At 32.4% G+C, this 60,948-nt stretch overlaps 2 protein-coding genes across 3 annotated transcripts; one reads left to right on the forward strand and one right to left on the reverse strand.

The window, feature by feature from the left end:
• Positions 1-17,462: 17,462 nt before the first annotated feature.
• On the forward strand, positions 17,463-54,077 carry LOC149907823 (uncharacterized). Of its 2 annotated transcripts, none has more exons than XM_090102938.1 (6): positions 17,463-17,718; positions 47,883-48,004; positions 48,135-49,755; positions 50,124-50,896; positions 51,251-51,380; positions 52,854-54,077. In XM_090102938.1, the coding sequence occupies exons 2-6, from the start codon at positions 47,917-47,919 to the stop codon at positions 52,900-52,902; spliced, it is 2,661 nt and encodes an 886-aa protein (XP_089959064.1). In that variant the 5' UTR covers positions 17,463-17,718; positions 47,883-47,916; the 3' UTR covers positions 52,903-54,077. The 2 variants fall into 2 exon arrangements, with proteins under 2 accessions (XP_089959064.1, XP_089959065.1); XM_090102939.1 differs by lacking the exon at positions 17,463-17,718 and adding an exon at positions 32,692-32,861.
• A 4,775-nt stretch (positions 54,078-58,852) lies between these two features.
• LOC149907824 (uncharacterized) lies at positions 58,853-60,546 on the reverse strand. The gene is made up of 3 exons (XM_090103493.1): positions 59,975-60,546; positions 59,233-59,441; positions 58,853-59,162 (listed from the first exon to the last, which is right to left on the reverse strand). The coding sequence occupies exons 1-2, from the start codon at positions 60,173-60,175 to the stop codon at positions 59,256-59,258; spliced, it is 387 nt and encodes a 128-aa protein (XP_089959619.1). The 5' UTR covers positions 60,176-60,546; the 3' UTR covers positions 58,853-59,162; positions 59,233-59,255.
• Between the last annotated feature and the right edge of the window lie 402 nt (positions 60,547-60,948).

Raw genomic sequence — 60,948 nt, forward strand, 5'->3', positions numbered from 1 at the left:
TCCTGACTCGGAAGTAAACAACAATAGAATACTAAAGAATTTGCCTTTTCTTACGGTTTTAGAAATTATTGGATATTACCTACCTAGGTACTGTCTCTACGCATTGCAGCTAATCTAATCATCTAATCAGCTTATAGGATAAAATTTATGGAGAGGTAAGTAGGTAATTAGAATTTAAAAGGCATAAAATTGCTTTTTAAATTCGTAAAAATAATTTGTAGAAGAAAAATGCAAATAAAATGTATCGAATTAAAATGGGAACTGTGAACATGCCAAGGCAGCGAAGAGCAGCAAGTAGCAAGGCAGAGAATAAAAATCGAATCGGTACTAAAATGTCATCGTTTATTTTTTTATTTCATTTTTACAGTTCATCGTAATTTTGAAAAATAGTTTTACATTCATGAAATAAAAAATTAAATGCTAAGATATTTAATTACAGCGCTATCTATGTTCAGATTCAAATACTAATTGCTGTTAGATTATGTTAAAGCTTCTTTGGATGTAAATAACTCATAGACCGCTAGATGTCTCTCCATGGGCGAAATCAGTTGAGAGGTGTAAGGTATAGATGGCGTTTTTTGCGTATGCACTTTTCCTTATTTTGTTTTTTATTCATATTTAAAAAAAAACGTTGTATAATAAATGACGCATTTGTTGCACGCTCAGGTTGCACGCATAAAAATCCATGTAGGTATTATGATCTGTGGATAAAGTTGTTGGTTGCGCAGTTACATGTCTGTATCTAGATTATATTTTATTGTAATACTAGCGGTCCGCCCCGGCTTCGCCTGTGGTACATATTTACGTTTTCTCGACATAAAAACCATCCTCGTACTTCAAGGAATATAATAAAAAAATAATTATCGAAATCGGTTCAGCCGTTCTCGAGTTATGCGCTTACCAACACATTTTGCGATTCATTTTTATATATAAGATTATTTCTTTCTGTTCTACTGTTTCTTATCCCAAACAATGAAATAAATTAAAAAGAAAAACTACCTACTTCTTTAAATGACTTGGGATCACCTAAGGCAGTTATTTTTATATTAATTAACTCAATTATATATAAAAAACACATACACACCTACTAGGTTTATTTATAGGTCCATGGTTTATAATTGGTTAACGTACCTACACATATTTTGATAGACAAAATTTCTATGGTAATAGGTACCACAGGTAATACTGAACATACCTTATTAGGCGAAAAAGTAGGTATTTTCACTTCAACACTGCACTCCTGTTTCGATTATGAGACTTTAATTAATTATGTTTATAATGTGTATTGTGTACTTACATCTTGATTTAAATGTTAAATTCATCTGGCTCAGTACGCTATACCTACGCATTATAAGAAATTGTGGGTATAATAATTAATACCTAATGTAAACTTTACAATTCCAAAGAATGAGGGTAGAATAAAAGCCAATGATTGCATTTTCCCATCAACTGCTGAATGAAATAAGCGACCCGTATAGCATTGTCGCAAATTGATTGTGCAGCTGATACAATCTTCGATATGAAACGATCTTTAATATGAAACTATATACCTTTGTGGTATTCATTTTGAAGTCAAGGAAAAGGGGATTATAGCTAAGGTAATATTCAACACGTTTGTATGTGCTAAAAGCTGCTTGTTAAATTAAACATTAATGTAGAAATATTATTACCGTGCCTAAATGGGAGTCAGTCTTTACTATTTATTTTAAATTAAAAAATAAACCGAAATAAACCAAACAAATCAAAACTACTGGAACAATAATACCATAGCTATGAGAATCGAGAATTACGTACCTACTAAACTAAAGCAACAAAATAAAACTGGAAAATCACATGTCTACCACAACACAATAAAATATAAATGCACCAATTAACCCAATTTATTAAAATAAACTGTGAAAATCGGTCAAGTGTGTATCAGAGGTTTATAAGATTCTAATAATGTTATGATTGGATTAATAACTAAATACTTATATTTCCTTATATTCTCTAAATCTCAGATAAATGCATGTTTAAATTATTTATAACTAGGTTTCCGCCCGCGCAGTCTAAAGAAAAACCCGCATAGTTCTCGTTCCCGTAGGATTTCCGGGATTGCGTCATTTTCCCGGGATAAAAAGTAGCCTATAAAGTAGCCTATGTCCTTTCTTGGGTATCAAAATATCTCCATACCAAATTTCATGAAAATTTGTTCAGTAGTTTAGGCGTGATTGAGTAACAGACAGACAGACAGAGTTACTTTCGCATTTATAATATTAGTATGGATTTTACAAATACCTAAATAGCAGAAAACGCTTATCGATTTAAAAAAAAAACATACAAAAACAACGTCCGCGAAGCCCTGACGCCTTCATGACATGGGGAGTAAATAGCTACCTGATGCCATATTAAAACATTAATTACTCTGGAATGAGGATGCATATGTTGTTAAAATATCTTTATTCTTAAACCGAAGGAAGCCGTTCCCAGCATCCCGTTACGGTTCACGGTACATGCTATGGTTTTTAAGTTTTTATGCGTTTATAGTTTTATTTAACGACTGGTTAAAATTCATTAACATATACGTGAGTAAGAGTATGTGAGGTCTTTTACTATAATAGCTTATTTATAATATTATGATGTAAGTTATGCATTTTTTGAAAAAAACCCACAAATTCCTAATGTATAATTTATTTTAATTATACTGTGAATATTATAGTATTTCACGTAAATTTAATATTATGAACATAGACGTAAATTTAATACTAAGTATATCTAAGTCTATACGAAACAACTTGGCATTCTAGAAACCCAAAAAATCTATTTCACGAAGTACCTACCTACAAAACCGTACAAACCAGATTCGTTTCAGTCGAAAATTCGACATCCAATCCAAATTAACTAATTAAAAATTAATCAACTATGGTAATTTAATTATAAAATGATCCGTGAATTCCTACTTCCTTCACTGCTGTAAATTATTATGATTTACCTCCAGTTAAAATAGTTCTAAGATAAACTTTGACTTGAATATTGTGATAGAATTAAGAGTGAGTTAGTCACCTTTTACAATAGAATCAATGCGTAATAAAAATGTGTCTATAAGAATAAATTGATACAAAATGATGTTCACTAATGTTCCATAAGCCACACCCTTGCTAGACAAGGTCATCAACTGCGCCATCGCTAATGCTATTTGTCATTAATGTACACATTATTACGATCACCTACTTTACTGCAGTAACGGTGTCATTGCATTGTTATAAAAGATACGTGTTATCTTGGTACATTAAACCGAGCCACATGATACTGACCAAAACCACGACACGCGTCAAATACATTCTAAATATTCATGTCACCTTAGCTTACAATAATGAGAAGGCCGGATGCAGTCACGTCCTCATTAACTGGTGCATCAGGTTACACGAAGGCCTATGCATTTTTTAGCAAAATGACCCGTAAGATCGGGATCGTTGGGATTAGAATTCTGTAAGAAAATATAGGATTTTCAGCTCAATTTTTATTCTGGGTAGTCGTGACACAACGCTTTAGATGCAGAATTATCATTTCAAATATAGAAAAAATAATACAAAGTCTGTAGCTTACACGCTTTATGGACCGATTGTTACAACTCTTGCTTGCATTAAAATAATGGCATTAAAATATTTGCGATAAGCTAAAGGTTTACCTATAACTTCAAGAGCGCATTATTTTTTACAAATGTGCCTTAGATATTTTTGATTGCTTCTTTTCTTTTTAAATGTTTTTCCATTTATTTAATACAAAAAAGAATGCATTAACTTATAGAGCGTAATATCCTACAAGTACCAAAATATTTTCGCAAAATTCTTACCGCCCCTCAAGAACGTCGCAATCGCTTTCATCTGCAGCGAAAAAAATAAATCGCGGCTGGATATTAAAAATATTTATCTTATAAAATGACTTAATTTATAACCATCATTAGCAAAGATTCCGTTCCTCAAGTTGAATGTCTTCTAAACGGAGACCCTTTGAACAACATTCCTTTCAACCTCAGAGCTGCGTAGCTGCGTCTGTGAAATACTTGCCAGTTATTAAACTAGGTGTATTTCACTCAGTAAAAGGGAATTTATAATTAAACCTTTTAGCCACTTTGAGAAAGTTTACCTTTGACATATATTATGCAGAAGTTGAGAAAAATGTTCTGAAAAACACTTCATTGAATGAATGCATCTTGCCTTTTATGACTGTATATGTGTATAATATATTAGTGTTTTAGCTAAGTACCCAAATCTTATTGGACAAAATACCTAGTAAAGTAAATCATTATTTCATTGTTTTTGACGGTCATTAAAACAATGGAAGACCTGTATAAAAAAAAGAAATATCAAGATACATACTGTGATTTAGAGCTGATAGAACATACCAGTTATAAAATAACATTTGATTTTGAATACAAAACTAGCTTTAAATAATTTAATAGGTCAGTCTCCATTAGGTAATACTTAGTAGGTAGGTGTCTTATAACTTATTTAGGCACGAATAAAATAAATCAATTTCCGAGTGATATTTTATTATTTCCTGTAGCTGTTGAAGCATAAAATAACATTTTGGTTTTCATTATGCCGTCAACCTACGTAATGTTGCGTGTAATCGTCTACAAAACGTAACTAGACCCACTTCTGTACCAACATAATAAGGTACCTACTAAACGGATAATTATAACGGTCCCCAAGATTCCTGCTACTCGGGTCATCGTGATAAACGAAACGTATGTAAGATTATGTTATCAGATGACCTACGAAAATCGATCGGATTATATTCGCCCGAAGACACGTCTGGGATACGCCTTCCAAAATTATACGCTTCTTGGCCGCTGATGTAACAAGATCCGAAAAGCATTAAAAATTAACGATAGCGGTAAAAATGTGTGTTTAAGATGTTAACATTAACATAAAAATATACGATTAATTTAACATTCTTCTATTTTATTTTGATTTAATCATGTCTTATAAGCATATACGGTATAAAGATGGGATGATGAAGGAACGCTTTACATAATTTACACGCTTTGGTACTAGCTAGAATTAAAGTATACTCCCCTAGTATGGTGAAATATTATCCAAGTCATAATTATTACTAATGCTTTAGAATTTTTACTTGTATAAAATATAGAATACATATCTAATATAAAATACTGAAATATTGTGTTTCCCTGTGCCTTACATTCATTAACTTCGAAGGGTTTCAATACTTACCTAAAAATTCTGATCATGAGTACGTGGAAACAAATGAGTTGTATAGATATCACATTTCAGTAAGCAGCAGGCGCTACATAAAAGTAGCGTTTACAGTTACACCCTGAAGCCCTATCGCTGTCACTTGAACTACGAGGGTAATATTGACTCAAGTGCGAGGTTTCTGTCTGACTATTTGAACTAAAGCCTTTGATGTGAATGCGACCCTCACATTGACATAGCAACCTTATGTGCAGTCGCATTGTATTACCCTGTTCTGGATCTTGAAAATGTAATTGGATACTTAGCTTATTTTCAAACGGTACTGGCATGTTGATACACCTCTGTTATGTTCGATGGTAGATATAATGTTAAAAATATTTAAGTATTACAAAAACATCTAGAATATTTAACCAACTTAACTATCAATATTAAGTGGTACAAAAATATATGATTTAAAGATGGAGACTGAAGAATGAAGAGGTATACCAAGGAGGAAGTATTCTCTATGTTGGTTACCACACACGAAATCTGATCACAACTTAACGCTACTGTACTTGTTAAAAGCTTTCTATCAGTTCACAAGTATTACATCATATTCTGCGGGAGCAGACTCCCTCTCATTATCGAGTCTTCACTTCTTACATCACACGCCGATGGAATCTATAAACTAAAACAAAGTTTAAATAACGCATGAACGTTTTTGGAATGCGGGTCAATAAAGCCTTAAATTTGAGAATTCTCACAGTAGTTGCTTAAGACAATCGGCCAGGGTCAATAACACCCTTTTAAGCCGACACAAGCTTATTACATAACGATTACATGGGCGATACATCACTTTCTCTTCATAGCTATCGGCTAACTTCTATGTGGGTCGGCTTGACTCACGTTGTATTGTTTATGTATTCCGATAGTAGATCATATAGATGTTTCATAAAGGCCACTCTCATAAATAAACAGTTTCTCAATCAAGAATTAGTGCAATTTGATCACGTAATTATAAAACGATAGTGACATCTAGGCCATTGAATGAGTCCCTCCAAGGGGGGTCTAGAGTGCGTGAGTTAGTAACGTAAGATGTTTCTTCGGAAATATGTCAAGAGTCCCTAGGTAATAAACATACTAAAACCCCGGGCCACTGGGAGGAGCCCCGGAGTGGGGGGAGGGGGGAAATGGGTCCATTTTTTCATTTTTCGCTTAAATCTCAAAAACGGTACATGTTAGAGAAAAACTTTCAAGGAAAAGTTGAAAGGCCATAAAATTATCTATAAGTTGTACTTGAATCATTTTTTCCTATATCCTACCGTTTCTGAGTTATACGCAGTAAAACATGATTTTGGCTCAAACAATTTCCACATCAATCGATCAAAAAATATTTCTTTCTTCCAAAAAACTCAAATGTGCAACTTGTGACCAGTACTGATAGATTGCTCTTAATTAGGTCTATAATTGGTAAAATAAACACATTCCTCCATGGAAGCCTTTAGGAGGAATCGATTGTCAAAATATTATATTAGGGCAGTTTGAGTTACTGAACTTGGTCTTTTTATTTTTTTCTTCCAAAAAACTCAAAAGTGCAACTTGTGACCGGTACAGATAGATTGCTCATAATTAGGTCTATCATTGCTAAAAATACCAGATTCCACCACGGAGGCGTTTACGGGGAATTGAATTTTATCAGGGTAGTTACGATACATGAACTTTTTATTTTTTTTCTTCCAAAAAGCTCAAAAGTGCAACTTGTGACCGGTACAGATAGATTGCTCATAATTAGGTCTATCATTGATAAAAATACCAGATTCCACTATGGAGGCGTTTACGGGGAATTGAATTTTATTAGGGTAGTTAGTTAAAAAGTTCATGTATCGTAACTACCCTAATAAAATTCAATACCTCCTAAACGCCTCCATGGTGGAATCTGGTTTTTTTATCAATGATAGACCTAATTATGAGCAATCTATCGGTACCAGTCACAAGTTGCACTTTTGAGTTTTTTTGGAAGAAAAAAAATAAAAAGTTCAAGTATCGTATCTACCCTAATAAAATTCAATTCCCCGTAAACGCCTCCGTGGTGGAATCTAGTATTTTTATCAATGATAGACCTTATTATGAGCAATCTATCTGTACCGGTCACAAGTTGCACTTTTTGAGTTTTTTTGGAAGAAAAAAATAAAAAGATCAAGTTCAGTAACTCAAACTACCCTAATATAGTATTTTGACAATCGATTCCTCCTAAAGGCTTCCATGGAGGAATGTGTTTATTTTACCAATTATAGACCTAATTAAGAGCAATCTAACAGTACCGGTCACAAGTTGCACTTTTGAGTTTTTTGGAAGAAAAAAATAAAAAGATCAAGTTCAGTAACTCAAACTACCCTCATATAGTATTTTGACAATCGATTCCTCCTAAAGGCTTCCATGGAGGAATGTGTTTATTTTACCAATTATAGACCTAATTAAGAGCAATCTATCAGTATCGGTCACAAGTTGCACTTTTGAGTTTTTTTGGAGAAAAAAAATAAAAAGTTCAAGTATCGTAACTACCCTAATAAAATTCAATTCCCCGTAAACGCCTCCGTGGTGGAATCTGGTATTTTTATCAATGATAGACCCAATTATGAGCAATCTATCTGTACCGGTCACAAGTTGCACTTTTGAGTTTTTTGGAAGAAAAAAATAAAAATATCATGTTCAGTAACTCAAACTACCCTAATGTAATATTTTGACAATCGACTCCTCCTAAAGGCTTCCATGGAGGAATGTGTTTATTTTACCAATTATAGACCTAATTAAGAGCAATCTATCAGTACCGGTCACAAGTTGCACATTTGAGTTTTTTGGAAGAAAGAAATATTTTTTGATCGATTGATGTGGAAATTGTTTGAGCCAAAATCATGTTTTACTGCGTATAACTCAGAAACGGTAGGATATAGGAAAAAATGATTCAGGTACAACTTATAGATAATTTTATGGCCTTTCAACTTTTCCTTGAAAGTTTTTCTCTAACATGTACCGTTTTTGAGATTTAAGCGAAAAATGAAAAAATGGACCCATTTCCCCCCTCCCCCCACTCCGGGGCTCCTCCTAGTGGCCCGGGGTTTTAGTATGTTTATTACCTAGGGACTCTTGACATGTTTCCGAAGAAACATCTTACGTTACTAACTCACGCTCTCTAGAACTTTTTATTCAATGGACTAATCATCTATTTTAGGTTACGCGTAATCGAATTAATTGGGTTTCTACTTTTCCACAATGTCATCCGCTAAATTAATAGGATTATTATATTATCCTATACATTTTATATAACCAATACAAAAATACTATATACGTTATCAAGTGATTTATTAGTTTCATTGCACGTCATAAATAAATAAAAACAGACCATTTAAAACGTCGTTGACATCATTTTAAATGTATCATTTGTAAACAATTACTATTATACGTACCTTTAGAATTAATTACACTAAGATTCATTGTTCCCATTGTGTAACAAAGAGTCCTTTTGTTAATAAAAGTGGTGTAGTACGGGGATGATTCTCGTTGGATGAAATCTGGGTCAATTGTGGTACCACTCTCGATATGAGGTAATTATAGCACACTGCAATTAGTGATGTAGCTAGAGCTAGGCTCTCATCCTTAAAAATCCGGTTTCTGTACGAAATTGCACTGAAAGAAAAACGATTTGTATATTATTGACATTTAATAATGAATGTGTATAGAGTCTCTGTTTTTAGTGTTCAAAGCAATAACTATGCATATAAATGCTTGTGTCATTGCCCCGCGCCGCGGCCGCTGAAAACTACCTACTTAGAAGAAACCTTACTTAGGCTTAATTTTTCTAACTACTTAGATTTTTTGGAACTTCCCCCATAATATAAAAATGTAATATTGCATTCTCATCAAGACCTATCAGTAAGTCAATAAGAAAAAGATATCCAATTTATAAAACATAATCAGATTCACATCTAATGAACCCCTTTTTTTTTTTTTTTTTTTTTTTCAAGTGGGGAAATCTTGCCTAAGATACCCACGGCTCCCGGGGAAGGAGCCGTGGGTTATGTCGGATTCCTACCGACCAAAACCCCACCGTGTACCAACGCGCTGCTTTAGACGGGATGCGGGTACACATTCGCAATCTTCCGCATGTCCCGCCCAGCAGTTGCCCGTTTCCAGGCCCTCCGCCACTTGCCCGTTTCCAGGCCCTCCACCAAATGCCCACCCCGGGGCGGCGCAAGCTGTACACGAGCTCACGCCACCCGCTCGCCGATGATGGATTGTTCCACATCTAATGAACCCCGCAACAACATGCCCAAGTAATTATTTATAGCTGGCAAATCTCAAAGCATCCGCGTTTTTGTTCCCCATCCATTCATGGAAGCCTATTGTCCTCTAAGACGAGTGGAGGTTAACGAGTGCACATTTAACTCCTTGAGAACTTCTTCCGAGCCACTTTGGAGTATTTTGTTTTAACAACATGACAGCTGAGATAAGGATTATAAAGTTTTACATAAGTAAATGCCTGCGCATTACACACACATTGCACATATCATCATCATCATCATCATTGTCAGCCTATACTTGTCCACTGCTGGACATAGGCCTCAGTCATGGCACGCCACTAAGCCCGGTCGTTCGCTCGTTGTCGCCAGTTTTGACAACGCGAGTTAGCTAAAAGTTTAGATTATGTTCCAAATTATATATTACAAATGTGGCTATAGTAGTATGTATAGGTACTTGTTACGAAGTTTTTTGCTTGACACAGGCAAGACGGGTAATGCTAGTAACTGTAGTTTGATAATGTGCTTCAACATGTTATGTTTTATAGGACCTAAATAGGTGACGCTTTATAGGATATATTGTCTTTCTATAGTAATAAATTATATATATATATATATAGGCATTTGTTATTATTCAAAATGTGAAACTTATTTAATAATGAAGTTTGAACAATCGATAAACACTTATATAAGTTGGTGCCATCTTCATTTATGGAATTCCAATCAATGTTTTTTTTTTTTGAGCTTTAGGTACATTTCTACACTTATTTTGAACTAGAGGTCCACCCCGGCTTCGCCCGTGGTACATATTTCGCAATAAAAGTCCTTTCTCGGGTATCAAAATATCTCCATACCAAATTTCATGCAAATTGGTTCAGTAGTTTAGGCGTGATTGAGTAACAGACAGACAGACAGAGTTACTTTCGCATTTATAATATTAGTATGGATGCGGAACGTTATGCAGACTGGAAACTTGTTTCTTGTATCAATTTAAATTGATATCTATAAAAACAACGTTACATTAAAAATAACTAACTCAGATTTGATGTGTTAGCATTCATGCAAAACTAACACCATCAGTCATTTGGGCAGCGTGAATGGCACATCCATTAGAGATTTCCTTTTCATTGCTTTTAGAGCGCGCCAGAACTGCCGCCATATTGAATTTCATAGAATTTCAGTCTTTTTTTTTCATTTGTCACAGTATAACATTTATCACTATGTTCTATTCCGTTTAATTGCACAAATGTGTGATTGTGTACATCCAGTTAATTGAAAAAATCATAGCGAGATCCAATTGTACAAGTAGGTATACAGAAAAAATATATTTTTTTATCTACTCAGACCGCCTCCTTCGTACAATGGTTAACGCGTGAGCGTAGAACCCAGCAACACTCAGTACTGAGTTCGAGTCTCAGTGGCGGCGAGGAAAAAAAAAAGGTCTCTGTCTAGCAGGAAACATAAGGATTTCCCTGAGAAAATCGATCAATTAAACATGTAACTATGCATGATGCATTTTCCCCTTACCCCTCTAGGAGGGACACGGAACTTCACCATACTATCTTCTCAAATTCTAACTTCTATACGTTTAATGTATTATCAGCTACCTACTAACATAACCCAAAAAAATCACATTGCAATTTACACAATGGTTTGACCCAAATATACCAGTGACAGGTTTAGATAACACTACTGATAAACTAACCGATATGTTTAAGTATATACATAATATTATGATAAGGTTTTGTCAACAAACCGTTTAAATCCACATCAAAAGATTAATAAAATAAACATACCATACAATTTTATTTGTACTGCTCACGTATTCTTCATCTGGACAGCAAAAATGTAAGATAAAAAGTCGATAGTGGTCAAACTAAATTATCATAAATACCACAACAAAACACTTTAAAATCTATAATTTAAACAAAAGAAAACAGTTTTTGTAAAAAAATACTGTCATAATTGGCTTCCGAAGATAATGTATAAATTCACCAAAATAATATCTAATATTCAACATCTCTAATTGACCCTCTTTTTTCGTCTGATTTAAAAACGCGAGTTTAAATTATTTGGAACAAAATAGTCTTTTTGCTTTTTAGATATTATCACAGATAATATAAAAGTATTTAAGTTAAATGCCTGTACATTGTACAAGGTTAATATTTTCAGAAATTCTGTCAGTTATTTTATTTAAGGACAAAGTTTATAATATTAAAAAAAATAGATTCGATGAGTTGATTTTATATTTTACCAAAATTCTGCTAAGATATTCACAGACAGTCCATTATTGCGTCCAAGTTTGTTTGAAAGGTCATTGTTCCCCTTTAAAATAGCTCAATCTGTGGCTCAATATTATAGCTATTAGCATTGACGTGTATTCCATAGTGTATACTTGGTGTATACGCATCAATGTGCAATGCATATGCCAAGAACAATGACGTCACAATGAAGATTTGCGTCGATGCACATGTGCAAGTAAGAAAAGTGCACTCACCACACGCATTGTCGCTTAAATAGTATGCAGTTCAGAGTACACTTTGTACAGCGCTGTAGGTAGGCATTTATTTAAACGTACCGTGGAGATTCTTAAAAATAATTGGGCATTTTGTGAAATGAGCCTGCTTATGTAGGTAACTATAGCAAAAACTTTTTAAGCTAAATATAGCTAGATTTCAGAACGATTGCTCAGAATATGTTCCAAAATTTTTAAAATAATTGTAGTCTTTGTATATGTCGTGGCCATATCGTAAATTTGCTCATTTCATGATATGACTGGCCATTTCACGAAATGGTCGCATTTCGTGAAATGGCCAATTTAGTTTGGCCACATCATGATGTGGCTTGAGCAGATCAATGATATGAAATCGTTTCACGATATGGCCAACTAAACGCGCGGTTTTTTCATGAAATTATCAAAATTATTTGATCCTATCGTAAAATAGTTACATTTATCATTGGTAGAGGCGCTGCAAGCTCTGTGTTTATGTGATAAGATGGCGGCCGCTGGCGAAAATTTAATTATTCGCAGTTAAAAACTTCATAATTCGTTTAATAACAATATGAAGAAAGTCATAGCAAAGAATTTACGACGGTTCGAGTACCTACTATGGAAAATGTGGATATCTTATATGTATTGAAGAAAAAATGCGTCTTAAATAAAATAATTTAAGACGCATTTTTCTTTTAGGATATATATTATTTTTTAAAAATTGTTTGTTTTTTAAAAAGCTATCCGCTTCTGGCACTCGCCGGCCGCTGCCGCGGCACGCTCGCTTTGCTCGCTCGGCTCGTGCGTTGTTTATCAAAGTCTAACCTAACCTAACCTAACTGTTTTTTATTACAAAAACGATTCGCTTCTAGCATTCGCCGGCCGCTGCCGCGGCACTAACTTAAATGACATTAAACAAGTTTTTAGAATAAGCTCCATCACGCTGGAACCCGCTTTAAAAAAAACCTTACTTTTTTCAGCCTATTTTACCTACAAACGATGCTAATAAATGTAGTATAGGTCAATTTTTTGTAGTCTTATTAGTTACTTAGAAAACATCATTGATATCGTTCGAAGTAAAAAATATAAATAATAGCGTGTTGATTAGTTTTGGAATGGGTTCCAAATTGATTGTAGTTTATTGTAGTGGCAAGAAAATTCTTTATTTGCGTTGTTTTATCTCAAATTATTGCAAGAAGGTCACAATAACAAGATTTTAAAAAATAAATAACACTTGTTCAAAAACTACAAACGATGCCAATAAATGTAGTATAGGTCAATTTTTTGTAGTCTTATTAGTTACTTAGAAAACATCATTGATATCGTTCGAAGTAAAAAATATAAATAATAGCGTGTTGATTAGTTTTGGAATGGGTTCCAAATTGATTGTAGTTTATTGTAGTGGCAAGAAAATTCTTTATTTGCGTTGTTTTATCTCAAATTATTGCAAGAAGGTCACAATAACAAGATTTTAAAAAATAAATAACACTTGTTCAAAAACTACAAACGATGCCAATAAATGTAGTATAGGTCAATTTTTTGTAGTCTTATTAGTTACTTAGAAAACATCATTGATATCGTTCGAAGTAAAAAATATAAATAATAGCGTGTTGATTAGTTTTGGAATGGGTTCCAAATTGATTGTAGTTTATTGTAGTGGCAAGAAAATTCTTTATTTGCGTTGTTTTATCTCAAATTATTGCAAGAAGGTCACAATAACAAGATTTAAAAAAATAAATAACACTTGTTCAAAAACTACAAACGATGCGTATAGTTGGCTGTCATTATTTTTTAATACGAAAAACAGCACATACTTGTAAGTCCAACGATTTTGAATTTATATTTTGAGGTATAATCGATGCTACATTTACTGTAGGCACTATAGTAACTGTAAACTTGTGTACGCACGCTTATATTTAATCGGTAATGTCCATATACATATAAAGGTACATGCTGTCGGAAGACAAACTGTGAAACTACGAACGATTTCCTTTTCTATTTTCTAACGTCTTAAAATGTATCACTCTATCAAACACTAAGTAGATTTATTCATTCGCACTTATAATCAGTAATAAGCAAGACATACAAATATAAAGGTACTATGACAATTGTTCATATCGTTTGTAGTTTTTATGCCAGTGTCATTTTATTATACCACTACAATTTGGCTAGTTTTATCTGATTTTTCTTGAAGTTATTGAGGATAAATTATTTTACCAGTACTACAATAAACGATAAATGACAATATTAATTCCAATTTTTTATATTGCACTATTTTGAGTTTTTACTGAACATTAAAGATATCCAACTCTTTTTTTTTTAACATATATCATGTGCAATTTAATGTACACTAAATTACGAAACTCCCACACGCATACACAAACACGCACGTGTGCGAAGATGTATGTATGAGCATGAATATTTTTTTTTCTAAAACTACAAACGACACGAAATCCAAGGCTCATAATTGTTTTGAATATATTAACTTATTGAACACTAAATTTTTTGTTTTTTACCCGACTACGGCAAAGCAAAAGGAGGGTTATGATTTTGACAGGCTATGTATGTATGTATGTATGTATGTATATATGTATGTATGTATGTATGTATGTATGTATGTATGTATGTATGTTCATCTGTTCCCTCGTAACTTCTAAACTACTTATCAAAATTCGACAAATGACATATCATTAGAAGCGTCTTAATTGTCCGCTGGTTATAGGCTATATGGGGTTTCACAAAATCTAATGTGGCGCCCTCTAGCGGACAAAACATATAGAGTAAAAAAATAAAGTTAAGATAAATATGCCGTGTTTGGTATCATTTGAAAGCTTTTTACTTGCACATTTTGAATATATATATATTACTAGCATTTCCTTGTGACTTTACCTGTATTCATGGGCTGATTGCATATAATTCACATCTTTTCGTTCATAGCTTCTTTATTAGTTCATCAATTTAACTTTTGTTTTATACTTTTTCAGCGTCGTTTTTTGTCGTAGTTGGGTTTTAGTTGTTTTACTTTTTATCTTGTTTATTGCTTACAGGGGTTCAGCAGCCACTACAAACATATGAGTTTAGCTACAATCAACTACATTGTTTGTAGTTTTTGAACAAGTGTTATTTATTTTTTAAAATCTCGTTATTGTGACCTTCTTGCAATAATTTGAGATGAAACAACGCAAATAAAGAATTTTCTTGCCACTACAATAAACTACAATCAATTTGGAACCCATTCCAAAACTAATCAACACGCTAGTATTTATATTTTTTACTTCGAACGATATCAATGATGTTTTCTAAGTAACTAATAAGACTACAAAAAATTGACCTATACTACATTTATTGGCATCGTTTGTAGTTTTTGAACAAGTGTTATTTATTTTTTTAAATCTTGTTATTGTGACCTTCTTGCAATAATTTGAGATAAAACAACGCAAATAAAGAATTTTCTTGCCACTACAATAAACTACAATCAATTTGGAACCCATTCCAAAACTAATCAAGACGCTATTATTTATATTTTTTACTTCGAACGATATCAATGATGTTTTCTAAGTAACTAATAAGACTACAAAAAATTGACCTATACTACATTTATTGGCATCGTTTGTAGTTTTTGAACAAGTGTTATTTATTTTTTAAAATCTTGTTATTGTGACCTTCTTGCAATAATTTGAGATAAAACAACGCAAATAAAGAATTTTCTTGCCACTACAATAAACTACAATCAATTTGGAACCCATTCCAAAACTAATCAACACGCTACTATTTATATTTTTTACTTCGAACGATATCAATGATGTTTTCTAAGTAACTAATAAGACTACAAAAAATTGACCTATACTACATTTATTGGCATCGTTTGTAGTTTTTGAACAAGTGTTATTTATTTTTTAAAATCTTGTTATTGTGACCTTCTTGCAATAATTTGAGATAAAACATCGCAAATAAAGAATTTTCTTGCCACTACAATAAACTACAATCAATTTGGAACCCATTCCAAAACTAATCAACACGCTATTATTAATATTTTTTACTTCGAACGATATCAATGATGTTTTCTAAGTAACTAATAAGACTACAAAAAATTGACCTATACTACATTTATTAGCATCGTTTAAGTAAGGTTTTTTTTAAAGCGGGTTCCAGCGTGACGGTGCTAATTTTCTTGCCACTACAATAAACTACAATTAATTTGGAACCCATTCCAAAACTAATCAACACGCTATTATTTATATTTTTTACTTCGAACAATATCAATGATGTTTTCTAAGTAACTAATAAGACTACAAAAAATTGACCTATACTACATTTATTGGCATCGTTTGTAGTTTTTGAACAAGTGTTATTTATTTTTTTAAATCTTGTTATTGTGACCTTCTTGCAATAATTTGAGATAAAACAACGCAAATAAAGAATTTTCTTGCCACTACAATAAACTACAATCAATTTGGAACCCATTCCAAAACTAATCAACACGCTATTATTTATATTTTTTACTTCGAACGATATCAATGATGTTTTCTAAGTAACTAATAAGACTACAAAAAATTGACCTATACTACATTTATTGGCATCGTTTGTAGTTTTTGAACAAGTGTTATTTATTTTTTAAAATCTTGTTATTGTGACCTTCTTGCAATAATTTGAGATAAAACAACGCAAATAAAGAATTTTCTTGCCACTACAATAAACTACAATCAATTTGGAACCCATTCCAAAACTAATCAACACGCTACTATTTATATTTTTTACTTCGAACGATATCAATGATGTTTTCTAAGTAACTAATAAGACTACAAAAAATTGACCTATACTACATTTATTAGCATCGTTTGTAGGTAAAATAGGCTGAAAAAAAGTAAGGTTTTTTTTAAAGCGGGTTCCAGCGTGACGGAGCTTTTAGAATATGCTGAATTTTAATATTTTATGAACTCTTTATATTTTATACGATCTGGCCAAATGTGGATGGCCAAATCGTGAAACGTTGACGATTTAACGATCTGATCAAACTATGTTGGCCATTTCATGAAATGCGACCATTTCGTGAAATGATCGATCATATCATGAAATGAGCAAATCTACGATATGGCCACGACATATATATTCTTTAATCAAAACAGTCAAAAAAAGTTTTGTCTTTTGTTTTGTATCTTTTTTATCGAAATGATATTTTACTATAATTGACTATTGATCAATCCCGTAACAGGTTTAATTACAAAAAAGACTTCTTCGATTCATGTACATTTCATTATTTTATCCGAGTTCTTCTTAACAATCAAAAAAGACTTTGAAGTTCCGATCCGAAGAAGATTAGACACATTCAGTGGTAACGAGCATCAGGGCTGGCAACTAAAGTTCGGAAGCTTTAATCCACCGTATGAACTCAAAGCTTCATTGTCGTGAACGAATGACGGCCGCGGCGAAACAAACGCCATACCAGCCAGCCGTGAGCCGCATGCAGCGAGTGCCGAGTAGCGACCGAGTACCGACTGGGGTCTGGGATCAGTCGGAAACGAACGATCGAACCATACCATACGTCTCATTCACACGGCGCACGTGATTAAAGTTGTTCCCTTCGGCACACGTTTTGTCACCAGTGAAGTGGTTATACGAATTTAAAAACGAAATTGTTGAATTAAAAACTTACAGAAAGTGTACGAATATTGATATTCCGTGGACTTTTGTATCCCAGCAACAATACTGTTTGTGTGCGGAGGATATGCCGGTGCACTAATTGCTGTTAGCGGAGGTAAGTGAAGTTTATTTCTGTTTGCATATCCAAGTGTTTTTATAATAACTACAATGAACTCGCGCGTTATTTATGGCGTAGTCTACATAGAAAAAGTAAAAATTTATGCGTTATTTTTATAGTAGATAGCGCCATTACAACACGTAAAGTTGTAAGGCTATTATTTCTTTGATCCATGTTAACACAATAAAAGCTTCGCATGTTATAACTTATAACTATAGCGCCCCCATCCGCCGTTGAACCTGTTCCTTGTCAGATAGTTTGTTATTATGTATTTTTGCCGTGACTGAACAAGAACTTCTGTACCGACTTAATTATTAATTACCGTTGCACTTTAAAAGGCTGTGAAATAGATCTCATGCAGGAAGAGGAAATAATGTGTAATTTACAAGACGTAGTGAGAACATTAGCATTGATAGGTATTATAAGGCAAAGCAATAATTATTTTATTACATACCTAATAAAATAAAATAAAATACATTTATTAATTAGCTTTTATCTACTTTGACAATAATATTAGGTAACTATGCATTTTTAGAGCTTATAGGTATTGCATGGTAAAGAATAAAAGATAACAGGGGTTCGAAGCTGAAGAATGCGTTCAGTTATGCCTGACTGCACTCGCAACGGTCATAGTAAAATTCGTTAATATTTATTAGATCATTAGAAAGATAGCCACATTATCGCCCCACCTGTTACAACTTCCGTGATCTACCTATCATAAAATGTCTTTAGAAATTGTAAAATTTTGTAAAACGTGTAAATACCTACTAGGCACCTACCTACTTTGTCACACATTGTACCTACCTAGTCGTAGGTACATAGGTATTATCATATTTGATATTACCAATTGAGAAGAAAAACTAAAAGGAGTTACCTAGGTGTAAGTTGTAAGTTGTAACCATGTTGTAACCCTTATTTTTACATTTCATAGGTAGCTTTATTTATAGGTAGGTACTAGGTAGTAGGTACAAGTTTGCTGCAGTACACGGATATTTCAAAATATCTAGCAAAATTCCTCCCATTAGACTTCACAACATGGAATCTTATTATCGCAAGGAATATCGCCACTCTCGTATCAATTAAAATTTTTAATGTTATATTCCCTTCATCTTCTCAAAGCAAAGTTATAAAAGAAACATCCAGTAAAAGCTTTTTACTAATTTTATCGTTAGGTACAAAAAAAGTAGCGGCACATGCATACCTACAGTTGGTATAAATTACCTACTTACTAAATGGATCATGTTTTGTACTCGATTATAAAAATAAACAGTCTACCGGAATTAATATTGACTTTTAACGGTTTAGACATTATCTATAACAAATATTTAAGTACCCTATTTATGGACTGTTATTTATGATAATAACACTTTCTGAGCAATACATATTTCACCAAGTTCGACTATTTACTAAGACAGCAAGGGAAATAATAAATAAAATATATTTTGACGTATCTATCCTCAAGGAATGATAAGAGGAGGCAATGTCCTGGTGACATCCGCTTTATAGCATCAAATAAAATCAGGTTAATTTATTGGTTCATTAATTAAAATATTCACAGAAACGCTTTCAAAACTGACTATTCTTGACAGCATCTCTTAAATATTTAATAATTATAAATCAATAAGAAATCAATTATTATTTCAATAACGACCGTAGACATTGGGATTTCCACTGCCGTAAAAAAATAAGGTATTTGGAAAGATCAATATAAAAAATAATTAAGTAAGTAGGTACCTATATTTTTATTTTTTAGTGTCATGTAATGATGTAGGTTGTTGCGGTAAAGATATAATATTTGAGGCACTGTAACGCAAAAAAATTGTAGTTAATGACTCTTTTCGATACGTATTGTCACGTACGGCAATGAACAACCGTTTAACAATTACTTAGATAACAAATGCTCACTACTAGATTCGCTCTATTTACTACAAATCCCATGTAATTTACTCTACAACAATAACAGTATCGGTCGTTTATTATTTTACTATAATGCAGCGAACATAATCAATAATTTATGTGCTGTTATATAACTGGACAGTCGTGTAAGTAATTAGAATGGGGCAATCGACGCGCCCAGCGAAATTTGCGTAGTACTCTAGCAATTTCCGCGTTTCCCCTTGTCGCTTACGGACAGAATACAAACTGTCAGGATCGGCAGTAAGACAAAGAGAAGGGCTGATTTATGCGACTTTCTCGAAAGCGCGCTTTGATAACCCAGTACAATACGCTTTTGGCGGGAACGAGAAATATTACACATATTTTATAGTAAAGATATCGCCTGAAGAATGATTACCTTTACAAGTTTTAATGGAAAGTCAATCAACGCCCTAGTTTGTTCAGGCATTGTTCGAACATTAGATTAATTTGCTCTGGTAACTTAATATTTCTTGATTGCCATATTCCACAACCTTTGATTGCAGAACCGTTTTGATTATTCAAGACCATTAATTAAATACACATACAAATAAACTTTCAGAATAATAGGATGGGTGTATTTGCTTCATTTTCCCCGTCGTAGTGGTGTTTGAACAAAAACTGTGGAGTTTGCACCTGGCTGGGGTCGGCAGTCGGCACTCGGCAGTCGGCAGTTATAAATATTGCGCTAATTCGCTGGGTCTGTTTGCTGACCGGGTTGCGGTTCGTTGCCTCAATGGGAACAAACGCTACCTGGATTTACTTTGTATTATAATTAAAATTTCACAAGCACTTGACGTTTGGAGATTTTGCACAACAAAAATATTGCTAATTAACGTTCTAAATAAGTAAGCAGGTTGTGATGATATAAATAGTTTGATATGTTGTTATTACACTTATATCTGAACTGAATTTATGTGCTGCTAATTTGATTTTAAATGAATTAAAAGCTTTATGGTGCTTAATTTTCAACACTGCCGCTGTAATTGTCATACTTATATGTATATTGTATACATATTTATAGCAATTCATCATTAGAAGTGCTATATTGTCATAATTCATATGAAAACCGCTGTCGCCAAAATCAACACATTTAAACCGATAGCTAAACAGTACACACAAGTAAACTATGCCTTTTATTGGACAGCTTGATTTTAGTGAAAACTAACTCAAATATTAAATTAAGCTTTTTAATATGTATCCTAACGCACGAATTTACGGTTTATTTTAGAATAACATCCCTAAGTATATGAGACGTTTTGTTTCTTTTTGTTCCAATACGAAAAAATTCGGCTTTTCTACAACAGAAGTTGTCAATTTTCAATAGATATAACTTTGAACATAAACTCATAGAAATAAGGTTGAAATTTGTGTTAAACGTGATAATAAGAATGGTAGACTGTGTCATTCATTGTTATTTCGATTACTATGGTGACACTCGTAATACTTGTAAATATTCTATAATTTTAAGGAAAAACGGCATTATTTCTAAAAAAGAAATATTTACCGATGAAATATTATTCCTTTATTAGTATAATTAAGTGGAAGAATTTCCGCAATGGGATATGCTGAAACACACCATGTTTATACACATACATCTCCAGAGCAACTGAACAGTGACGAACACGCTGGTGTTGTGAAAGTCACCTGAGTGGCGACAAGGTCACGCGCGCTTACGACTTCTAGTGTCTTATTATTTAGATTTCTATGCAATTCATGTTGAGTTCGAATAATTCACGCTAATAAATCCACAAAAAAAACTAAAAATATAGAAAAAATGTATGCGTTAGGAAAAAATTTAAAGAGATTTTTACATACCTTCCTGAAAAAAACTTCCTAGAACATAATTTGAAGCGTCAACTAGGTTGACATCAAAATAAGGCGACCTGTATTTAGGAACCAAAATAGTCGCTAAAAGATTGGTCATAAATATCTCGCAACCTAGATACCTGTTAGGTACTTAGCAACATTACATACGATGTCACATTTGGCGCAACTAGAGCCCATACATGCTTACGACACCTGCAAAAATGAATACGTAAGCAGAGTGGTATACTGCTTTGATTTCTATGAATAACTTCGCATAATATTACTACGCTAAGTATAGGTACACCTACTAATTTAATTAAATTTAAATTTAATTTAATTAAATTTGTACTGAAATAAGAACACAGTCAATAGTGATGAATTTTAATTTTGAAATATTTTTCATCCTAACCTAAAATCATTTACAATTCGTTAAATATACAAAGAGAAGAATTATAAGTAAGATAAAACTTTTTAAAAACGCTTGGCAGCTCATCCGCGCTATTATTATTTTTTTGGTTGCTTCGATGCTGATTTGCTTACCCATAAGTCTCACTCACTATCGAGAGACACGTCTCCTTATTTGCTTTGCGCACAAAAAATTCTAGGAACCGCTTTTAGAACACGACTCGGCAAAACATTTAACATTTGTAGAATATATTATGGCTAAGCATTTAGTTAATATTCCCATATGGTATTAACAGAATTAGTGCAAATTTTTCAATCTTAATTACATCTTAATGTCCAACTTCGGTGGTCTTGTCTCCAGTTTTGTTGAAACACCACTATTGCGTCAATGTAAAAGAGATTTACGTGTTAGGTAATAGAGCAGATTTCACAATGTCGTGTGTAGACAAGAGCGTCAGGAGCAGTGAACTTTGTCAAGTTTCCTTCCCCACACCTGAGGTTCAGTCACATGTACATTAGTTCCGTGCGTTTATAGCCGAGATAGGAATCACGCTATTATGACACATGGTATCATTTAAAAGAAATGATTATGCAATCGCGCATTCAGGTTGCTTGTTACTAAATTAATTGTCTGTTCTTTATATTTTTTACGTCTGCAACTTTTGATTTTAAATGACTTTAATTGTTAAAAATTATTTTGATGGTCTATTGAGGAAATTGAATTTAAAACGATTCTCTTAAACACTTTTTATGGTTAATTCGTTATATTCGGTCGAGTGGCCGCCGTGGTCACGCTTTGCGTTATTACTTGAAAAGGTTAAAGTATCCACCATTTCCTTTCTAGATGGTTTTGTTTTATGAAGCTGATATAATACCGCTACGTTATTTAATTTCATTGGGTTCATCAAAGTTTTATAGCGAGATAGGCTGTGATCGTATCCCCGCTTGAAAGTAATATTGTTTTAGAGAAAGACTGTTTTATAATTAAAATGGTTAAGTAAGATTGTTACTGATAAATAAGAAAGTATATAGGTAGATATGTACTTACTGGATTCTAGAATTGCTTACATTTCTTGTTCGTTATCAAAATCTGATAACTGTGTCTGCCAAGGAACGTCTTTGAAGAATTTGAATATTACCGCTATAATTTATCAAAATTCATAAAAATCACAAAGTTCTTTTAGTCTCTAATACATTCTGAATGTTCAATCACGGGAATCTATTTTGATCTGTGAACGTGAACTACGAAGCAGAACTGAACTGACGCCACGAACTGACGCCACGAACTGACGCCACGATGGTTCGCTGCACTTAACAAATTAGTCACCAATTTCTTTGATTGCACAATTTGTATTCCATCGACTATTTCTTCTAACTTACTTTTAATAGATTTCTAAGTGTATCAAATTTTCCGAATACCTCAAGAGGTAAGTCACGATGTTACTATTTGAACTTTGTAATTTTAAAATATACTTCATGACTAATCAAATGAGTCTACTTGGAACACGATTTTACAGCAATACTCAATATAACCTTATATGGTAAATATTTTATGTGAGTACCTTCTCAAATCGTTAAAGGAAATTACACAAGTTGTCTTGTAACATTAATTATCTGTTCCTATTCCCTGGGCAATGGTAGTGTGTAATTAAGTTGTATTCACTGTACATTATTACATATACATTTATTAATTCAATAATTTATTCACAAAGAAATCAATTTGTCTTGTAAGTTTGTAGTTTCTTGATTAAATCAATGATCTTCAATCGTTTTATTATCTACGTTAAAAATTTCTAAATACGTTCCCTATAAAGATGTTAACTAGGTAGGTATATAACTTAAAAGTAAGGTCAAATATACCTATAGCACCAATAATGAATACAAAACAAAAATAAACATGAATTTTGAACAACTATTTTGATCGTATCATTTCACGCTCCTCTTTCAGCGTCAAAAAACGTTAAGTATGATTTATTGAATTAATAAAATAATACTCATCATCATTTTTATTGGGTCATATGAACGATGAAAACATTAAACAACGCATAATAAATTGCGGAGTCGTTTCGATAATCGAAAACGATGTCAATGCAGTCTGCGAGAGCCCATAAAGAGTTTATTCACAATAAACATTCCCGCATCCAAATATAAAACGAATTATAATATAATTGGTCACGCACACATAAACCTGAAAAGGTATGATAGGCGTACAACCTTGAGAGGTCAAGGACCGACGTCTACGACATGCTTGATGCTCTTCGACATAGTTATTGATAGACCCCGATTTGTTCAGTCGCGTATAAACGAAGGCTTCATTGCTTACTATAGAAATATTTACCTGTACCTGTCATATACTTAAAAAGTCTTTACAAATTTTATTTCTGTAACATTTTAATCGGATACATATTACAGATCTGAGCAATGAGTATGTCTGGCTATTGAAGATGAATAGGAAATTAAATTTTATGATCAGCGTTGATCACTTATCCGCAATATAAAAATTATCGCTTCCATTTTAAGACGCCGATATTGTTTTTGTTGATTAAAGATAATGTACCATAAATTAAGCGAGATTAATTCTTCACTTCTTTTAGTTTAAACTTTAAAGTACTTAGTTGTGTTTTGTGTTCTAAACAAAATAAATGATAAAAATCTTTTGAAATCAACTTGAAACATGTCAAAGGTGATTAATCAATCATGACCCTCGTTAAGCTGACTCTCGATGTTTCTCAAGAGCCTATTGGGAGTAGACGTAAGGCGATTTCTGGAAGACTTATTATAGACGTAATTTTAGGAACTCTATTTCCAGACTAGAAACGTGGAGCAGGTGTCAAAACACCGTCGCTGGAGCTTTCCAATCCGACGTTTATTTTAAGAAAAGTTGATTAAAAATATTCCCTGTACAGCACTAAAGATACTTTTTGAAATATCATTAAAAATAACTTTCCATATTTCAGCATGATCTTAAAAAGGCTTTGCCGAGCGAATGATTTTAACTTAAGAAATATTTCTAAATATAACAATAAGAAATAACATTTCTCTTGAACGCAATTTATTACATTGCTGTTAAAAGTCAGTTGCAATGCCGTTTCGTCTTTTTTTAAACAGGTTTAAGATTTGAAATATATAAAGGTGTGGATGTAGTTAATAGTCATGTCATAATATAGCACGCAATACCTTTCCAAGAGAAATAAACTTGCTCACCTTCTCAGTTTATCAATTAGGCAAGCTAAGCGGTTCAAATGGATCGTTAAAAGTGCCTTCTACAGTGAAAGGTGTCTATCATCTTGTCATTTATACCTACATTAACTAATCGGTAAACATATTATCAGAACAATCAAGAGTTTTACGAATTATATTGAGAGTATTTTCAACCGGAAGGAAGTTAGCGCGGAAAGTTTATTTTTTTTAATTATTAATATCTCAAAAAATTGCTCCTTAAATGCTCCATCAGAATCAGTAATTGCTCCACTTCTACAATTATTAGTTTATTTATAATTAATTTTTTAAAAAATCCAAATACTGAAAACTTGAATTCCCTATAGAATGAAAAATATTCACTTTTCATAAAAAATTTTTTTGCAAAAAAATTGCTCCCGATTTGCTCTATCAATTACAAAAAAAATTATTTAATTTTGATAATTTTTACAATAGTTGACTGAAAAACTATGTTTGCATAGTAAACTATAACTGCGCTGTGACGTCATCAATTATTGTCGTTGCGACGCATAAGGGCCATATTTACATGTATCAGCACTGCAGCGATATCTGTAGACCTTAATGTTTATGTTTTCTTATTTATATAATTTACTAGATTTCCGCCCGCGGCTTCGCCCGCGTTTTCAAGGAAAACCCGCATAGTTCCCGCAAACGATAGCAACTTGACACCGAAAGATGAAACAAGCGACTGAAACACAAATTAATAAAAAATTACTTGAAGTTTTAATAATACGAATAAACGTAATATGCGAGTTTAGGGATGGGTAGGGAAATGTTTATAAACATACCTATAATAAGAATGATTTTAAATACATAATAATATCTGTTTCTTTCAACTTTTGCTAGATGAAACTCAATAATTAATTTATGTAATAAGTAAAATTTTTTTGTAAAACCTATTGTCAAAAATAATTCTTTATATAAATATATAAATATAAATATATATATATATATATATATATATATATATATATATATATATATAAATATATATAAATATAAAGAATTATTTATACTCTAGTGAAAAATTTTCCGGTGATTATATTATAAAAGTACCCAACCAGCAAAGATGTCCTATAACAATAACTTACATCACTAAAAAGCTTTTTAAATGACGTATAACAGTGTCGCGGTGACAAGCTTGTTGTATAATAGCGTTTAATGAGATGATTTTGCTCTATAATCATACACAGCAAATTTGTCCCATAACAAGGTGATGTAAACGTTTATATCACTATTTTATACGGCGTTTATAGAGCAGCTCTTATCCAGATTTTGGTACAGCAATAACAGGACGATATTATCACATAACAGCGCTGGTGGTCTCTTTTTTACAGCAAATTAGTGCAATAAACGATTCTAGGGTAACCTTTATAGTCCCATGCCTATAGAGGCGTAAAAAAATCTACAATAGGACAATTTAGTGTTGTAATGGTTTTCCTTATTACTATTATAGCACTGTGAATCTTCATGGTTGCTGAAACTCCATAATAGAGCAATTAGGTGATATATCCGAGTTTTATATCACTTCTTTGTAACCTAATTGAATTATATTAGTGTTTTTCTGCCCATTATAACGCAGTGGTTTAATAGCTGAGTGGTCAGAGTTATAGGACTGATTTACTGTATAAAAGAGTTAATAACTCTGTTATGTAACAAAAACGGCGTATTAATGTAGTAAAATGCGACACTTGCGAGAGATATACGGCCTATAAGAGAGTTTCTTTCACTTTAAAACAACAAAAACCTGCCATATTGTCAGCACCGTCTCGTAAATAATTGAAGGGTTCTATTTAATAATCATGGATTGAATGAATTTAAAAAAATCGCAGCTTCAGTAACGATTGACACCAGACAAATTCAAGGTGAGGCTTCGAATACGGACAATGATTCCGTACAATCTGTTACATCCTATGAACAGAACCAAGTTAACAGCCATCATGTGGTTTGTGATAATTCAGAAGCAGACCATTCAGACACTAGTGTTTTGCTTGACACTTCGGGATCGGAATCTAAAAATCGGAATTTACACTAGAAAATACAAAATAAAACATGTTATGGGTTTTCTAATTACATCAGGGAACCCTACTAATTTAATCCAGTATATGGCATGACAGTTGTCAAAACTACGTTCGTTTGCGGACGTATAATAGCCACGGAGTTGCTATTTGGCATCCTATACAGCAATTTGGTGTAAAATTAGTTTTTTAATTACTTAAAACTCAATAATTCGAGGGGGGCATGAAAAAAACAGCGTAATTATGCATATAATCTATCAGTTAAATTTCATTCACAAGTCAGTTTACGTATCTAACATAATTAACAGTGTAACAAAAATTAATACTCGACACCACGATGATGGTTCCTATAGTCATTTACTCGTATTATCAATTGGTACACGATTTACCATTTTGTATTATAATTATAGCGTCGCAGTGACTTGTACATCGCAACTTCGTGCTACAAAAGATTTGCGGTTACTCTTAAAACACAACTTCGCGCTGTAACAGCATCGCGGTTCCTTTTATATCACTACTTCACTCTATAACAGCATCGCGATTCTATAAGTGTACTCTTCTATAGGTCCAATTGGCATCTGAGTTGCTGCTACAGCAACACAATACCATCAAATGGCTTTATAAATGCGCCACTTTGGGGTTTATACAACGTTCTTATCACCCTTATAGAACTACCAGTTAGCACCTCTGAAACGTTCTTATCCCTTCTATAGAGCAACGATTTGTTGGTTGGGTAGGGCTCAATTTTTTTCGCGAACCCTACTTCTAAATAATTACCACTCTTCAATAATTTAAAACTCCTTGACTGAATCCCTTCACACCCTGAAATAAAAAGTGCATATTAATTTTTCTTATAGTAAACAGAAATTCAAATTCAATTATTAATACCAATTCAATACTTTGATGATGATTGACAGTAGAAATATATGTATTAATTGTTCATTATTATTGAATAAAATAGTACTTACACTTGTTATTCAATTGTTGACTCAATCACTATCCATACTAATATTATAAATGCGAAAGTAACTCTGTCTGTTACTCAATCACGCCTAAACTACTGAACCAATTTTCATGAAATTATGTATGGAGATATTTGGATACCCGAGAAAGGACATAGGCTATCTCGAGAAAATGACGCAATCCCGGAAATCCCACGGGAACGGGAACTATGCGGGTTTTTCTTTGACTGCGCGGGCGAAGCCGCGGGCGGAAATCTAGTAAATAATATAAATAAGAAAACATAAACATTAAGGTCTACAGATATCGCTGCAGTGCTGATACATGTAAATATGGCCCTTATGCGTCGCAACGACAATAATTGATGACGTCACAGCGCAGTTATAGTTTACTATGCAAACATTTTCAGTCAACTATTGTAAAAATTATCAAAATTAAATAATTTTTTTTTGTAATTGATAGAGCAAATCGGGAGCAATTTTTTTGCAAAAAAATTTTCTATGAAAAGTGAATATTTTTCATTCTATAGGGAAATCAAGTTTTCAGTATTTGGATTTTTTTAAAAATTAATTATAAATAAACTAATAATTATAGAAGTGGAGCAATTACAGATTCTGATGGAGCATTTAAGGAGCAATTTTCTGAAATATTAATAATTAAAAAAAATAAACTTTCCGCGCTAACTTTCTTCCGGTGTATTTTCAAAAGCCAATTTTAATTGAGTTTTAAACGGTCATAATCTGGAATTATTTCCACTTTGTTGTGTGATTTGGAATAACTTACGTTGTTGTTATGTGTAAGAAGAAACAATAGTGAAACATCGTTAATTCCACCCTTTATAACCTAAATATTAGTCTCTCCCCGTAGTAAATAATTTATGATTATACCAAAGTTCTACGTTACATAACTTTTATTATTATTCTGCTCTATTGTAAATATTTACTCACATTATACCGAGTGAGCATAGACCCTGGAGAAATAGGTCAGCCTAGTACTTACCCAACCAACAAATCGTTGCTCTATAGAAGGGATAAGAACGTTTCAGAGGTGCTAACTGGTAGTTCTATAAGGGTGATAAGAACGTTGTATAAACCCCAAAGTGGCGCATTTATAAAGCCATTTGATGGTATTGTGTTGCTGTAGCAGCAACTCAGATGCCAATTGGACCTATAGAAGAGTACACTTATAGAATCGCGATGCTGTTATAGAGTGAAGTAGTGATATAAAAGGAACCGCGATGCTGTTACAGCGCGAAGTTGTGTTTTAAGAGTAACCGCAAATCTTTTGTAGCACGAAGTTGCGATGTACAAGTCACTGCGACGCTATAATTATAATACAAAATGGTAAATCGTGTACCAATTGATAATACGAGTAAATGACTATAGGAACCATCATCGTGGTGTCGAGTATTAATTTTTGTTACACTGTTAATTATGTTAGATACGTAAACTGACTTGTGAATGAAATTTAACTGATAGATTATATGCATAATTACGCTGTTTTTTTCATGCCCCCCTCGAATTATTGAGTTTTAAGTAATTAAAAAACTAATTTTACACCAAATTGCTGTATAGGATGCCAAATAGCAACTCCGTGGCTATTATACGTCCGCAAACGAACGTAGTTTTGACAACTGTCATGCCATATACTGGATTAAATTAGTAGGGTTCCCTGATGTAATTAGAAAACCCATAACATGTTTTATTTTGTATTTTCTAGTGTAAATTCCGATTTTTAGATTCCGATCCCGAAGTGTCAAGCAAAACACTAGTGTCTGAATGGTCTGCTTCTGAATTATCACAAACCACATGATGGCTGTTAACTTGGTTCTGTTCATAGGATGTAACAGATTGTACGGAATCATTGTCCGTATTCGAAGCCTCACCTTGAATTTGTCTGGTGTCAATCGTTACTGAAGCTGCGATTTTTTTAAATTCATTCAATCCATGATTATTAAATAGAACCCTTCAATTATTTACGAGACGGTGCTGACAATATGGCAGGTTTTTGTTGTTTTAAAGTGAAAGAAACTCTCTTATAGGCCGTATATCTCTCGCAAGTGTCGCATTTTACTACATTAATACGCCGTTTTTGTTACATAACAGAGTTATTAACTCTTTTATACAGTAAATCAGTCCTATAACTCTGACCACTCAGCTATTAAACCACTGCGTTATAATGGGCAGAAAAACACTAATATAATTCAATTAGGTTACAAAGAAGTGATATAAAACTCGGATATATCACCTAATTGCTCTATTATGGAGTTTCAGCAACCATGAAGATTCACAGTGCTATAATAGTAATAAGGAAAACCATTACAACACTAAATTGTCCTATTGTAGATTTTTTTACGCCTCTATAGGCATGGGACTATAAAGGTTACCCTAGAATCGTTTATTGCACTAATTTGCTGTAAAAAAGAGACCACCAGCGCTGTTATGTGATAATATCGTCCTGTTATTGCTGTACCAAAATCTGGATAAGAGCTGCTCTATAAACGCCGTATAAAATAGTGATATAAACGTTTACATCACCTTGTTATGGGACAAATTTGCTGTGTATGATTATAGAGCAAAATCATCTCATTAAACGCTATTATACAACAAGCTTGTCACCGCGACACTGTTATACGTCATTTAAAAAGCTTTTTAGTGATGTAAGTTATTGTTATAGGACATCTTTGCTGGTTGGGTAAAACTACGTGTTACAGCATTACATCAGTGTTTCATTACAATGTAATGTTCACCTAAAATAGACCTGCGTCATACCTCTTGAAAGACGAATGTAATTAATTTATTTTATACTGAAAAGAAAATCGAATAGACATTCAGTTCACCGTTATATTAGCCCTCGTATTGTAAGGTCTTATGTATATCAAGTTGTTAATGTAGGTATTTATTTGTGGGGTCATCTAGTTAATATGATATCACAGCTATATTAATTCAATTAAGTTAATTATATACGCTAATATCCCTATCAGTATAAAACTGATGTTTTTTATCAACACCAAAATAAATAACAAGAAACATGTCTTAGATAAAATATGCACCTATAAGTACTAAGAATTTTTATACATGACGTGAAAAGCATGACTATATCATTACCTTATAGTATCAACGTAGAGGCGGTGTATATTTTGTCCGACTTCATACGGCTTCGAGCGGAAATTGCGTCAGATGTCCAAGTTGCAAAGTCGCTAACTTTGCAATAAAAGTTGTCATTGTTGGTGGCGCCGTTTACACAGGCTCAATGATATTTATAGAATAAGGATGAATGGGCCGGTGAGCCCAGTCGATGGAGATAATCGGATTCCCATCCGTTCCCCTGACCTGCCGGAAGTGACCCAGCTCAATCGGGGGTATAACTCGATGAACCTTCATTTTCCCTACATGCATGTTTCCATATTACTTCCCCTTGCAAATTACCATACGATCGGTGTTAGCGCGGGGAAATTGTATTGATTAGAAATTTTTAATTACGTAAGCCTTTTTAGGCAGTTTAAAATCAATAATGTTTATTTATGAATTCACGACTTTTACGTTAACATGTTTATTTATTTACTTTCCTCGCTTAATTGAAAAAGAAAGGAATTTCTTTGTTATTAATGATTTTCTGAAATTGACATAAAAATTCGAAATAGCTTACTGACACAACAAATCTGAAATCGTACATGTAAAACCAGACAGGAATAACGTTATTCCAAAGACGATAACGTGTAAAAAATACAAAAATTCGCTAATTACATGGTCAATACTTCGTAAGTCACGTTTGTGCATACAAAGATTCTAAGAAGAGTTCAAATTAAGGAAACAATTTAAATCCGTTATGGTATTGCTCGAACACTTTGAACACGATATGTTTATCGTATTGTATACTTTCTCACGAAACCAACTTATACAATGCCAGGTGGCTGATTGTTTATAGAATAATATAAATAAGATGGACGCTACTAATTGTTTGCTTTCAGACATGCAAATTGAATACGTTGTGAGGAAATGCGCAGAAATCTAGAATAGTTTATTTGACAATAATCTTCGTAATTATGAATTTTATGCATGTACTTATTTGAGTTATAGTATACCTATATTTTGGTAGGATTGAATCCTTTAATTAGGTATTAATAGATAAATTAAACCAAGAATTATATTTTATATTCAGTGTTTTCAGTTACTTATTTACTATGTAGTTTTAGGTTGATTGTTTAAGTCAATTTCAATTTTCAATTGTTAAATTAAAAAATTTCGAATCTCAAAATCAATTTTAACAATTTATACATTTCTAAAATTTATAGCCGAAATAAGGACGAAATTTAAACGAAAATAACTTTCGGGCGTTAGAATTCCAGAAAATGTTTCCCACGATTAGCTTTTCCGCGACGATACCGCAGGAGATCAAACTTCACCTAGGCGTTATAATCTAATTCTTAAATCGAATTCGTTCATGTGTAAGGATTAAGGAATCTCACCTCAACATAACATTTTATTCTGTACTCTGATTTCCAACCATCCATTGCTGCTCTTCTTTGCATGAAGATTTTTAGAACGAATCACAAGCTGCAATGTATGTCCAACATTAATAATTTCCCAGCAGACATTGGCCGCTAGTCGCGATGTCGTCAAATAACTTCAGTTGATTCCAATCTTTTGATCGAAGTAAACGTCCGCTAGTGACCATTTTTACAATTTTAAGATCACTCTGAGTGAGAATTGTCTCAAAAACAATTAACAGTGTAGTGATAATATTTTGAGTGATGCGTGCGTGTTTTTAGTGTTAATTAACGTTCCTGTGGAAATAATTTTCATATTTTTCAAGGTAGGATGCATTGTTTTATTTCAGTTTAAGAATAAAATAAGATAAATCATAATGGTACAAAATATAATATGATCGTATGATAAGAATGATAGTTATACTATGAAATAATATATTAAAGAAACAGTAGATATTTTAATTTATTAGAGGAATTCTGTATTATTAAAATATTCGTTTTCTGTTACAAAATAACAGACATTTTTTTTTGTAATGTAGGTACTAGGTATCTACCTAGCTACTGTTTTACTAGCTGTGTATTTCACGAAGTTGATTACAAGGGCACTTCCTTAATTAAATTAGCCGTAATGAGTTGACAATAAAAATGTAACTAATTATTATAAGAAGAATAAACTGCCTACCTGTATATAAAATTGGTAATAACATTAGCTTCTTACATTCCCATTTGCTAGTAAAATAGGTTAAATAGTGAAGGTTAAAGCTGGTGTAAGTGAGGATTAACATAAAGGAAAATCAGCCTATTAGCGTAGTCTCGGAGGGATAGAAACTCGTGCGTACCGCGATTCGAAGGTATCACTTTCATTTAATTGGTTTATAATCGTATTATAAACGAAAGCTTAAAATTCTCGATTAGAGAACATTTTTCCAAGGTATAATTAAATCTCCAATATAAAAATCTTATATTTAAAATGCACTATAGTAAAAATAATTATTCCATACTTTTATATGCACATTTTAACCTCAAAAATCCGTGTCAATCAAGTTCTTGACACATCGCTCGTGATTCATAATCCCAATCACAAAACAATGCGGCTGTCCACCGGTACACTTATAAATGTAATTTAATATTAATGGGAAATGAAAATCATGTGAACGAATGAGTAAAACCACATCTAAGTCCACGCATACCTACCTAACTGTGATTTTTAATTGTGCACGATTAAATTTCAGTGTAGTAAAACTTTGACGCAGACGAGATAAGAATAGTACAGTAGGTACTACTAAATTAACGTTAGAGTACCATTGGTAAATTTTACGAAAGTTTTTTTATTTTAATAAATATTCCAAGAAGGACTCATTTAAATAAATCTTTGAACTCCAAAAAGAGATGCTGCATTCCTACCTATTAATTCTGAAATCTTTGCATAATTTGATATTGATTCAATTTGTTTTTTGTTTTATAGCAGATATTTTATTCCTTATTTTTCATTTGGTGCTGCGGTTCTCTTAAACTTCTTTGAAATTGTTTCTTACATGAATGTGCTTGCTATGATCTCCTTGCTTCCCTTCAATTTTGACTCATTTTAACTTTGAACTGGTGTTTATACATATAAAACAAGTACCTACGTCTATATAAATCGTTGCACTTGTTGCTATGCTATCATTATCTTTGGCAGGCAGATACTGCATTGTTTACAATCTCCATAGTTACGGCAGCATAATATGTAATGAATACCTACTGCATAAAATTGATTACAGCTAGTCTTTGCTTTCAAGTACTACTTTATTTGTTGGACCACTATTAACTACAATTCGTTTCAATGAAATAACAAGAGCAGAAAATTTAATAATTTACCGATCATAATCACACGCACTAATAATTCCTCTTATAAGATTTTTCTTAATGAAATAATCGCATCAGTTGCAATTAAATTGCAAAGTTTAATTGGATACCGTACACTTTCTAAGAGGAAAATACCAATCACTGTCTTTGTACCTATCTCATTAATTTAATAAATTTATGAAATAATTATTATTCAAGTGCATTGGTTACTAATTAATATCAACTATGTATAAGTTATTTTACGATACCGCAAGTTTGCCTTGGTTCCGGCCCATTGAATAAGCCGGCGACAATCCTTGACAAATATTTTACGCTTTATTACGATTATTGCTTGTCAGGCATATCACAGAACAAGTAAATGCGAGTTTACGAGAGCTTATAGTAGCAGTGAAAAGTGACCCTGAAGTGAACTACAGACTAATCGTGAATACTTTGTAGTTTTTATTTACAATTAATTCTCTTGACGGACAAGTAAGTGATCAGCTTCTGTATTCTGCAACTCTAGTCTCTATGGAACCTAGACCCCCTTGGTTTGTAGCTCGCGACTCAACCAGTGCACAAAAGAGGCGGTCATTCAACGTTCAACGTGATTAATAACGTAATATCACCTAATGACAAATTCCTTTCAGTTGGACCGTGTAAATAAAGCATTATGCATGAACTTACTAATAAAACCGGCCTTGCGTGACCGGTGACGTCTGCCGGACTTCTTTTTTTGATGTTTACATATTATACCACGTTTTTATATATGAAACTCGTTTGCGGAAAGATTCTTGCAGTTTACGCAATCAAGGTTCATCTCCAGCTAACAACTTTAATCCTCCGTATTCAAATGACTTTTTGCTTTAAACGTATGCGGAGCCGAGATGGCAGGCTATATTTTGTGGCTGCCGTTTTTCTAAAAACTACATTGGAGTGGCAAAAAATAACGCTAGCGACCTTATCGACCAGACGATAATATGTCTAAAAAATATGAGTTGAAAGAAATAAAGCCATAAAAAGGCATTAGTGAAACAAGTTTATTGCTGCATTCTTTTATAGTTTTAATAATTTACCAAAGTCTAATATTTTACCCTTGACTCTTACTATGCTGGAAAACTAAGAGGAAACATTAGCAACTTACAGATGAAATAGGTACTACATATTACATTAGGTATTAGGTCCTACCTACTTATAAGTTATAACATCATGATAATAAAATTTAGCTTGAATACCCAAACTTGTATCTGGTATAGTTGATCACTTTTCGTACAAAAAATAATTATGGTAATAGGTATATTATTAATTGTGTTTACTGCGCTGGTAAATTATCATTAAAATGTGTCGGAAAATTTCAACAATACTCATACATCTTTAGCAAATGTATGTATTTTATTTATCGTGATATCAGAGTGTTGAACTTTAATCGAAATGTTGCAAACGTTATCCAACTATTACATATTTATAGCTTTCTCCAAGTATTACAGATAATTATGCTCAAGTTTCCATTTAACAGTATTAAATGCTTGTTATTTAATCGGTGACAGCAATTTTATAGGCTTTCTCGAACCGCATCGCGTTTGATAGTAGGAAGATACATTATTATCGTACTAGCAGTCCGCCCTGGCTTCGCCCGTGGTGTATTTCGCAATAAAATGTAGCCTATGTTCATTCTCAGGGTCTAAAGATTGTCTGTGCCAAATTTCATCAAAATCGGTTGAGAGGTTTAAGCGGGAAAGCGTAACAGACAGACAGACAGACAGAGTTACTTTCGCATTTATAATATTAGTAGGGATAAATGAATATTTTTCAATATTTTTTTTATTACTTGAACATATTCTATTCTTATAAAATCTTATAAAAAAAAATATTTTCGTATTTGTTAATGGCATATTGCATGCATATGATCAAAATTATTTTGTAATCCTACTACAGGTATAACCGTATAATATAAGATTTAACAAATTGGCTAATAGCCCAGTGAAATTAGGTAAAAAAAGGGGTCAACCTCGGAATGAAAGATAATAAGCTGGAAATTGGTAAAAACCTTTGTTTTGTTACCCTAAATATTGTCTCAAAAGTCACAAATGCTATCGTGTCCGCGTCTTAAGATATTGAAGGTCAAAGGTCACAAAAAACGATTTTTCGCGAATATCGCGGTTCCTATTGCTTAAATGATATTTTCACCTATTATGAAAGTTGGAGAGTATAAAATTCTCTACAACTTTTGTCTAAACTTTTGCACGCCTCATAAGCGAAGCGTTGAGGTGGGTACTACTGTCACTTCGCGCAAAACATCTGATTTTTCAAACTTAAAATGTCTTTATGTATCATACATTGCACTTGTAAGATAATACATACACACACATATTAAGAAAAAACACTATTTTTAACGTTCATGATATTTTTGATGTCATTTTTGTTATTTAAACTAGCTAAAAAACAGTTTAAAAAAGTTCTGGTTTGGACGTCCGTGTGTCTGTATGTGCGGATCCTTTTTCTTGTTAACACGATAGCGACCGAAATACTTTACTAATCGAGTCTTTTTTTTTCTCTTACGCTTGAGTATGCTCAGGAATAGAACCCTTTCATTTTTCAGGGTCTGATTCGATGTGGTTTAATTGTTATTAAATAAACAAAAATAACAATTAATAAATATTTATTAAAAAAAATTATGAGGCGTGCACTTTTGGATTTTCCAAATTATTTTTTTATACGATCAACCGTTTTTGCGGTAGAGCGCGAAGAGTGCGCAGCGTACAGTCATATATGAGCTAATGCAGGGTCAAGCGTGAGTTACGGTTATAATTAAAAAAATTATAATTATTAAGCAATGCCCATTATTCTTACCATCTGTACTTATTCTTAATTATTATATTTAATTATTCAACTATAGTATATTATTAATTCTGGATTATCTATTTTAGTTATATTTTAAAATAAAAAGACAGTAAGGAGATATATTTTAGATATATCTTTATTTTTCACTAGCGGGCCCGTGGTACATATTTCGCAATAAAAAGTAGCCTATGTCCTTTCTCGGGTATCAAAATATCTCCATACCAAATTTCATGTAAATTGGTTCAGTAGTTTAGGCGTGATTGAGTAACAGACAGACAGACAGAGTTACTTTCGCATTTATAATATTATGAGATTGATATGTTGACGGGCTGCTACACTTGTTGGTGGAAGTGTTGACAATTGTACAGGTTTATTTAGTTTTGTTAATTTGATGAATTGCGTGTAGCGGAAATAATCAAGGTTGTCCTCAGATTCTGGAGCATTATATAATGCCAAAAAGATGCGCACTCCATTTTAAAATAAAGTTTGTACGGGGCAGTTTTCTTGTTGAAATACTTCCACCAGTTTATCCAAATTGGTAATTTTCTCCAATGCTCTAGTAACAGTTTTTTTTTCTTTTTTTAAATCGGCTATAAATAGAAATGATCATAGGGTAGGGACAAGTATTTCCAGTTATATAAGTATTTAAAAATTTACACGTTTTAAAGGAAACATATATAATGTCGTTTTATTTTAAAATATAACTAAAATAGATAATCCAGAATTAATAATATACTATAATTGAATAATTGCTTAATAATTATAATTTTTTTGTCAATAATTGACTTTATACAACGTACTGATAACCGTAACTCACGCTTGACCCTGCATTAGCTCATATATGACTGTACGCTGCGCACTCTTCGCGCTCTACCTCAAAAACGGTTGATCGTATAAAAAAAAAGTTTAGACAAAAGTTGTAGAGAATTTTATACTCTACAACTTTCATAATAGGTGAAAATATCATTTAAGCAATAGGAACCGAGATATTCGCGAAAAATCGTTTTTTGTGACCTTTGACCTTCAATATCTTAAGACGCGGACACGATATCATTTGTGACTTTTGAGACAATATTTAGGGTACCAAAACAAAGGTTTTTACCAATTTCCAGCTTATTATCTTTCATTCCGAGGTGAAACCCCTAATATGACTGGGCTATAAGTAAACTATGAATAATGAACACAGTATTGTAATAAGAAAACGGAAAGAGTCAATTTACCTAACAATACCACACATCGGTTAGGGTATTGTTTGCGATATTTGTTTTCACTTTTCTTTGTGGTCTTTCTTTCATATTTTCCTGCTTTGTAGTTTGTACCTTTTATTATAACCTCGTTATTTTCTATTAGAGACTCCGTTTTATAAAGACTGGTACCTTATCATATTATGTAGCTATAATACTGTAAAATAACTACTTTTATAATTAGAAATACCATTAGTATTGTTGACCTATTTGTTAATAATTGACTAATTAATATATAATTAGTGCAATAGGTACGCTTAAATTTTTGATACTTAAGTATTTCGTAGAATGCATACTTTAAATCCTCTTTATAAGATACGTGTTAAATGAAAGAGTCTATACACTATTTTTTAATACAATATGCTATCCAATAGTCCTTGATGATTAAAACATAACTCAAGAAGCGAACAACAAGTTCACACAATTACTCGTTTCTTTTAAAAATAAAAGGATGCCAACCAGGTGGAAATACCGAATCCGCGTCTATGATCGCTTCACAAAAAACCAAAGTCAATAAAAACTATAACAGCATATTGCGATTAAATATACAATTAATATTCCTACTACGTCCATAGCTATGTGGCCAGGTGGTCTAGCAGTTGTCGAAATAGTCGCTGAAACCAGTTACATTGAGAATGTTGACACTTGTACAAATTAAAATGAGCCTGTTTATTTTGTATCTTTAATTCGAATACATTATATAGTATACCTACGTTATATATTACGCGATAAACATTTACTTTATATAATAATTTTAATGATATGTGGCGTAATAACTGATCCAATCCCCATCTTAGAATCCCCATGCATACTTATAGCAATATTTTCGGAAGATATTTATTTTCATGAAAAATATGCTCCGGAATACTGTTTTTAATAATCCTGCAAACTACGCAGGTCGGATTTTCTCATTAATTTCGATGCTGACTCTTCAAACTTATTATTTTGTGATTTTCTTACAATTTGTAGCTTGCAGGTTGAAATAATCCTGCTGAGTTATTATTCTTGTTCGGAATGTGGAGCAATTACTAGTTTGGTAGGTACGCCATGTTAATTATCTGATAAATATTTCTTACAGTAAATAATTACAAAATATTTATTTGTATAAATAGGTAAGGTATTATTATTTATCTCATATAAATAATAATATATCACAGTATGTTGCAAGATGTTACTTCAAAACCTGAATAATGTGTAACAGCAGTAATTTCCTTCATTCTTATTACACTTACTTTGAAAATCTTTTATGTTGCAAATGACCATATTTACAGAGAAGTTTCTTCATCAAGGAACAAAGCGGCTAGTGAATATTTCATGTTCTTGTCTTATGCGACAATTTCCCGACTCAAAAGTTATTTACCAAACAAAAACTTTACGAAACAATGAATATTCATTATTACTTTGCTTGTCAAGACATTATTCTTTTTGTTATACTAACTAGATTTTAACAGTAGAATGATCTAAGCGATGACATGACACCGACCTTTTTCGTCAAAAGTCAAACTTTCCCACAACTTACGAACTTTAGTAATCGGCTTTTAAGTTAATTACTGTTTCATCGCGACTTTGTCAAAATTAATAATTCTGTTTTTAAGCTAATTCAAAGATTTATAATGTTTACGAGAAAATTTAGAAAACGCGTGACATAATAGGACACCTACATAATATGTAGGTATTCATATTTCACAATAAGGCAGTAAACGTGTTATAAACAACAAACATTTATTTATGAAATAAATATCATTCTTATTACGAGAATTACATTACAAGCTGACTCAACCTTATTCTGTCCTGTCAAAGTTCTAGAAAAAAAAATAAAAATAAAGATTTTTAATTTTAAGTTCCTTTGTGATCGCCTTCTTTATTCTGCACGTAGCATAAAATAGTCGACAATGTCATGACTACCAAAAACCTAGGTCGTAAAAACTTTTCACCCCGAAAACGTATTCTCCTGGAGCTATAAAATTCGTTTTATGGGTATTGGCTTTTTATGTTGGAATACGTATTTGTATACCTAGTGATTGTTGTGATGCTATAATAATTTTACAATCAACGCTCAACAGCAAACTCACCAATTTTGTAATTGATTAATACAACTTTTTTTCCTCGTAAATTATTAACACAGTTTCTTACAGTATTTTGTACAATGATTGAATTTGACATATAAATATTATTTCATATTAAATTTCTATTCGTTCCCTCAGAAGACCGTAAATCTCTGTTATCAAATCCACGTAATTACCTGTCTGTATTTGCTAAAAGCCAAAAAGACAATAAATATACGACTTTACAGCTACTATACAGAGACTTTGTAAAACATTTACACTGATGAAGTTTTATTATCCCTCATAAAATTATTTTTTAGGTCTTAGGACATATTTATACCCACCTTTGAGTTACAGTTTTCTTTAATATTCGTTCAGGCTGTTATGAATTGTCTAGAGGCCTTTAACCAAAGTTTTTTCTTTGGCCATTATACTTAGACTTTTAGTTCTTTGAGGCGAAGCACAATGCGCAAGTTTCAATGGAAATGCTGCCGCATCGAGCAGCTAAAGAAAAAGTCCACGTGAATTCTCGCAGAGGCTTTATGGCTTGCCCATTCGGTAGTCTATTGAATTTACTCGTGAATACTGAACTTTTTACAGAGCTAAAATACTTAATTTAACGTGCTTTGAGTTTGAGATATGTTACATTATACTTTAGGGTTTTCGAATAAACTAGGTGTCTTCTCTGTTTAATTAAGTAGTAAAACATTAGACAACAAAGGGGTAATAATATTTTATTATCTTGTTAATTGTATTAATTATTAATGTGACAAAAGAATAATGTTTCTACTTGGTACTACAGAAGATTACATACAATATTAACAGATAGGTAACTATAGCTATGATCAATAATTAAAATTAAAATATATTTATGAAACTCGTATACATATTTAGTTATGTACTGCAATATGTGTTGACCTCACATGAATTTAGTTTAGTTTTGTTGCGGTATTTATTTTTATTTTTCTAATTTCGTCTTTCAACTTTCTATCCAGCATAATTTCGAAATTTCTTCCAATTAATAGAAAATAAGAAATTATATTTATGAGCAAAAAATCTGATGTAAATTTTATACCTTCCTAATGTATATAGTCCGGGTCCGGGATACATCGCCCATTTTTGCAAGTGATTACTATCAAGCTAATTTTTCGTGAGTAACTTTATTTTGATGAGATGCCCAATAATTTCATGTACAAAACTCTCGATTGTGGTAGCTACCAGAGGAAACAAGGATAAAATATTTTGATTTGATGGTTCTCAAATATTAATTACTAACTGAATGTTTTTTTTTTGTTCAATCTCAAGATAATTATCTAAATTATTCGAAAAAATATTTGTCCTACAAAATCTATGGTTTGATCAAAGAGTCCCCCTTTCCAATGTGTATCGATAACGAAGTCATCATAAATGATTACTTACCAGCAGATTTTTTTATTTTCACTTATTTAATACTTATATATAATTCAACAGACATATTGTCCTACAAATTGCGTAATAAATATTTGAGAACCGTCAAATCAAAAATTTTTTTCCTTGTTACCTCTGTAAGCTACCACAATCGAGAGTTTCGTACATGAAATGATTGGGCATCTTATCAAAATAAAGCTACTCACGAAAAATTAGCACGATAGTAATCACTTGCAAAAATGGGCGATGTATCCCGGACTAATAAGACTTCTTCCGTTTTCCGAACATTTTTCACTGCCCAACGTATCATAAATGATGTTTTTATAACAATACGTTTTTTATTTGATTTATTTGTTAAACCCATGGATGCGTCATTGCTAATCTTAGCCAAGCACCAGAATGACGCACCTTGACCTCCAAGTTGTCACGATTGTAATCTAAGTGAGCAAAAACACCGCTAATTACTTCAAGTTCGCACTTACAACCAGAGTGATCTTAATTTGATATCCACTAGCGATCCCATCAAGACTTCAAAGAAAAATATAACCAGTTGAGACGGACCTATATTTCGTGTAACTGTTACCCATTATAAGAGTCGTGCTCTAAGCCTACATAACCTGCTATCAAATAACGTTGAAAACAAGAATACCGTTCGGGAATTTCTTAATTCATATTTGCTGTTTGCTTTTTATTTGAATAACAAAATATCCTACAACACATAAAAACTAAGTTCGTTAAAATCGCCCGCGCCTCACCAAAAAGTTATTATCTTGATTCTTGACTATAGTCACGGCTTTAGATTTTTAATAAAAGAGGTAATTCCTCAATTTGCATGCTTATTAAATTACGAACGATGATATGCAAAACGAGGTATCTATGCGGAAATGAAAAATGTTTATCTACGTAAGCCTCGACAAAATGTAAAGGAAGAGGAAAAGGGTATTTATAATTTTCTTTTCGACGTGCCGGCGAAAGTTTTGCATATTCTATGAGCATAGCACACAGTACATCGATTCCATGCATTAAACCATGAAGACGAGCCGATGTTAACGGATTAAGCGACCTGAATTCTGCTGGCGTTGTTTACGCCGATGTTAAATACAGGCATTTTTCTTTATATACAGGAGGAATAAGTATAAAGATCTAATGCTAATCTAGCAACGTGTTTATTGTTGTTTTTGTTTTATAGTATTTATCTTTAGCTTTTATATTATTAAGCTATCATAAAACTATGATTATAAACGATATATTCGGCGCTTTAATCTTCAAATTGTAATAAAATTTAAGCCACGTTATCTTAGATGAAATAAATAGGTATTATCATATAATCTCTATCTCTTATCTAGCAATAGAATAATTTTAGTTTAGAAGAGTTCCTGTCAAGTTTAGCGAGTGTAAATAGGTGGGTAGATATCTACCTGCCTATTATATTGCGTTTTGACATTATGATATTGTTTTGTATTACTCTTTATAATAATATTATCAATAATCAATCAATAATGTTGTAGTGGAGTTTCGTATCAAGCCTTTTCTAAAATATTCGGTTGCACGCAAAGTGGAAAGAGTTAACCTAAATGAAGATTTTGTATCCGTACAACGAATTTGTATTCAAAAACGTATTTACTGTGTGACATCAATATTGATCACATTTACGTGATGCATCTAAATTCTAAAGTTTCGCTCGCAGTAAATGTAAAAGTATCAAAAAAGTATCGCAAACAAAATGTATGCACGATTCAATTGTATTTTGGGTTGATTTTGGGCGTGACTGGATGGTTTTGGATAAATAGTAAATACCATTCGTTTTCGTAGTATACCTATTTGCCGCTCGGTAGTAGGTAGGTAGTACAAAGTGTATATAAAGTATAAACTATGTTTATATAATCTGCTTTATCTTGATTTGTTGTCCATATTTTTGTAGCAGTCCATGTTTTATTAACTACATAATATTACCGTCCGGTTCTCAACATACGTACCGTAATATTGTATCGCCCATTACTTTAATCAACAAACTTACTCAATTTCTATCATATAAATGAACTTTTATCCATAATATTTTCGACCGTCGCGTCGCATGGAAACGTATAGCAAATATATTCATGTATACAAAAATAATGTCACAATACAAGGAATAACATCCTTGGCGAGCACATATACGATTAAACGATTGGTAACTAGCCAAATTGAGTATATTTTACAACCTTGTTTGCTCATTTTGCTATGAAATATATCCATACTAATATTATAAATGCGAAAGTAACTCTGTCTGTCTGTCTGTTACTCAATCACGCCTTAACTACTGAACCAGTTTGCATGAAATTTGGTATAGATATATTTTGATACCCGAGAAAGGACATAGGATAGGTTTTATCCCGGAAATCCTACGGGAACGGGTTTTTCTTTGAAAACGCGTGCGAAGCCGCGGGCGGAAAGCTAGTACGTAATAAATCATAATGTATATTACAATAAGGGTATTTTAAGCACTTACGACGCAATGAAGAATGGCAAGTTAATTTAAAGGTAGTACCTGAACATTAATTTAAATGTTACATTAATTGATTGAAGTTACAGAAATTTATTTATCTTTATCTTTTCTTCTTATCGATGCGATGTTATCAGTATCTATTCTTAAAATTTTCTTGCTCATTGATATTGGTTTATTAAAACTAATAATATTTTATATTTACATTATAGTTAGTATTCAAAAGGCCTAAAACTTTTCGTCAGTTGTGTATTTAAATACAATATACAGAATTAAGCCTTAGGATGCGTTAGGTCCGAGAAAATAGGTGGATGTCCTTTAATTGGTGAAGGATATCCAGTACCAGCACAAAACCAGATTATCCAAGTTATATAAATCATAGTCGCCATTTTATTTTCTCCAACTCGCACTTGACCAAATACTCGCAACTGTCGCCCTCGGGACAAGTGTCTGTTTATCGTTTAAAATAAGATCGACTATGTGACTATGTTTGAAGCATTTGATATTATTAAATAACCATAGAGAATATATAAATTTGCTATTGAGTTACCACATTCCCCTTTTTTTTCGAACATCTAGTAAGTTAAGCATTCGTAATTTCGTAGTACATAAATCATTTATTTACTAAGCGTGACGTTCGCATGGAAGTTCCCGCGCTGACGCGGTTATTCTCGCGTTGATCATCATACCGTGAGAATACCAACAAAAAACTAATATTTGTTCTATATCTTCCAGTGAAAATCCCATTTAATTAAGCCGCAGGAAGCTCAATCAAACTAATAAAAAACAGACAGAGAATAGAAAGATGTTATTCTAAACTGAGATTTTATTATTCAAATTTAGTTTTTTTTTAATGATTAGGTACCTATATACTATGTAATTATTATCATTTATAGATTATGTACGTCAGTATATTGGAACTGGCATGACTAACCCTATTCTTATAAAATCAATTTGATTACCTAAAGATAAGAAGACGCTATCTACTATGGCCTATGCAAAAAAGTTTACATTAGGTATCCAATCTTGAAAAATTGCACGAACGGATTGAACGAACATTGAACGATTCATGTCATTAAAAGCATAACATAACACGAACTTTAACCCACAGCATTTAGTACTTTAAACTGTAACCTGAATTTAACTGTTTTGCATATTTTTGTAAATTTTAATGAGAATAATTCAGTGTTTTATTTGAATTATTCCTTTTTGGAACTCAGTACTTAAGTGGGATAAAGGAACCCTTAGTCCTGCTATCTATTCAAGTGTTCATCCTTTTCTGTAGCTTATAAATGAGGTTACGGTTTACTTTTATAACTTAACTTCTATAGCGTATCAAAAATAAACATAGAAAAGTATTAATGAAACTAGTCGTTATTTCAATATGTAGTTTATTTCATCACACTGCTACAAAATATAAAACATACTGGTTATTTTACTCATCATGCCTTATCATTTATTTTAAAAACATGAATTCATGATGTTCCTACTTGATGCTGTTATGTGTCATACAAGCTTAAGATAAGGGCTTTTATACATGCATAAAAAGGTATAAAAATATATTATTTTCAATAATACAATACTTCTTACAATTTTAACTGGCCGTATTAAATGTACCTGTACCAAATCGTTAATTCCATACGTGATGAAAATAGATGTGTTTGATTTGACTAGATATTCTCAAAGACATGTAAGCAAATGAACTTTAATGCGTGTTTGATTTGCCACCACAAACATTTCCTAAGTGCTCTTTGACTTGTAAGTGCATTTTGTAATTCAAATTCCATTTGCAAATGGCTCTGTACATGTAATGCTATTTACGCAATTTGGCTTGTAAGTATTCACATAGGCTCTTCCGTTTGTCACTTCCTCGCTGTAAGAAACACAAGGAAATACCGTAATCCGCATACAAACTACCTGAATACGACGACCATTTTCCTTATCAACCTTATGGATTCAAACAATTAAGATAATGTCAAAGTTATTTTTAAAGGACAGTCCGCTATCCTGTTTATAAAATAAATTTGCTAATGTAAACACTATTACATATATGTACCAAGAAATGCTACCTTTTTATTAAAAGCAACATAAACGTAATGAATTTCGTATGTATAATAACTTGTGAAAAAATTCAGTAGGTGTAAGAAAACCAAACGGTTACTATGGAACAACGTTGACGCCAACATCCTAAAATCGATACATTAAGGATACTTGAACGATACGATGAACTCAATTATGCAAATAATCAAAGTTGTTGATAATATTCTGCGACATAACACTCGATAACCCGAAGTCGAATATGCGCTAACGACATGCATCGCAATATTCATAAATTATTTATATTATGATATTGAGGACGCAAGCCAGGGACGCTTTAGATCAAAAGGTCGTTGATTCGGTATCTGAGGTGTACGAGACCGGTCATATTTTTTGTCAATTATAAAAAGGGAAGGTTCACTAAACGGTCAAGATGTTTGTACTCGAATATTGATTTTTTTCAAATAATATATTTACGAATATTAACACGTATAAGTAACTAAACATACCCATATTTTTAATTTAAACAATTTACAATAAATCTTATATATATAAAAATGAATCGCAAAATGTGTTGGTAAGCGCATAACTCAAGAACGGCTGAACCGATTTCGATAATTCTTTTTTTATTATATTCCTTGAAGTACGAGGATAGTTTTTATGTAGAGAAAACGTAAATATGTACCACGGGCGAAGCCGGGGCGGACCGCTAGTATTTTATAAAATGATATTCAACTGATCAGATAAATATATATTTACCTACTTACATATTTATTAAATATAATATAGTAAGCTATTTACAAAATATAGGTACCTATTATGTCATACAGAATATCATGACACCCATTGGTTAAATTGACCCACACAGTTAGTGAAATCAGCCAAAGGGAACTGTTTATGAAACAGCCTAAAATGTTTTCTTAGTTTTGGGTTTTATGCTCGATAAAGATATCGCAATAGAAAGAGAGATTGCTAAGAAATGATTTGAATCGATTACACAATATAATCTGTTGTCACGAGCAAGGTTAAGAGTTGTTACGTGATTATATCGACGGTTCTCAATTCTTACGACAGAAAAAGTTGTATATTAAATGCATAATTATGTGTTTTGTTTAAATCTGTAGGCAAACGACGTTCTTGCGAATAAATACATTGGAATCGATATTTTATTAAGGCCTTTATGAGTTTAATCATTTAGTTTAAGATTTAGCATTGAACTGTACAAGTTTCGCTTAGCAATATATTTCGAAATATTGTGAAATTCAACGTTAGAAACCCACATACTGGTAATTTAACAATGCCAACATTTTGTTTTATATATATAGCTGCTATATATTTTACACCTACTGAAACAATAATCTAGTTGAAATTGCGAAATTTTAAGTTAAGGATATTTATGTCTGAGTAAATAATACACTTTATTTTTATATAAATAGGTCAATAAACACATTAATTTCTTTGTTCCAGTGAAGTTTTATAAAATGGAGCGATAATCTTCAAAATGCGGTGGTTCAGAAAGGGTGAGCCGCCGCGGCTGCTTGCCGTATCGCCTGAAACGGAACCTAGAAACACGCGGCGGTCTAGAATAGGTATGATTTATGCAAAGTAATCTTTATATTGCCTGAAACTATGATAACCTTATTAAATAAAGAAATGAAACAAAATTTTTATTTTGTACTTATTGAATTTTTAATTAACAATATGTTTAATATTTTACAGATATATCCCCGGTACGCTACTCCAATCGAAAAAGTAGCAGCAGTTCGGTGGAGACAAACTTCTACAATCTAAGCGATCAAGTTATAATAGTTGAAAAGTCGCCGCACCCATGTCACCGCAACGGAGAAACACCAGTTACCCGACGCATTTCGTTGCAAAACAGCCCCACTTCACTGCAAGAAAGTTGCAATTCTAGTCGCAAAAACCGCGGAGGCTCTTTAGAAAAAGAGTACATGGTTTTTAGAGAAAAACGAAATCCATTATTGGATAAAGTTAAGAACACGAAACTGTCCTGCTTTAAGTCCAATGGACCCTTTCGACATGGCGAAGATGCCGCATCTACATCTGGTAGTGAATGTAGTGCTTTTGGGCATGTGGACGATGTAACCCATTGTCGTTTTGCTGAGGCATACCCTGAAACTCACAATGAATTTGAAAATCACAATCCATGGGTCAAAATGCAAAATTATGACGACGAGGTTTTTTATGCCAAAAGCCCTATCGAATGTAATTGGCGAGAAGGCAAATCGTTTACAAACCGCGGAACTAGATGCTATAGCTCAGGTTCAGAATGTGACCGCTATCATGTTATTCCAAAGACAGTAACAAAACTATCTAAATCTAGTGATCAAATTTTTAATGACGACTATGAACCTTACGATAATGAATCAACAATTGCCATAAAACCTGAAAGAAAGACTGATAAATTTAAGAGTAAAGATGATAAGGATACAATTGGACCGAATTCATGTTTATCTGCCAAATTACGAGCGATGTCCGATAGGTATCTGAAATCATCTACAAATAAATTTCTATCAAAACTTTATCGACAGAATGGGGAAGATGAAGAGGGGGCAGCTAGTGCAAATGAAAATAGATCAAAGTCAAGTTGTGCAAATAGTAAAAGTCGTAAAAAACGAGGTGGTGTTAAAGCCAAACTCAGGAGTTTTTCATATGGCGCGTTACCTGGTTTAGATGAATTCCAAAAGGGTCAGAACTCTGTGTTCCACGATGACGTTTTCAATATTTCTTGTGACGATGAAAATGTGTTGATCCACGACTGTGAAGATTCAGATTCTGGTATATTAGTAAATGAATCAGCAGCATCTTCATTATTCGAGAATGATAGAATATCAACACGCTGTGAAAGTTCCGCATCACAAACAAATAACCAAATTCCATCTCATAGCAGAAGTGTATCGGGAGATCAAAGTTACGCGAAAGCTAGGGTTTCCCATAGAAGGAGTAGGGAAAGAAATGAAGTTCCCAAGCCGAGACCAAGGAATTCCCAAAGAGCATTATCATTAGATCGTAAAGAAATATTAAGGCGAATGCCAAAGAACTGTGATAATGATGAGCCTCAGTATCTTCAGTTAACCGAGAAACAAAAAATGCGGCAAAGGGATGCTAGTCAAGGCGATTGTGGTATTCCGCCGATTCCCCCGTGTCGTAAGCCAATAAAAAGTTCTAACAAATTACAAGCGGAATTTAAAGTTGTGAGGATAATGAGAAATAGCCCTATAGACGAATTAGGCATATTTATTGCGAAGACAAAACTGTCGGATGAGGGGCACGTAGGCTACTTAGTAGCACATGTTGTTCCGGGAGGTTTGGCGGCAAAGTAAGTTACCTATCTTTATTTTTTATTAAATTATAACTAATTATAGTAAAGATCAGAGTTAATCCTAATAATTTATATAATAAGTAAAACAAATAACCTTTTTTCAATTCAGTTTTCTTTAATCACGGTATTTTTTTTACATCGTTCCTATCATGTATCATGTAAAAATTTTAATTATGGAGTTTATTTCTGTTTATTTCATTATACCCAACATCCAATGAGTCATAGTGGCGTACACATGGTCCCTGTTTACAAGTTCAATAAGATCAATAATAAATAAAGAGTTGGAAGTATAGCTAAGTTTATAGCTAGGTTTGTAATCTGCACATAAATATTTCTTATTTTAAATATTTAATTCTTGTTTTCAGAGAAGGCTCGTTACGAATCGGCGATGAATTACTCAACGTCAATGGTAGAAGACTGAGAGATCTAACTATGTCTGAAGCCAAAGATGCATTGCGGTCGGGGGCATCTGAGATAGACATTGTCATCTGTAGACAAAGAGAAAAGACGTCGATAGAAGCGCGACAACGGGAACCCCCACATAGAAGTAACGTCCTTATGCGTGAGAGTTCAGTCGACTATGAGAATGCTGTTATATTAGGGAAGGAAAGAGGCGTCGATAAATATGACGTCAGAATACTGCGTCATCAGTCCCAGGATGAAACCGCTTATAATCGAAGCGCGTTATCAGCGGCGAATGAAACGGCAAGCGCGCCAGTCACGCATTCACATTTCCTGAAAGGACAGAACGCGAACTACAGCAGCATGAATAACAAACTCCTGCGCCGGCAAGTTGTTAGTTACGGTGGTTCCAATAAGGAGGGATTGACATTGAGTTGTGCTAGTGATATAGTGGACGTTGATACACCCGATGGAGTGACAGAAACTAATCCAGTGAAAAATGAAGAGGACAATGAAATACAAACCCCTAATGCTGCAAACTTTTGTACTTTACCCCGTCGACCGCGAGCACCAACACATACGTATCATACGATTACATTTGAAAAAGGACACGGCAAGAAACCTTTAGGATTTACAATTGTAGGTGGTAGAGACTCTCCAAGAGGTCCTCTTGGTATTTTCATAAAAAGTATTTTACCCCAGGGTCAAGCAATAGACGATGGAAGACTGAAAGCAGGTTCGTTTATTTTATATTATAGTTCACTGTTCAACAATTTCATAGAATAATTGTTTTAAAACATTGAACGTTTGATAAGGATCGGAAGTTGCATTGTCGTTTCTAGATAAAGATACGGGTACCATAATCTTTCAATTAACTAAATTGATATTCCTTGTTGAATGTTAATCATATTATTATTTGAAAATATGATAGAAACATGATGAGTGTAAACAAACTTTAATTCTATATCTTTAAAGTTTCAATTTCATGAATGCGTAATAATAGCACCATTACTATAAACATACTTATAAATCGTTAATTATACAGTAGTAGTGTACAAGTGGATATTAATTGAAATAATATTATTTCCAGGTGATGAGGTGTTGGCTGTGAACGGGCAAGCATGCCATGAGCTAGCTCACACTGAAGCATTGGCCCTTTTTAAAGCAGTTCGCAACGGATCCATCGAGCTAAGAATATGCCGCAGAGTGAAAACAAATCAGTAAGTGTATTAATTCGTTTGCTATCTATTGAGTTAAGTTATTACTTTCAAATAAAATTTTAACATCCATGAAAAAATTTAAAAATAATTTGGAAAATCCAAAAGTGCACGCCTCATAATTTTTTTTTAATAAATATTTATTAATTATTATTTTTGTTTATTTAATAACAATTAAACCACATCGAATCAGACCCTGAAAAATGAAAGGGTTCTATTCCTGAGCATACTCAAGCGTAAGAGAAAAAAAAGACTCGATTAGTAAAGTATTTCGGTCGCTATCGTGTTAACAAGAAAAAAGATCCGCACATACAGACACACGGACGTCCAAGACAGAACTTTTTTAAACTGTTTTTTAACTAGTTTAAATAACAAAAATGACATCAAAAATATCATGAACGTTAAAAATAGTGTTTTTTCTTAATATGTGTGTGTATGTATTATCTTACAAGTGCAATGTATGATACATAAAGACATTTTAAGTTTGAAAAATCAGATGTTTTGCGCGAAGTGACAGTAGTACCCACCTCAACGCTTCGCTTATGAGGCGTGCAATAATGGAACTGCGCAGACATGTATACAAGTTAAAATTAATTTCATTTTTTATTAAAAACTTGTTAAACTCATAGGTAAAGTAACGTAAAACATGAAATCAGTAAAAATTATTTAGTTCCAATTATTAACATTAATGCAACTTGATTTTGTTAGCTTCCATTGCATTGTGACGACCATTGGACATTCCATACGCATCTTATTTTTTTGTTTCTACTCAGTTATAACAATTTTATTCAAGTTTAATTCAATAAATTATGTATATGATTTCATAAGGGCAAAGTACGATAGGTACGAATGTTTCCGTGACCTTACATACATTGTTGGTAATTGCGTTAATTAATCAATGCAATTAATTGTTGTTTTGTATTATCATATTATTTCTTCAAGTTTTTAGTAAATATTAAAACCTAAGTATTCAAAGTAAGTATTCAAACCTACATAAAATTATATAGTACATGAATGTAAAGTTTCTAGTAAGAACGTAAGAGTACAACGTACAACTTGTAAAGTAATTGCCTTATATAAATAACTAGCTGCTCTCCGCGGTTTCACCCGCGTGGCTCCGCTCCTGTTGGTCTTAGCGTGATAATATTATATAGCCTATCTCAATATATAATATAAGCCTCGTGTCACAATGTTTGTCCTCAATGGACTCCTAATAATAAAATTCGCACACCATGTGCAGTTCGATCCAACTTGAGAGATAGGATAGTTTAAAGTTTAAATATGTAGGTACCACGGGCGAAGCCGGGACGGACCACTAGTAGCTTTATATAAATGGACTACCTAACACCGAAAGAATTCAAATCGGATCAGCAGTTCCTGAGATTAGCGGGTTCAAACAAACAAACTCTTCAGCTTTATAATATTAGTATAGATAAACATTGCCGTGTGTGTTAATGTTATTTTCATCTTTTTCAGGTCCGCTAAAGCAAAATCCTGTACAGATCTTCTCAATGACGATGATTGAACGACAAAAGAGAAGTCCTCGAGAACCAAATAGAAACAATGTGCCGAAAAACGGCATTACAAGGAAAACAAATTTCACAAGTGCACCATGACTTGACTTATTTATTAATGGAGTTGTAATTATTTCCTCCGTGCAACCAGCAAGGGAATTTTGACAAACATAGTCCTGAAAGATAGATATAATGGTTTTCCTGTTCCCTTTTCCCCAAGAAAGGTCATCGTTACTTATATTTAGACTGACTTTAATGAAATAAATAATGAACATTAAGATTAACGTGCCATCAATTAAAAATATGTATAGGTCCGATTTCTTGTTTCGTACAACATTTCTTAGAAAGCACCATGCAATTAAAACATTGTTTTTTCAGTACCTGACATACTATCGTTAGTTATCTTTCAAATTCACATAAATTAACAATTTAATTAAGAATAATTCCAAAGATATTGTTAGTTTAAATCCTCTTTAACATTGTCTATGTAATTTTTTTTTAAACTATCAAAATATATCTGACAAACTGTTAGCTAGATAAGTGTACCGCTTTTCTATGTATTTTTTTGTATATAACGTACTGTATTTCTTAATTAAAATGAAGCATGAAATAGTACAGTCTGTAATGACACCTATAGCAAATGCACAAGTTAGACTTGTATATTATGTATTTGATTTTATGAAATTGTATTCGGTATCTACGTTATAGATAAAATATACGTAAATTTAGCTCGTTCTGACATTTAATTATTTAGATTTGTGTGCAATACTCAAAATTATATTCTCACGCAAGAAAAAAAAAAAAGAATTTATAGCGCGATTTGATTCCAAAATGATACCAATACAGCACAGAAAGAACGAAATTTATTGAAATCTTGCAATAATATGATCTGATTTATGTAATAAGACTATGATGTAAAACTTCCTATTGATTTTTCATATAATAGGTAGCCAGAACATTTGTATAGAAATTATTTAATTGCATGATTAATCATTTTGCGACATATTTATTCATATAACTTCAATAAACTATATTTGACTATACAATTATTTGGAGTAGCGCATGTTTACACTCTTTTTATAGATAATAGATTTGAATATTACTGTTTAGTGTTTATACCATTTATTTTGTACATATTATTGTAATTAATTATGCAAATTATTGTTCATAAACTATATAAAATATATTGAATTGTTTTATTTTATCCTATATTATCATAATAACACATTTTCAACAACAACAAAATTACCTGAATCAATATAATGCATATTGCCGGTTTGGAAGAAAAGCTATATTTCTGATGAAATTACGAACAAGTACCTAATTCCTATAATGCCCTTCTAAACATCTAGATTTCATAATACGTAATAAATAACACAAATAAATATATGACGTCATTCTTTTTAGGTATCCTCAGTGTAAAAGGTACCTAGTAATTTTTTTTCTTCACATTTGCAATCATAATAGACCGGGAGATACTGACACAAAATTTCGAGTCATTTGTAACAGGATGGCGGTTCTACAGGGTTCTTAGTACGCAATGACAAAAAGAAAAATGATGGTGTGAACGCTGGTACCGGCGGCTTAGTCGCGTGGGCGTTAGTCGAACTCGTCGGAAAATAGCGAAAGTCAAACGATTTGTAACAGTATGGCACTTATTTTTCCTGGAAGTTTGAGGATCAAAGAATATAAATACAAAATTTCAAAGATCTAGGTGTTGGAAATCTTCACTTATATAAATTAATACTTAATTAATTTTTCAAGTATGACAGCACTTTTTCCCCCTACTAGAAGTATGGCAAATATAATAATGGTCACATTTTATCAAATACTCTCCAAAAATCCAAATGCAATACTGGTACAAAAAGTTTGGCGAAATAAATTTTTTTTGCAGATTTTCGGCGGTATGGCGACCATTTGGAATCGTCCGAAAAGTATGGCATGGCAATTTTCGTAAATGGCTGCACGACGATGGTTACCTGTGCAAAAGTTAGCCTGGTACAAATGGTTGAATAATTGTTTTATTTAAATCAACATATTCGCGTCGGTATGGCGGGCTGTAAGTCACACCGGAAAAGTATGGCATGACACTACCGCCTACTTCTTTTTTATGGGCTATCGGTAAATACTAAAATTTTTGTGTTACAAATCGTTTGACTTTCGCTATTTTTCCGACGAGTTCGGCTAACGCCCACGAGACTAAACCACCGATACCAGCGATCACACCATCATTTTTCTTTTTATCATTGCGTACTAAGACCCCTGTAGAACCGCCATCCTGTTACAAATGACTCGAAATTTTGTGTCAGTATCTCCCGGTCTATAACGATAAAATGTGACAATACGAAGTTGACAATATTTTTATGTACATTTTTTCATCCTTTTAATCCGCCTCGGCTTCAAACCTCGGCCGGGGTATATATTATATAATCTATACCTTTTATAATATAATCTATAACTTTTGAAACCAGTCCAGCAGTTCTTGAGATTAAAATGTTTAAACAAACAAACTTTTCAGTCTTAAATTATTATAAGAATCAGAATAGATTTCAGTAGCAACTTTAAAAAAGTGACATCTAGACGTAGAGATATAAACTAATAAACTTTTTAGAACTCGTGGTTATCAAAGTATGTACAAAATGTAAGTTGACAAACGACATGCAGTAGAATTCCCATAGATGGCAGCAGTATTCACAAATACAGAAATGAGCGTTTTCAAAAAAAAGTGTACCATGGCTGAATTTATGGCTAAATTTTAAATGTTGCATTTTTAATAAAATTTTGATTTAGAAATTTTAAATATACATCATAGTAAGTGAAATTATATTTAATTGCTTGCAGATTAATTTGTATTACGAGAAATCATCAAAATAAAATGGGACTGTGAAAAAAAGTGTCAGTTTTGCGACAGTCATCAATGCTCATATAACTATTAACTACGAAGAAAGACGCAAAATATTTTGATTGTGTTACGAAGATTATAACATACATTATTTAAAAAATAGAAAATTGAAGTCGACAAATAATTAAAATTCCTATTAAACTAGCTTTAAGTTCTGTTTTGCCACAGCTGATGCCAAAGTAGCCGTTACTTTTACGATACTTAATACATTTCGATTAAAATCGGCAAAGTGATTATTTTATTTCGGAACAGTTAAACCATTTTCAATATTGAAATAAAATTATTTGTGTCCCTTATAATAAAAAAATGTAAAAACTAAAATTTTTCTTGTCGCAAAACGGGGGACTGTCGCAAAACCGATAGACCATTTTTTATAAGGCTAGGTTTATATTGAATCCAATTAACATGGTTAAAATAAAACCGAGAATACGTTTACAAAAATTTTATTTTAGTCTCATAAAAAAAATACACCAACACACAGTTTGACACAGTATCAATTTTAGGGTAAAACTCAAGAGTTACACTACCTACACCTTTTAACTTTCCATACATGTATCACATATTATGTATTCAGGGTATACCTGCTGACCAACGCATTCATTGCAATACCATTTTTTGCAAATTATACATGTCCTTTTTGGTCCTGAGATTAGTGAAACCTAAAAATATGAAAAAATTATAAAACTTATGAAGAATATTACAATGACAATCTAGACTTGGCTTTATGCTGCAGTTTTGCGACTTTTCTTGTCAGCCTATAGGTCACGAAGCAAAATGTTGCAAAACTGACGTGACGTTTTCTTTTCAGTTTTTAGTCAAAATTATATTCTGACGAAAAAATGTGCCTACACTGATTATCAAATGTAAATAACGGTTAATGAATATATTGCCCATCTTCAGAAAGTATTTACCTAAACGATGTTTACTTACCTGTATCAAGTAATAATATGTCTCAAACCAGACAGTAGAAATTGCAACGGCCGTTGCACTCACAAAACACGTCTGTTTTACTCGAACTGTATTTGAAAATAAGCTTTTTTAAATTGGCGGACGGTGAAAGTAAACGATAATTTTACCATTTATAAAATTCAAATAGTAATCTAAAATTTGTAAGTGGCATTATTAGCCGTGATAAACCCGACATGTCCGGTCGGTACCACTTTTTAACCCTTAAAGCTTTTCTGTCACTTTTTTAGTACATATACTTATTGCCGTGTAAATCTTGAACGTTCCAAAAAATCTAGAAAATTTACTACGTTGGAGAAAGTACGATAACAATCCTTTATTTTTCTCCTACATGCCAATTATAGAGAACATTTGATTCGTGTGCTAGGTGACTGTTGAATTTAGGGATTCCCGGAATTAGTGATGGTTTGTGTTTCTGGTCAATAATAGCTTTAATTTAATAGTTTCCATGTTTGATTGCTATTGATTTAACTTTCAGATGAGATAAACTGTTGTTTTTGCTCTAAAGATTATGAAATATTCAAATAATTCTATGACAAAATATTCGAAATATAGCTGGTCCGTTTTTTAGGACCGTGCCGTAGATACAGGTAACTAAGAACCCATTGGCATGTCCCAAGAAACGGACGTTGCCATGATTCGTACTTTAATAAAATATCACTTTTATGGGATTTTCTTGCTTTAGAGTCTTTAATTATATGTAGAATTATTTTTAATTAAGTTCAAAATGACGAATATAATCTAAGACCAGTTAAATCTGTTGGGTCTACAATAGAACCGGGAGTTCCTCGACCTCCACATGCATTTCGTCTAAATGTCCTAATCATCGGCCAAATATCACTTCACATTTTAGAAAAACCATTATTATTTGTATTAAATGAAAGTAAAGGTTGCTTGACACGAAATAATAAATGTTATTTAACATTCCACACAACTTAATAGTGTGATTGAGCTCGAGAGGGCTCAATTATCATTTGTTAGGTATTTAGTTAAAATTAAAGAATTTTTTGTTATAATAGATAGTGAAAATAATGTACATAAAAATAATGTGATACAATAAAACAATAAAATGCTACTTGAAATTGTATTCAATTGTATTATATTTTTTTTCATTCTTATTTTATAAGCTGTATGACAGCGTTGTCCGTTTTTTGAGACAGCAATGCAGACGGGGTTCTTGGCAAAGGCCGTTTTAACGGACATCCTGAAAAACCTACTTACAGAAAATTTGTTTTATGTTTTTCTCTACTATAGTATTTTTTAATCAATAACAATCACTAAAACCAATTCAGGTCATATCTGGGTTCATTATTCCAGGGCTTGCCGTGTTAAGGGTTAAGATATTTTTGGAAATCAAATTGCTTTTAAACGATTATAAGGCCTTAATTATGAACTACATGCGACGATTCGCAAATAAATGTACTTTTAGACGACACTAAAACTTATGGTACACCTTGGTATAAAACTTTTTAGAATCGCTTCTCTAACATCGAAGAACTTGGATGGGGACACGCCAAAAACTGACACTTTAGTTTTAAAAATGATTATTTAAAAAATAGTACGCAATGTTTCCGTGAATTAATTGTTTGCATTTATCAAATTATGATGTATTTAATACTTTCAAGCATTAAAATAATTAGCCATCATATAAATTTTACTTGTTATTCGACTTGAAACACAGGGGACAGGCCGAAAGTGAGGGGTACACTTTTTTTTGAAAACGCTCAAATGCTATATAATAGACCGTATTTAAATATTTAGAAGATCTTGTAAAGATCGAAGAAGATGAATGGATGAATACATTTTTGTTAACTTTTTACGCAAAAAATGTTGATAATAATTTTAGGATGATATTTGGCACTGAAACTTAAAAATAAAAATCTTATAACATTTTGAATACCTATATTATATTATTTACCTAATCTGACGTACTTGCATACAGAATACGTAGGTACCTATAGGTTTTAAGTACATGAGTAAACACGAGTAAATCCGCCGTATTAATTCTATCTTAAAAAGGTCTAATCTAATCTTAAAAGGTCTTCAATATTATTTTTGATACCTATCCTACATAGGTACCTAAATATTAAATAACGTATCTATTTTTGTACTATGAAAAAGGAACAAAATTATTTTGAGCTTTGCAAAAGAAGCTTGTAAAAGTAGCATAAATTAAGGTACCTATAAATTTAAATAGCATTGCATAGCTTACAGTAGTATAAACATACGTATAAACGATGTCATTAATTCAACAACGTGTATTGCTTAAATCACAACTGTGACCTTCAACCTCACAAACCAACAAACATTTTTAAAACATTAGTACAGACGAAAAAAAATATTTACTTCGCTTTTTGGTCTTCCTCTTTGGGGCTTTTTGGCAAATGGTCTGCTGCTGCTCCTCTGAAATGCGACGAATAATATTAAAACCTATTTTTCATACTATAATTTACAAACAAATAAAAATACCCACTTTCTTCCAATAATTCTTTATTATCATGCTTCACTGAATGTGTAAGGATGTGAGGTGCCTGGAGGTATTTGGAATTCCAGAGGTGGACTGTCTTCCAACCATTCTATGTCCATTGAAGGTTCAAAAGAGGATTGAGCAGTGGATGTTGATGGCTGTGTTCCTAATTCCTCTATGACAACTTGAGAAGGGTTCTGTTCTTCTGCTGTTAACTGAAAAATTATTTTGCATTAGTCATCAATATATTTATTATAATCAATTATTACATATTATTAAGTATTATAATCAACTAACATCAAATGGTATGCGCACACCAGGTAATCCCTCCACCGCCACAGGTCCAATAAGATCTAATACCCTTTGCGCGGTACTAGCTTATTGGGTCCACCACCCGTTGCTGAAGCATTTCGTCTTGAGTCTGCTGCTTTAGTTTTTGTTTTAGCTTTGAACTCAATCCAGTACTAATTTTCAAAACAAATTTTTATGCATTAATTTAAAAACTCCAAAATATTAAACTAAAATACAAGCACTGAGCAAAAAATTTGAATAATGTTAACTAGTTCAAGACGTAACTACCTGATTGATATGGGTTTGTTATGTTAAGTGTTAAAATGTTTCAAACTCTCAAGTGGGGTTACTAAATGTGAGAATTTTTATTATGTTTATCTTGACCCAACAAAAAAAGCGAATGCAAAAAAGCTTGTTAACAAAACTTGTTGTTTCATAAAAGTTACAAAATATTTACCCGGCGCCATTGATCTGGTGTTTTAGTAGAACCTTCAGCAACTGAATTGAGTTTGACCGCTACCTCTTCCCAAGCTTTTCTCGTTGCCTGGTTTGCAAGTGGTCCACCGGAGAAGCGGCCCAAAGCTATTTCACGGTGAGACTCTGCAAATTCTACCAGTATGTCTACTTGCCTAGGCGAAAGCTTTCTACGTGCAGGCATCTATAGTTTATAGAAAGGTAAAACACATTATTATAATAACAAGTATATTTAAAAATAATGTATAATTTAATGGGAATTAAATAATATTTAATTCTCCTCAATTACTGTTTTCCGACAAATCTATCTAATTTAGGCTCAAGAATAGTCATTATTAAAAAAACAATATTTCTGTTTGAAATATGTAAATAAGTTACATTTTATTAGATGTAATTAAAATAGATTTTTGTTAAACATTTCATAAAACTATACAAAGCAATCTAAAGGATATAAATATTTAAAATTTATATTTAAATTAGTATTAATATTTCTCTAAAAACAAGGGTTATAAGACTTACCTCAGTTTTATTTATTTGTTACCGTTTCTAACTTTCAAATACACTTGTGTACACAAAACGACGACCAAAATTGTAATAATCGTAGACAGACCAAAATTCAATGTACGACCAAATGTATATATTTTTAATTTTGCTGCATAATGTCGATAAAAAATAGTGACGTTCGGTGTCATCGTTGATAAGCACCGTAATACACCGTAACATGATGTCCACTTACTAAGATACGCAATACCAAATCTTTAAATTTTTAGTGTACATCAAAGTTCAGTGATCATCAAAACTATGTTGATCACTTAATGTGTCAAAATTAGACAATAGCCCTGAATATTTTTACGCTGGGTAATAGTAATAAAAACATGAACTAATTAGTTAGGTATCGAACTCTATAACAGTAAAAATATAAAGTTTTCTTCTAGGTGCATCGTATTAAAAAATACA

Source organism: Colias eurytheme, chromosome 6, assembly GCF_061535395.1.
Source record: "Colias eurytheme isolate Ceu_HAF_F1 chromosome 6, ilColEury1 Martin Lab GWU primary, whole genome shotgun sequence".
Lineage (NCBI taxonomy): Eukaryota > Metazoa > Arthropoda > Insecta > Lepidoptera > Pieridae > Colias > Colias eurytheme.

What these genes read in the sequence shown, in the direction of transcription:
- LOC149907823 (XM_090102938.1), top strand. Translation starts at nt 47,917, where the DNA reads ATGCGGTGGTTCAGAAAGGGTGAGCCGCCGCGGCTGCTTGCCGTATCG. An exon ending in CACGCGGCGGTCTAGAATAG is followed by an intron (nt 48,005 to 48,134) that starts GTATGATTTATG and finishes AATATTTTACAG; the next exon opens with ATATATCCCCGGTACGCTAC. An exon ending in CGCAGAGTGAAAACAAATCA is followed by an intron (nt 51,381 to 52,853) that starts GTAAGTGTATTA and finishes CATCTTTTTCAG; the next exon opens with GTCCGCTAAAGCAAAATCCT.
- LOC149907824 (XM_090103493.1), bottom strand. Translation starts at nt 60,175, where the DNA reads ATGCCTGCACGTAGAAAGCTTTCGCCTAGGCAAGTAGACATACTGGTA. An exon ending in CACCAGATCAATGGCGCCGG is followed by an intron (nt 59,442 to 59,974) that starts GTAAATATTTTG and finishes ATAATTTTTCAG; the next exon opens with TTAACAGCAGAAGAACAGAA.